Source organism: Typha latifolia, chromosome 2 (genome assembly GCF_019914945.1).
Source record: "Typha latifolia isolate L0001 chromosome 2, TyphaL0001v2, whole genome shotgun sequence".
Taxonomy (NCBI): domain Eukaryota; kingdom Viridiplantae; phylum Streptophyta; class Magnoliopsida; order Poales; family Typhaceae; genus Typha; species Typha latifolia.
The window spans coordinates 14,174,405-14,243,053 of record NC_133087.1 but is presented as its reverse complement, the minus strand read 5'-3'; the positions used below and the strand labels follow the sequence as shown (position 1 = coordinate 14,243,053).

Sequence of the window (68,649 nt, the reverse complement as noted above, 5' to 3'; positions counted from 1 at the left end):
GATTGACGTTTACTATCTTCACACAACTAAGAGAGAGTTGATATTTTAAAGGTGGACAAAATCAACATTTTATTTACCAAGTAAACTACTGCTATGTTATATGTTCAGTGTATTAATTATATGCGTAAAACACTAATAAGTTCAGCACTCTTCTCTCAAGCTAGTCAGGTAGGAGTTGAAGTATCTAAAAGAACTCCATTTAAGTATTAAATTTAGACTATGCAGGGTCTATTTTGGTTTAAAAAAATAAAGCTTCCAGGGAGCTCTGGCTAGATAAGAAGGTTGTGTCTAATGAGAAAGATGACTAACAAAAAATTTATATTGTATCCCATTGTGATTAGGCTTAAATGTATTTCACTCATCTATAATTTTATTTACATTATTTTACCCTTTTATGATTATTTTTAAACTGAAATGATTATTTTTTTTCATCGTATATGACTAATCAACATATCGATTTAAATGATACTCATTAGAGGTAAAGCTATATTATTTTCAATATATTTAAAATAATACTGATCAGACAAAAAAATATATTTAAGTTCAATTTAGTTGCCATATCTTTATTATCTAAAGTTTGATTTGTATTATTTTTGATGCATTAAAAAACTTATCTAATTATCTATAATTTTATTTCTAATAAGTATTTTAACTTCGATATATAAATTCGTCAAATATATTAGAAAAGAAGTAATGATTTCAGTTTGAATATATTTATAATAAGGTAAAGTGACACAAACAAAAACTAGAGGGGGTGAAATAAATTTAAGGCCAACTATAAGAATGGTAAAATATAATTTTCCCTAAGAAAAGAGAGAGAGAAAGAAAGAGCATGATTTGGGAGGGAGATCTGGCTGCGTGTGCCCATATATATACACACTATTGACTAATTTAGGCTTATAATTGTACTATTTACTGGGAACATTTTCCATGTGTTGTCTATAGTTTAGCTATAGAGAGAGAGAGAGAGAGAGAGAGAGAGAGAGAGAGAGAGAGAGAGAGAGATTTTATCAAGTAAATTAATCTCCTGTTCAAAGTCTTCAGTCTTCAAATGGGGCATCTCAAACAGTAGTGGTTTAATTAATTAGACATGAATGGGTTTCCTTCAATCGGATTTGACTTTTTTTTTTACTCTAAGTTAAAAAAGAATTACTCTTCCATAAATTAATGATTTATATAAACTCTTTCACCTTTTAATCTAATTCAAGTCAAATGTCTAATATCAACCCATTCACTTTTTTAATCATTTGTCCGACCGTGGGTAGACAATTTAAATTTAGTTGTTGTTGACTAGAATCTTAACTCATATGTTTGCTTATACATGTTTAATTGGTGGCCAAATTGGATTTATACTACATGTTAAATCCAACTACGAAATCATACTTTAAGTACCTGGTGATTAACTAAAAAAAGCAATTATTGAGATTATTCAGCATGAACGAAGTGTTTATATTCATTAGTACATTGAGATTCTCAAAATTATGTCATTTATGCGTCATTTTTTAGAAGGGGGCATTTATTTAGATATTAGATGTCTATAAAAGAATAAATTTTCTATTAGACAAATAATTCAAAAATTACATTAATTCCTCTCTCTTAATCAAAGAGTTGGAAAATGATTAAAAACATCCATTACCCATCAAAGTTTTTAAGAGTACATTAAATGGTTTGTTTATTTTCTTCTTTCTCTTGTATAATCTCACAAATTAATATAAACTTTCCTATCTAATTAACTCTCTATATCAATGGGCTTGATGGAATTTAACGGTTATTATTCTCAAGAATATAATATAAATGCGAAAGAAATTTAAAGGTATTATTGATTCAATAGGTTTTTTTTTTTAAAATATATTACCGTTATTTTTTTTATAATTATATTATCTTAATAATTTATTATATATATATTATTAGTTTAAGATTGATTTAAACTAAAATTTGGTTAACAGATAGAGATTGAAATAAAATTTAACTTGAAATCTATCTCCTAATAAAGGTAAAGAGTCAAATTTATTGTATAGTATTAAATAATATATTATATAATTAAGGTCTACTTATATCTATCATAATTATATCTAAGAGAGAGAAATTTTAAATAGAAAAAACATGTAAAATTAGGTGCACGTAATCCAATATTTTAATATAATATGATTTTAGAACCAACACCGGGTATGAAAATAGGCAATTATAACCGTTAGGTTAGGATTTTAATTTTTAAAGAGGTATTAAAGTATTTGTCACATCATATAATATTTCCAAAGAATTTAAATAGTAGGAGTTAAGTAACAAGTTGAACAAGAAACACAAAATATGCTACTAACTAAATATTTTTAAAATTTTAGAATTAAAATACCATTAGGATAAAAAAAATAGAATAACTAAATATTAATAATAATTATGTAACTTTGCAAAAGTAGTAAATTCGGCTGGTTCGCCAAAAAAAAGGCTAATTTTCAAAGGTTACCGGTTGAACTATTTTGTTAATCAACCGATACGATCATTCTGTCCGATTCTAATAACTATGCTTAATAATATAAACAATGTTCCAGGAATTTATTGATATGTATTAAATCACCACTCTTCCTATTAACATTTAATCCTCAACACATGCCCTAGGTAGTGCTCAATAATCCTTAATAATTAATGCAAGCATTCCTTCTAATTGGGGATGAAAATATCTTTGCTTTTGTTAACATAAGTGATATCATAGTGTGTCAAAGAGCTTTCTTGGCTTTAATTTCTTGTTGCTTGGCTGACCCCATGATGTTATTGGAGAAAAAAAATATTATTGGTGACAATGACGAGGTCTTACAAAACTTCTCAGATCGTTACTATTTACCTACAGTGATCATCATATTGTTTGGTTAAGTGTTGCTATCTCCAAATTAATGTGAAAACAATGTAGTACTATTGTGCATCTATATACACATATAATGTCACATTAAATTAATACTGTTCATCAACATTAGCGGTCCTATTTATAAATATAAGCATGTTTGAATGACACATTAACTAATTGGACCTTTGAAGGAGGGAGACCTATCTACTAAATCACAATTAATTAAATATAAACAGAAAGACTATTTGATTATCAAGACGATTATTTTATAAAATATTCACGTTCGATTAATATATTCCTTTTAATTACTCCATCCTTTCTCCGGTAATGGTGACAAGTAGATAGGATCACAATATATATATATATATATATATATATATATATATATATATATATATATATATATAGATATATATTGTTATCAACGCCCCCTAATGTATCATATAGCTAGTCAATTTGATTTGCACGTGACAATTTAAACAAAATGATGTTCAGGATATTTTCACTTTTTAGAGGAGATACGTGAAAAAGAATAGTTCAAAGAAAATTTTGTATATAATATACCCTATTTTGTAATGTAATCGTTGTTTACACTCTATATTTTCACTATTTATAAGTGAGCTATATGATTTAGCTGTGTAGAAAACACCATGTGTTAGATTTGAATTAATACTGTGAGAATATTCCGTTAGGTAGAAATATTTTATTTCTAGAATGATTAAAATACCCTTAATATGATTTGGTTGAGGATATTTTAGTAATTTTTTTAGTACAGTTAACTTAACTTAACTAATTGTTGGGAATGATTAAAATACCCTTAATATGATTTGGTTGAGGATATGGAGAAGGCGTATGATCGGGTTAGTTGGCAGGCGGTGACCGGTGTGCTTCAGCGGATGGGTTTCCCCCCTCGGTGGTGCAACTGGGTGCAGGCGTGTATTGCTTCCCAAGGTTCGCCTTGCTGATCAACGGGTGTCCGACTAAATGGATCATGCCCCGTAGCGGCCTGAGACAAGGAGATCCGCTATCTCCCTACCTCTTCATCATCGTCACGCAAGTTCTATCGAGGATCATTAACGAGAAGGTAGATCGAGGCCTGCTGAGCGGCTATCGGGTCAGAGATGTGCACCTGTCCCACCTGCTCTATGCAGATGACCTGCTTGCTCATGGCGGAAGCTTCGCGACTAATGCCAAAGGCATTCTAGATAGCCCGAGCCGGTATGAACTCATCACCAATCGAGGGGTTAACTACAAAGAAATCGGAGCCATGCACGCCAGCGGGATCGGGCGAGATGAAGGCGGATGGCGCCTTAGCGTCCAACTAGGCTTGCAGGTGGCCGGCATGCCATTCAAATACCTAGGGGTGCTTATCTCGGGCCGGAGGGTGAAGGTGAAGGAGCAGCAGGAGTTGGTGGAGCGAATCGGCAAACGGCTAGCTGGCTGGAAAGGGTCGCTCCTTTCTCAAGCTGGCAAGCTAACCCTGATCAACGCCGCGCTGCTAGCGATCCCGGCTTACTGGCTGGGAAGCACGTGGGTGCCGGACGGGGTTCTGGAGGAGATAACCAAAAAAGCTCGAAACTTTCTATGGAAGAATAACGATGGCCACGGCCTTCACCTGATGAACTGAGAACATGTGACTATGGCGAAGCGGCAGGGTGGACTGGGTGTCCGGCGCCTAAAAGAGGCTCGAACCGCGCATTTGGGCAAGCTGGTTTTCAAAATGTTGAACAGGGAGCCGGCGCCTTGGATCAGAATCATGCAGGCTAAGTATGGGATGCTGCACCCGTGGGTGATCACGAAGGGCAAAAATCCATCATGGATGTGGAGGGCGCTAACAAAAATCGCCAAGCAGCTCAGAACGGGCTGTAGAGTGCTGATAGGGAACGGTCGGAACACGAGCGCCGCTTACGACCCCTGGCTGCACGAGATCCCGTGGTGCAGGCAGCCGAGGGAATGGGCGAATGCAGTCATGGAAGAAAATCTGCGCGTGGTAGATATCACCAAAGGCAGGCAATGGACTACGGCGAGACTAACTAGGGAGGCCGGAGTTGAGCTGGCTTACAAAATAGCAACGTTCCCCATGGGTGCCGCCACCAGTGAGGACAAATGGATCTGGTGGCCGCACCCAAGGGGAACCCCAACGGTTAAAGCCATATACTACTCTCTTCTTCCTCAGAGTGACCACCACTGGGAAGGGTGGAGAAACCTTTGGCGGCTCCCGGTTGCCCCGCGGATCAGAGTCTTCTGCTGGAAACTTCTATGGGGTAGGCTCCCAACGAGTGCTTACCTCCACTATATTCATGTGGGTGCCGAGGAACGCTGCGCAATGTGCGGGTTGTTTCCTGAAACGATCGACCATCTCATGTTTACGTGTAGATACAGTCGAGAGGTGTGGGAGATACTGCGTTCCAGTGAAGGGGTGGAGACAGCGTTGATAGACCAAGACTGGATCACGAGAGAGTGGTGTACAACCAAAGAGAATGATCGCCGGATCAAAGGGAAGATTGCCTGCACGCTGTGGGCTTTATGGAAATGTAGAAACGAAGTGGTGTTTGGAGGGAAGAGGATGGCGGAGCGAGCAGTGGTCCGATCTGCCGTCGCGATGGCGGAGGAGTATGGGCTCAAGACAAAAGAGAAGACTGTGAAGACAAGGAGGAGGAGGAAGAGATGGGAACCACCGGACCCGGGCTGGACTAAAGCCAACACCGACGGATCGTTCAAGCCCGGCGCACACCAAGGAGGTGCAGCGACAATTCTCCGAAATGCTGAAGGGGAGCTAGTCCAGGCGGCATGGGAGCCGTGCCCGGGCAACTCGGCGTTGCAAACCGAGCTCTGGGCCATCAGAATGGCCCTGCAGATGGCGAGCAAAGAAAGCAGGTTGGTGATAGAAACGGACTGCTCGGAGGCCATCAGATGCATGAAGCAGGTGGACCACTGTCCATGGCGAGTCCGCAATCTGGCGCAGGAGTGTGCGGAGATAGCAAAAGAATTTTTGGAAGTTAGGCTTGCCCACGTAGGGAGGGAAGCCAACGCAGTGGCAGACTGGGCAGCAGCGAAGGCGAGGGTGGCCTCTGGCTACTGCTACGCAGAGTGGCTAAGCCAGGTTCCATCTGAGCTTTGTAATCTTCTAACTGTCGACGCGGCAACGTCTCGACCGTCTATTAATATATAGCTGGTCACAGCTCTTTGGCTTTCAAAAAAAAAAAAAAAAAAACCAGGCAACAAAAAAGCTGAAGGAAGTTCTCTTTCCATTCCATCTAAACTAATTGAAGAAGGGAAAGAGCAAAATAGAGACGCAGGAACTAGGAAACTATGTCTAAACCAATTGAGTCATTTGGTTGACTCTAAAGAATGCATCGTGAGTTGAGGGTTAGCCCTCTCATGGGAGTGATAGCTAGGTTTTTCATGGAGTTTTTTCGTACGATTGAATAGAGAGTGCTGATGGTCGAATAAAACAAGAATATAGAAATAATTATTACTAGAATAAATTTCTCATTTTGATAATAACAAATAGAAATTACTATCCCAAATTTTAGGAGCACCAATTTTGAATATTATATCCACCTTCTATAGGCTTCTGCCACTCTGGGCTTATGATATGATCTAACAAGTTCAACAATGAAATGTGGCAGCTAATCCGATCTTGGCTCAAGGATTACATTGTTTTCACTACAATCTGATGGTCTTACAAGCCACTATTTCATTCACCTTTTATGTAATTTGACTTTGGAATAATGCTCTCAGCTCTCTAAGGAGAAGAGTCAAGAGAGAGTTTTTCTAAACTTAGGGCTTCGCTTGCCTCTGTTACAAATAAGTACAATTTTAGAATAGATTATTTTTATTTATCACGTTCAAAATAAAAATATTTATTTTAGAAATTATTTTTTAAAGTTTATTCATATTTTAATTTTGTAATAAATAATTATTATTTTTGACGAGATATGAAGTAAAGAAAAAAATATATGATTTTTTTATGAATTTACAAGAAATACTCTTTGATTTAATATAAAGTAGATTGATGCAATAAACATTAATAGTATATTGATACTTTTATCAGTGCGTAATATAAATGATGAAAAATATTTGTATTATAGAATAAGACTACTATAATATTTAGCTATAATTATTAAATAAGAAAAAAATATTTTTAAAAGTGACCAGGAGCTGGATGTCATTATAAACTTAGTTGTCCCTGAGTTTAGATATTATCATCCAACCTTCTCAAGCTTCATCCTTCTTCTTTCAGTAATGAGTTTCTTCTCTACTAGTAATTTTTGGGTATTTTATCATTTGATTCTTAATGAGCTTTAACTTTAATTTATATATATATATATATATATATATAAAGTATAAAATAGAAAGCTTTCAAGTAACAGCTTAATAAGGTTACTAGACCAATGTAATATTTTTGAAATATTTTAATGCAGGTAAATAAGAGGTGTCCGTGAAAGATCCACCCGTGAATTTTTAATCAAACGGCTAGAAATCACACAATCGCATGATTTCACGAATCTTCTATACTGCCCAAAATATTTATGAATAATTACTTAAATCCGACAAATTGGATAATATATTAGCAGTCGAACACCTGGCCATGGCCGTCGCTCTTCTCCGTTCTTCCATTCTCTCCTCCTCTCTTCTCCGATTCTCCTACAAATTCCCTTCAATACCAGCAATACCCATCTCTCTGTCGACCCAAATTAGGGTTCGTCTCCCATTCCTAGCCTTCTCTAATCGCTCCTATCTTGTTAAAGTTGACATCGTTGATGCTTGTTTGCAGAGATTTGATCGATTTCGTCCCTTCTCTTCTTCGATGGCCACATCTTCCGAGTCTAAGGAGTCTCCAGAGAACAACCCAGGTCTCCAATCCAAGCAGGATGAGGCCACCAAGGGCTACTTCTTGCAGCAGACGGTTAGCCCGTTCTTTGTTCGATTCATTGTGTTGGTCTTGATCCCGCTTTCTTAATTGGGTTTTGGTTGTGAACTTATAATCTGCAGATGTTTCGGATTAAAGATCCTAAAGTTAGTCTTGACTTCTACTCTCGTGTATTGGGAATGAAGTAAGCTAAGCTTATTTGAATATGCTTTCTGAGCTTAGTCATATTTCTTTGTTTAATCTTGTTTGCAAAAGATTGCGGAGGATAAGCCCTTTTTATGTACTTAAGCTGTTTGAGTAAGAGCCTTGAACCCGTCAAATGGATTGACATGATATAGCTTATTTGCATTATCCTAGTTATTAGAGGAAGTGACCGTGACGAGTCTTTTTTTCTCTTTTAATGTGATGTGGTAATGTTTGAGACCAAGCTTGTTATATTGGTTACAAGTTTGAAATATTTATTTGATCACAAACTTTAGGTTCATTATATCAAATAAATGAAGAATTTTTAACTAATTTGTACATAACATAAAAACATTGCTATGTGAAAAGGAAAACAAAAATTGCTGAAATTTTTGCAGCATTACTGTAACTTACATTTAAATTGATCATTGAGTTACCCATGTAGAAAATAGAAGGCGCGGGCGCCAATTAATGCAACTATAAGACTTGCCCACTGCATCCAACTTGCCATGAGTTCAAGTTATGAAAATGACCTTCTCAATAATGAAGCTAACATGGTATATCTTACTCTCCCTAGATCCTGCAATAGTGAGAACCTCGTGCAGTAGGATCAAATGTTACCCATGGAGAAAATAGACCCGATGTATTTAGGGATTCTTACATTTTCTAATTTATTAACGGTTAGGCTCATCAGTTTGCCTTGAGTTCTTTAGATTTGAGAAAGGTTAATCTATGATGCAGTGTTATCCAAATCGAGTAAATTAGATGTTAGATTAGCCATTAGAATAGGAATTGCCTAAAGCCTGAATTAGGGTTGATTCCTAGTCTTATACCTACTAGAATTGTCATTTTGAGCTTTTATTAATGTCCTAATTGTTAACAGTCCTTTGCAGTTGCAATTTCTAGTTATTACCTAATTGCTCACTTAAACATATCATCTATGGATTGAGGCTTTATTTGGAAGCGCTCAAGCCATAATGATGTTAGAATTTGAGTTCTTAACCAATTCTAATTTACACCTTTCTAAACTAGGCACCAGTCCTTTCAAACACTTCATAGATAAGAGACAGAAAATCAGGCTTGGATTCTTTATAACTTTTTTCCGTCTCTCTTCTCGTCCACCAAGTTGGAAGCAAGCTTCTTTGTGTAGGGTGACCAGGCTCCACATGGAGTCATCATCTAGGCGTAATCAGACCTGTTTTTGACAAACCTACTAAAGTAGCTGATGCTTGGCATGACCAGCCATAGAGAAACTTTTGGATTGCGAGAGAAAGAATTTCGTATAGAAAGAGAATTCAATTGGAAGTTCGATCAACTATTAGAAAAAAGAATTGACTCTTAACCTAAATTTTAGCGGGCCTTCACTTTCTTCCTCTTCTTTGTTTCCAACAATATGGTGGCTACTATCCTTTCATTTTCCTTCCATTTGCGTTTACTCGTTACATCATTATTTGGTCTTAATTAGTCACGTGTATAACATACCAAATGAGACAAATGACTGGGGCGCTTAAATCACCCCTTTACTGAAACTTAGCGTAACACCACTTTGGAATAACTATGTGATTTTGATATAAATTGACTCTCCTTACATTATTATATTAAAGCAAGTCAATACTGTTTTTATCAGGAGAAGCTTCTTTCCATAAACTTAAAAGTTGAATTCTCGGAGAATACAGAATTGCTAAATTTTATTCCTTTCCATCACATGCATGTTGCTTAATGATGAGGTTTAGCACTGATCAACATCTATTTTTGCATTAGAATCTAGCTTTATTCCAGTTCATAGAATGTCGATATGTCATATGCACTTTATATTGTTTTACTTGTCAAAAATAAACCAGGTTATTAAAGAGGCTGGATTTCCCAGAAATGAAGTTCAGCTTGTATTTTCTTGGATATGAGGTAAAGTTTCTGTTTTTATTGTCTTACTGAAAACATACTGTTGTGTCCAATGGTGCGGTGAATATTTTAACGTACTGCCTTTTTTTTTCTTCCCTGCCCAGGATACTGAATCAGCTCCAGCTGATCCGACTCAACGAACTGTGTGGACCTTTAGCCAGAAGGCCACGCTTGAGCTCACACAGTGAGGACACCTGTCTCTTTCGTTTTGATTGCTACTCAATTTCTCTTTTTACAGTCCTTGTGAGCTTCACTTTCTCATTATCCCGGAAATATTCTTAACTAATCATATCTTCATCTCTACCTCTTATTCGATATCCATTAGCAACTGGGGAACAGAAAATGATCCTGAATTCAAAGGTTACCACAATGGGAATTCAGACCCTCGTGGCTTTGGTGTGTAGTGCAAGAATCTTAATATACTTTATGTGTCTATTCTGCATAAAGGTTCATTTAGATACTGTACTTGATACTTACATTTGGAAGATCCTTCCACTTTTCAGGTCATATAGGAATTACTGTTGATGACACATACAAGGCATGTGAACGATTTGAAAGTCTAGGAGTGGATTTTGTGAAGAAACCAGATGATGGTAATTCAAGTTTCATTTTCCATTTGCCCTTAGTATCTTTTTGTCATCTACATACTCTGATTAGGACATTATACTATATGATCTGCAATGTTAAAGATGAAGCTAGAAGTAGCATAACAAATGTTATCATGATAGTGTTTTCTTCTCTATTATTTAACAAGTGAATTTTTAAAACGTATGAACTGTTTGACTTCTGGATGCAGGGAAAATGAAAGGCATTGCATTCATCAAAGACCCTGATGGCTATTGGATTGAAATATTCGACCTCCAAAGAATTGGGAAGGTGACTGCTGCTTCATCTTGAGTAGAAAGCTCATTTGGGCAGAAGAAACTTTAGTTGAATGCATTCAATAATTGTCATTCTGCTTGGGCATGTGAAATGAGCGACTTCAGTAGACTTTTAAAGGCTTTTAGTTATTCATCAGTCAGCTTCTATCCAGTCTTTAATCTCTATTATTATGTTTGTTGTCAGTTTATATATATGGAGATATAGTTGTGAAATATAAGCTTTTAAACGATTCTCCATTTCTCGTCTCAGGGATCTCACATATACTTCTCGCATCAGCATGACTAAATCGTGTAGTTAGGAAATATGTTTAGTATAGCACCAATTGATTCACTTTTTATCGAATTTCTTTTCTTCGTAAATACCCTTGCAAAGTTGAAATTTATATGTTTATCCCTCAGAACATTTTTCTTTTCGTCACAGATGTTCTTCAGGTTATTTTTTCAGTAAATATATAATTAAGTCTAAAAAAATTTAAGAGAAAGAATAACGGTGTTTTATTTTAATATGTACTGTTCAAATTCTAATATATATATATATATATATATATATATATATATATATATATATATATATGTATATGTATATGTGTGTGTGTGAAAACTGTATTTTGAGGAATATATATTAGGGCTGTCAAAAGAGCCCGTGGGCTCATTAGGCTCCTAGACTGAGCAAAGTTTTGGGCTGAAAAAAATAATCAAGTATTGTAGCATTTGTTGCAATATGCATCGACGCATGTAAATTTATTTGTAAATTATGATCATATATCTGTTTCTTATTAGCTTTGACAGCAAGCAATTGAATCATCATAGTTAGGTGCATTATCTTGTATATATTCACAGAAATAATTATAATTTTTATGGTAATTATTTATCAGTAATTCTGTATCACTGTTTGTGTTAATTTTATCTTTTATAATTTATATTTTTTAATTGCTTGGCTTTTAGAATTTATCTTGTTATGCATATCAGCCTAAGCTCATTAAGCCCATATAGTTGAGGTTGAGTTATTGAGCTAGAGCCAAGCTGAGCCGAGCTAAGCTTTTCCAGCTCGAGCTGAGAATATTAAGTAATTAAGCTCAGCTAATTTACACCCTCTGTATATATTATACATTAGAAGAATACGTATATAAAAGATGCTGAAACAAAAAGTTGGTTTTTCATAGCAAAATTATATGTAACTAAAAATACCAATCCTTGATAACATCTTTAAAATGTTACTTATGATCATAATACTCTGCGTGACATTAACATATGGGTAATCTAGTAGTTTTTATTTCATAAGCAGTGGAACAATCCCTACAAAAATATACAACCTGACTACCGAAAAGCATGGGGGAGGCAACCCCAACCAAAAAAGGAAGGAGATACAATGGAAGAGAGAATAAAGCAAACAAAGCGAGTTAATCCACCACTTAATTGCATCCGAAGAACAAGTGTTGGATTGACGAAGATGAGATATAGCCTTTAATCCACCACTTAGTAGCTCACCACAATCCAAAATGAGCGAGCAAGCGTGGCATAGCAAATTACGTGCTAGGAGATCTACCCGCAGAGCTACGGCTTCAGCAACGATAGCACTAGGACAAGTAATCTTTCTCAACGCTTGCATATAGAGGGCATCCATTAGGTTCCCGAATAACGAAGCCAACACACCCCTTTGGCATGCGACTATGGTATGCATTTTAGTGTCCAACTCGACTCAGCTAGGGAGAGGAGACCAACTAACTAACCTAGCAGACAAGGGCAATCGGTGCAGCAATACATGGGCTAGAGATCAAAGCGTAATCATCCAAGAGAACCAGTAGGATACTACGCCAAAATAGAGATTTTGGGGGTGTTCCAAGCCGAGAAACAAACCAAGTTACTCACCAAAAGTGCCCTCCACAAGCCAAGCCAGCAACCTTCAACCCAATTAATTTTTTTTATGGGTCTATAGATCAATTTCATTAAGTAAAAGGGGGTATAATCAAGACTTAGAGATAGATTAGTCCATTTCATAGTCCATACTAGTACATTCTCGAATGGCTAAACTGGCAAAGGAGTGAGCCTTGGTGTTGTTACACCAGCTTGTAAAAACTACCCTAATAAAGGGGAGAGAAGAAGTCCACCTGATACATTCCTACAATATCGAACGAATAGTCTAGTAGATGCCAAATATTTTGATCATTCATGGCTTTTACAATCGTTTGAGAGTTGGAAAAATTTTAGAAGTCTTCATTTGCAGCATAAGCTTGCACAACCTTGAGCCCATGAAGAAGAGCCAATGCTTCCCCATGAAAGGCGCTCAAACAATTATCTAAGTAGATGGCTTTGCCCCTAATGAACCGATCTGAATGTGAGCTAATGAAGATTCCTATACCACCTTCCTAACCACTACACCAGGCAACATCTACCCAGCAGGTATGCTGCCTGGTTTAAACTCGCCCGGTGTTGTTTCCTCTTGTCATTGCTTTAGATCATCGACTTTAGCACTTGGAAGGGGTACCTTCAACCCATTTGTTGAGTGCCATAATATTAAGCAGTCATAGATTGCCTAAACTTATCATTCCCCAAAATAAAATATAAAGAAAATAATAGAAAAGAAAAGAAAAGAAACACAAAACTGTGCAATTAAATTGAATAATATCAAAATTAACTGCATTTTACCCGCCTGCCCGCTTCCAGACAACGAACGTAATCGACGCCTATCCAGAACCACTGCCAACATCCTCTCCCCCTCCTCTCTCAGATTCGGATAAGGTCTCTCTATTCTCTCCTGCTCTTCTCCTCTCTCTCTCTCTCTCTCTCTCTCTCTCTCTCTCTCGATCTATCCGAATTCCTAATCTTCTCATGGTCTCTATTCCTTGCAACTATTCCGTGGCGTCTCGCCTCCCCAATCTCCCACTCTTCCCCACCCCCTTCCACTTCTCCCCTCCCCTCTGCCGGCTTCACTTCAAACCCCGCGCTATTCACCATCCCATCAATGCCTCCGGCGCCGACTTCTCCTCCCGCTCCTCTTCGTCCTCCAACTCCCCGAGCAGATCAGGACCCTATTCCCCGGCGGATTCAAGCGGCCGGAGATAAAGGTGCCGACTTTTGTGCTGCGCCTCAGCACCGAGGAGGTGCTTAGCGGCGAGGAGAGCACTGCGGCGATCAGCGCGGCGGTGGCGAAAGGGGTCGGGATTGTGGTGCTCGACGGCGGAGAGGAGAGCGGCGGCCGGGTCTATGAGGCTGCTTGCGTTTTGAAGTCGGTGGTTGGGGATAGGGCTTATCTCCTCATCTCCGAGCGGGTGGATGTTGCGTCTGCGGTGGGAGCTAGTGGGGTTGTTCTGTCGGATGATGGTTAGTAACAATGTTTAGATTTCTGTTGGATCGTCCGTTTGTGATCTCTATTTCGTTCCATTTTTCTTGAATCTTTTGGATATTCTGTTTCTCTATTTTCTTGAATCTTAAGACTTCTGATTGAGTACAAATTTTAGGAATTAGGATGCTTTCAAATGTCACCTATAGAATATGACTATGATTCATGGAGAAAAATGTTGAATTTGAAAGGAACATGTAGGAGGTGTACGTGGCCATCTGAATTTGCTCCATTCTATCTATATAATTTAGAAGAAGTACATAGACCAGTTTTTGCAAATTTCTATATTGGAATTGTAGGGAATCACAGTGGATCTGTTTGCCAACATCAAGATAGTCTAGTTAAGGTTTTGAAGTAAGGTCTATATCCAAGTTCAAATTGTTCACCCAAGCAGTTGGATGCAATAGCTTTGCCATACAATGCTTGTGCGAACAATTTGAACTTGGATATAGACAGAATGCTTGTTTTTGGTGTTTCAGATGTCAAAATTGTGTGGTTCAGTGTGAGTAAAAGGTTATTGTGGTAATTAATTCTTGACTGTGTAAGATAACTTAATAAACCTATTAGAAACAAGACAAGCAAGAGGGCTGTAAATGCATAGCAGTGGTTACATAATGTCTGGTTAAATATTGGGAGCTACTATGCCATATATCTACTAATTAAAAACTTAATACCTGATGACCTGCTTGTCATATTATACATGCTGTAGCCTGAAATGTAATTTTCCATTCTTTTTGCTAATGTTTATAAGTATCTCGTTTGAAAAGAGAAATTCTATTGTTTATGCTCATATAAGCTTTTACGTGCCAAGGATGTGTTTGTATTCTCTGGTTCAAACATTTTGTTTGGCTTAAAATTTTCCTTCCCATTTTCATGATGACATTATGTATTTTCTTTGGGACACAGGCATTCCTACAATCATTGCAAGGAATATGATGATGAAATCTAAATCTGATACCGTATATCTTCCTCTTGTTGCAAGAATAATAAAGACCGTGAGTTCTGCTATAAGCGCGTCTAGTTCTGAGGGTGCTGATTTTCTTATAATTAGCACCAGCATTGACAACTTCATTAGGGTACTAAGGAGCTCTATTCAGCATGTAAAGGTTCCAATTTTCTTCAGCATAGTTGGCTTAATGGGTGATGAATCACCCACCAGTGTAACATCCAAGTTGCTCCAGTCAGGTGCATGTGGAGTAGTCATGTCCTTTGCTGATATGAAGCTTTTCAGTGTCGATCTTCTTGAGAAGCTTTCTTCTGAAAATGATGAGGCTGTCAGAGTCGTGCAAGATGGATATTCTATTTCTAGTAAAATGGATGTCGAGGATATCAGAGTTGTAACTAATGGAAAGAAAGGAATTGCAGGATTTACAAAACTAGACAAAAGAGAGATACAATTGATGGAAATGGAAAGACTTCTGTTAAATGAAGCTGTTGCTGTTATCAGCAAAGCTGCGCCAATGGTGATCTTCTAGTGTTACACATTTGGTAGTTGAAGATGCACTCAAATGAATTCATTTCTTATTCCACACCTTCTTCAGCATATGCTTGACATGAAACTATAACTGCTCATATATGGTGACAGATGAAGGAGGTTTCTCTTATAGCAGATGCTGCTTCTCGTCTCAGTGAGCCATTTTTGTTGGTTATTGTGGTAATTTTGATTATAGCAATTTTTAAGTTGCAAGAGTATGCATTTCCTGGAAGCTTGAGATTCTGTTATTATCTCTATTAGAGACTGCAAACAATTTTTAGTATTGAATTATATCGCCAATTGCTATCTAATTTAGTTGCTTACATAAAGTTGTCTTAAAGGCTACAGGTAGAATGTCCAAGTCTTGGTATGATTTTGACAGCAGTTCTTTTCCTTAAAAATACTGGATGTCAATATTTTTAATTTTAAATGGTTTTCTCTACCAGCTAGATTATGCATCAATAATTGGTACAAATTTTTTATTTTCTTATTTAGGTATCACTTGATGTAAAGCAAGTGGTTTTTTGTTTAGGGTTTTATTGTCCTCTTTTTGTTAGATTAATCATTAATTTGTTTTTAACCTCTTTGTAGCATTATTTGTAGGAAAATTTTAAAAAATATCTGTAAAGATTTGATTTTGCAAAGTTTTAGGTTCCCTTTCATGTTTGTGTTTGTGGGGTCCAAAATTTTCTTCTTAAATAAATCTAGGAATGAAAATATATTTTAATAAAGAAGTATAAGTTGATCCTTAAATTAGTTCAAAAGCCATGTATTTGTGATTGATTTGATGACTGAAACTGATGATTAGCACATGATTATTTACTCTTCACCAACGATGGCCGTGCCGGCGGCATACAGGCATGTGGCACGAGGGGTGCCGCAACCTCCTAGCAGCGCTTCACTAAAGATTCTTCGTCGTCATTTGCTGCTCACTATTGACTTCACCATTGCCCGTTGTGCCTGAGGTCGCCGATCGCGAAGTGGATGCCCTAGCCTTTGTTAGCTCAAGGAAAAAGACAACCTAACGGGCGATGGCGAGGTCGGCGGCGGTGACGGCGACGAAGCGCTACTAGTCTCCCTCCTCCTTTTCTCTCCCTCTCTTGTGACACAACCGGCAAGTGCCGCAACACATGCCGTGCCGTGCCGTGCCATGGCATGGCGATCCATCTTCACTTCAAAGTGAAAGAAATTATCTTTTTTCTTGCTCTCTACACATCTCAATTCAAATTAGAGGAGGTTGTTTTTCTGGATCTTGTTTCACTCCTTAGCTCTTAGGCCTATTAATTGAGAAGTCCACATATCTTGCCTAGGAAAAGGATGGATTATCTACCTTGAATCTACTGAATTTACAGGTTGTTAAGGTCTGTCTGCCTTTACCATATGAAGCCAAGATCTAAATTTAGAACTGGATTGTAAAAAAAAGAACTAAAAGGATAAACAAACTATTAAGTGATGGAATTTTTGCTGCCTTTACCATATGAAGTCAAGATCCAACTTTAGAATTGGATGGTAAAAGAGAAAAAAAGTAAAAGGATAAATGAATTATTTAGTAGTGGAATTTTTGGTACTTCTTGTGCTAGTAAGTTCCAAATTATACTTGCTATCAGTATTACAAACATGGTATGGATTCAATGATAACTGATCACCTATTCGGGATGTTCGAATTTGCATTGAGGAGGGCTTGCAAACATCACAAAAAACAAGCTCCTCAATTCATCAATATCATCTGTCTATACTAGTAATTTAAAGTTTACAGTCATTTGTTTTGGTCTTTGAGTAGTCATAAGAAAACTCATTTATTTGCAACTTGCCAATTTAATTGAAATCTATCAGTCATTCTTTTCATGCAATTATGTCACACTGGGAACATCATTTAAATGAACAGAATGCTTGCATGTGACAAATAATAGCGTAGCGAACTCTGGTGCACATTTTATGGCAACACAAAGGGTCAATTTGTATATCCAGTTTCAAAGCTGATTTTAGTCATGATAACTGATAGATGTTGAAAATTTGAGAGATATTCAAACATTTCCTTCCACGACACTGCTTGTTTTCTACGGGACAGCTAAACATCTTGTTTTAGGTCAGCTCTTTCCGTATCTGATGCTTATTTCAATTGGCTAATATCAGGGTGAATTTAATTCTGGAAAATCAACTGTTATAAATGCTTTACTTGGAAGGAGGTACCTGAAGGAAGGTGTGGTTCCTACAACTAACGAGATCACTCTACTTTCATATTCTGAGATAGACTCTGATGAGCAAGAACGTTGTGAGAGACATCCAGATGGTCAATTCATATGCTATTTATCTTCACCAATACTGAAGGAAGTCAGTACACTTTTGAGATCCCAAGTTGTTTATACTTGTTTATCTAGTTAAAATCATTATTTTCACTAGCTTGCTGTTAGGAGACAGAGCCATCATAGAACTTCCACTGCCGAAGTTCCTTTTCTCCTGCAGAGTTTCATGTTATTTTTCTCAATCTTCAAGATTATATCACATGATTTCTGATTGTCTCCTTAATGCATTGTATGATCAAAATACTTCTTCTTAAAAGATCAGAAGTAACTAGTCAACTATCACTGTGATCATAGAATGATAGATGAGAACACGTGAAGTGTGTCATAGAACTTGGAACAATAAAAGAAGCTATAAAAGGATGAAGTTTTGTATTCTAGATTCCAGTATGTGAGTTACACAGCTTAAACTCATTGCTCTGAACGTGTCCAAAAGCTTAGAGAGGTTGATTTAGATTCTTCATTTTTGAGTCACTTGGCATTTGTAAATTTCAAACTTTAGAAATGTACTGTTTCTTATGTTTCATATCACTACTGGATCTATCATATGGCTAACTTCTGAGTCCCACAGTGACGCATTTCATGATACATTACCATGTGTGTGAAATTTCACTTATATAGCAGATAGCTAGAATTTGCATATATGGCATGTCCTTTGTCTTATGCACTAACATCATAGTTGAATGAGGCGAGAATTTGCAAAGTTGCTTCTATTTGTGGGTAAGTACATAAGTAGTCTATTATGGGAAGATGCACAGGAAGGTTTCTCTATGTCTCATATTGCACCTTTTTAAAGCTCCTACTTCTGCATAAGATGAGCAGGAAGGTTTAAGCAAATAGGGAAATAAATCACTCTCTCTTATGATGTTGGGAAAAGCATCTACTTCACTTACGCTTATGCTGTAGGCCTTTATGTATCTCCTTGCATGGCTTATAATTCAATTCATGTTATTCTATAATTCTATCTCAACGTGTAATGTTATTGCTGAACTTGTCTAGTTCTTTTATTAGTTCTTTGCAGTTATCTCAGACTAATTATTATTCTTATCATTCTTACGAGATCTCTTGCTCACTTTGTTAAACAGATGAACCTAGTTGATACTCCTGGAACAAATGTAATTCTACAAAGGCAACAACGACTTACTGAAGAATTTGTGCCCCGTGCTGATTTGATACTTTTCACTATATCAGCAGACCGACCATTGACTGAAAGTGAGGTATGTCTTTTCTATTATATGGGAGGAGGATGCCATATATGCACATGATATTGCTTTTACGAACATGCATATTATTAGACTTATTAAAGTTGTATTTTATTTATTTATTTAGATATATGGTGGCTTTGTATAAATAGGGCTAAGGCCTCCTCTTTCATATCAAGCAATATATTTTCATCCAAAATTTTCTCTTCTCTTTCTCCCTTCTCTTTGAACCTATTATAGGGTTGGGTCTTGTATTGTTTCACATATAATTCTGTTATGAGAATAATATACTGTTGGAGGGAAAATAAAAACTGTATCGTACAGTCATATTGAATTATTGTTTCCACCTTTCTATGACTTGAACCCATGACCCCTTGGATGCAAAGGGCAGGCCTTCCTGTCACTAACTGATGCTCCCATAATAATTTATCTTTCTTGTACTTTCATTTCTTTAGAAATAAGATTTGTCATAATGTGCTAGCAGTACTGAGATACAAATGTAGAAATATTTTATTGAAAAGTTTGTACTTCAAGTATATTGCTGGTAGATTTGCATGGTGGGTTTCTCTATTTTGAGCATTTTGGTAGTCTATTATTCAACTTCATATAAACTGATCATTTGAGAATTGCTCAACATTTTTCTGAATAATTTTCCAAGTACGATTCGTTAAACCTTAACTTGTTGTGTCAAGAATTCTATTATCTTCACGATGGGTGTTGGGTAGTCATTTCCTAATATTGCTTCAATAAAGAAATTTATTGATCCACCTTTGAAATAATTAATGCTTTTCTACCTCTGAAATTTGTAGGTTGCGTTTCTGCAATATGTGCAGCAATGGAAGAAAAAAGTTGTATTTGTACTAAACAAACTAGATCTATATCGGACCAATAGTGAGGTTTAACTTTGCCAATTTCTCTTCTGTTAAAATCTCGTGAAATATAAATATTCAATTGCCATGTCATTTATCCAATTAGATTATATATTTGCTTTCCTCCCTTTGCTCATTTCTTATTTCTCTTCTATGGATATAGCTTGATGAAGCTGTTGCATTTATCAAAGAAAATACTAGAAAGCTGCTCAATATAGAAGATATAAGGTTATTTCCCGTCTCTGCAAGGTCTGCGCTGGAAGCAAAACTTTCTTCTTCATTAGGTGACGGAATAAGCTATGAGAAGGTTTTGTTTGATGATCCTGGATGGACCACTAGTAGATTTTATGAACTCGAGAAGTTCCTGTACAGTTTTTTGGATGGATCAACAGACACTGGAATGGAAAGAGTGCGATTGAAACTTGAAACACCGATTGGAATTGCAGATCGTTTGCTAAATTCTTGTGAAAGAATTGTGAAGAAAGAACACGAAAATGCCATCCAGGACTTGACATCCATCAAAGATGTTGTTTCTAGTGCAAAAGAGTATGCTGTGAAGATGGAGGGTGAGAGTATTTCTTGGAGGAAGCAGATGCTATCTCTTGTACGTGATGTTTAGAAAAGCTAAAATTTTTTCTAGAACTTATGAATAGATCCAAGTGTTAATTTTGCAAGGCTCAACTATTTTTCTCTTTTGATTAGCAATTATTTTGATTTTTGACATTTCATATCATTCCAAATAGTAGTATAGTACTATCATCTGCCTCCTAGCTTTAATGGTATTAACATGCTCCATCTTGTGAAGGTGACATGCCATTTCTGCTAAATTTTCTCACTTAATATTTTTGCAACTGCAGATTGAGACAGCAAAAGCTCGAGCAATAAAGCTCATGGCCTCCACTCTTCAGTTGTCAAACATTGACCTTATTTCTAGTTATGCATTTAAAGGAGAAAGAGCCAATTCCATGCCTGCCACATCAACTGTTCAAAATGAAATTCTCAGTCCTGCTCTTTCTGATGCACAAGTATCTTCCTTTCCTTTGCTAATTTATCCAGTTTTCCTAATATAATATATGTATTTTTTTTTTCTATTATTGCATTTTACTTTTCTTTCTGCATATTATTGTGGGGGGGGGGGGGTTGTGTACAAGCATCTAGAGAGTTACAATTTTGTGATGAAGATCTTGTTTTTGCATTTTTAAGAACACGTCAAGATTTTTAAGCATGTCTGTACTTGGTATTTTCTTAAACTGACTGGAACGTAATTAATTCTTTGTTCAGAGATATTAAATCTACACTAGAATTTTAATGAAGTTCCTGTAACATGCTAGTTGAATTAATGTAAGGTGGTGACAGTATGTGGGCTTTGTTAGTTTGTCCAATTATAAGGATCGTGATTGGCAAATGATACATTTTACTGTAACAATAGAATACTGGTTTGTAGCCAAATGCTTCCATCACCATTTGAGATCAAGCATGCTAGTACAACTTGGTTTACGAAATGCTTTCTGGATGCAAGTATATGCTAATCAGCTGAAGAAATTTTAGGTTTCACTTCCAGTGGGCTTTTTTTTAATGTTTCTGGCTTTGAGGGATAGTTTATAATTATGAAAAAGGAGATTTCAGCAAATTCTGGAATGTACTGATATCAGGCTATCAAATAAACAAGTTCTCAATGTAACTACTATGATGTGGTTGTGCATGCTAAGGGTAAGGAATTAGGGATTCTTTAGCAGGGCATAAGTTAAAAATAAAAATGCCCATTGAATTTAATACTTGCGTTTCCTATAGTTCCTCTGTGAAGTAAACATCATAAAGTAAAAGTATGACCAATTTATGAAATAAAAGGCTACATCAGTGGTGTAGTTCTATGAGTGGTTAAAACATCCACATACAGACAGATTGTACACTTCAATCTTGGAAGGACTTTTTATAGTTAAACTGATCAAGAGAAAGAGAAATATTGACCACTCTAATCAGAAGTTCATTCCTGATGGAAATGTGCGAGATAGAACAAAGAGAGGTAGGAAATAACTGTCATGTTATGAAGAATATAACTAGATCATATATTGAGAAAAATACAAGAAAGTATTTCTATTCTGTAACTTTGGCTGAATCCAATGAGCAACTCTCGATGATGTGCAAAGATCCTTACATTGAAAGATTGCAGGAAAAGAGATTTCAATCATTTATTCTTTGATCCATCAAATATGAGGAGGAAATGTTGTCATCTCAGACAAATGCTATTAAAGAGATAAAATAAGTAGAGAGCGGCTAATAAGTAACTTGAAATTTTCTAGGCATGTCTGCCATTGTTGAATATTCAGACTTAGTTGTGAAATAGTGATAATTTCATGATAAAATTACGTGAAATGCACTTTAGTCAAGATAGTTTCACATCAACCAAGGTTGCATAACAACATAAACAAAACCTGGATTCCCCCAGTATTTGCTGCTATCTGTTCCTTTCTTCTCCTTCTAGTCCAGAGGAGGCTGCAACAAATCCTACATATACCACTCAAATCAACTAAAAATGGGAGTAAATTTTTTAGACAGCATAGTTGTTTGTCGGTTTTGCTCCTAGAACTGTAGGTTTGCACTTTGCACCAGTGCTTATCATGTGTTCTTGCTTCTTGCATTGCTTGTAGGTGAGTTGATTAGAAATATATTTTATGAAGTTTCATGATGTATGTTTGCAGATGACATCATTCAGTGAGGTTACTATGAAAAAATAGAATAAGAAATATTAGCTCTTAGAAGTTCACGGGACATTCAAATGTTGAGCATTGTTGAGATGAGAGTATTCAGGTGGATGAGTGAGGTTATTAGGGAAGATAGAATAAGAAACAATACAATCTGATAGAAGTTAGAGGCAGCACTGATAAAGGATAAATTTTGTGAGAATCGATAGAAAGATAGTTTGAACATCTGACAAAGACCATGTACTGCACTAATGCTGATTAGTGATTTCATTCAAGTAGAAGTTCCTTGGGAGAAAAGGAAATACCAAAACTAATGTTGGAGGACTTAATAAGGTACCATTCATTCTATCATTTCAATCTTTAATGTTGTGAAAATACTCAAATTCATAAATTAATTATATGGTAAATTCTTGCATATCAAATTAAAGGGCCTGGTGTAAGATCTAAAATAGCGTGTGAAACTGCAAAGCCTCGAGCTTTCTGCATTTAGTTCTTTGCTGCATTTCGTTATATTATTTTACTGTTGAATCTTTTTATTTTTTGCTTGGTTTATGATTTTCTCTATATAGACATACAAGATCATGAATGTCTTTCTACTGTTTACTTCTTCAGAAGCTACTTCGTGATTATTTAAGGTGGTTAGAGACTAGCAATGTTCGTGAAGCAAGTCTCTACATGGAGTTTTTTAATGAACGATGGGATGCATTAATTAATTCGAAAGAGAGGACCCAGTCAGATACAGATGGACTTGTTAGTAAAGCAGAGGAACACAGCATAAAGGTGTTGGAAAGCTTCAGAGTTAGCGCTGCTGCAAGGATTTTTGAACAGGAAATTCGTGAAGCGGTTGGTTCTATAGACTGAAGTTCTTAATTATTTTATTTTCTACGGAAAGGAAAAGAGCAATCTTATCTTTACACCAGCGTCTTGTGGATGCCATCTTATTAACTATAGGAAGTAATTTCATTGTCCTATTAGAACCTTTACTCTTTGAAATAGCATAAACACAGCTGGTTCTCCTTATTCGATTAGCTATTTGGAATCTATTTAATCATTTACCAGTGATTTGGATATAGCTGGTTTCCTTATTTTGATTTGTTAGTATTAGTGTTGTCTAACAGACATCCTGGGTAAAAGTAGTTGATATCAGTTTTTGAAGTCCAATACTAGAAAACAACTATATATCACACAGAGATGTCTCCTATATTTCATATGTTTAAGCACCTGATAATGTCCGTGTATCTGAATTTAAATTTTTTTAGCTTGTTCGCGTGCTGTACTAATATATTTTTTTTTAAATACAACTTTGAATCATATGTAGTTGCTTGTTTGAGCATAACCACATTGTCCATGTATCTGAAGGTTCTGGGAACTTTTGGAGGGCTAGGAGCTGCTGGACTTTCCGCTTCTCTTCTAACATCTGTTTTACCAACAACATTGGAAGATCTTCTTGCTCTTGCCTTTTGCTCTGCTGGCGGGTAAATTTCGATCTCTGGCTCATTGTGATTTCTCACGGACCTTTTAATGCTTATTAGGTTATGCTTCCATGAGGTGAAATATCATCTTTCTTTGAATTTATGTTGAAGTGGAACTAAAGGGACAATATTGTCAATGTATTTCTGTGTGATATAACCTGTAGACTCTTAAATATAGAGCCTAAGAAGTTTACTTCATGGTCACTAAAATTTAAGTTAGTACAAGAGAAAAACAAATCATGTACTTGGAATGTCCCTTATCTTTTTATAAAGTGGAAAAATATAGATAGACTTGTGCTAAATGTTTGTTTCACAAAATTTGACAACTCAAGCTTTTAAATTGTACATAGCATGATAACAATGGGAATGCTGACCTAAGTCTTTAGTTGTAAGTTGTTGACTGTTTGGGTTATCTATATGGATCCTTCTTTTTTACTTCCCTCCAAATATCAGTTCCCGTCTTCCCTCCCCTCTTAAAGAATCTTCTACTTGAATGAACTTGGTTTTGCATAGTATCATGCTATGAACATTCGTCCCATAGGTGTGTGTCACTGAAGTACTCTCTCTCTCTCTCTCTTTGTAACAGGGTAACCTTGCATATATCTTGCCCTTCCATACCCTCATGTAGTAGCTTCATGCACTAGGACACACTTATTTTAATATTGCTGCACTGTTTGACCTCAACTCTTCTAGCTTAACATCATCCTTGAGAGACTCAATTTTTGCATATCTTGTTTTATAATTGTCTAATGTTGTCATTGATAAAGCATGGTTAACTTATAGTGGTAGATGTAGAAAATTCCCTACATTGAGATATATATGGGTGTTATACATCATAATATAGAGGTACTTTTCCATTTTTGTCATCCTATTTTATATTTATGTACAATGTTCTCATCAATCTTCTCTTTTGCATCTTTTTTTGATAGATTATTAACCTATAAGCTCATCATAGGCTAAGAAAAAAAGGTTTCTTCTTGATATGTAGGCTAGACAATTAAGTCAACCCTTTTAAGAAACGAGTCACAATAGGCTCAAATTATGTGCATATAGCATTTCGAGAATATCAAACTCATGACCTCTTTCATAAGCTAATAGGATTTAACCACTGAACTACAATGCCTAATCTTTTCCTTCACATTATACTATAGAGTATAGATCCAAGATAAGTACTCCCTCTCATATATTTCTTATTCAGATACTAATGCATTAGATTATAGTGAACTACAGTTGTCTTTCCTTGGGGATCTTATAAATGGTCTTGTCTGCGTTTTGCTTAATCAGGTTTTTAGCAATATCAAATTTTCCCAGTCGTCGAAAGAAAGCAGTGGAGAAGGTTGGAAAGGTTGCTGATTCTCTAGCGCGTGAACTTGAAGATGCTATGCAGAAGGATCTATTGTACAGAGCTGAAAAGCTCACTCACTTTGCTGAGATTATCAGCAAGCCCTATTTGGACGCGGTCCAGCAAAACATTGACCGGTTGCAGGAAATCCAGGGCGAGTTGTCAAACATTGAGCAAAAGCTCAAAGCCTTGAAAGCTGAAATTCAGAATCTTCATGTTTCTTGAGTAGTTTGTTAGTTTTCAATTTTTTTTTATCATTTCTTCTGATGCTTGATTTTAAGATGCATCAATAGTTGGTTTTTAACCACCGGTACCATTCTTAAGTGTCTCTCAGTTTGTCCTACATATCCACTGGATTGCACTTATGTAACTTAATGTTTCATTTAAGTGATGTACAGAATTCTATCAGTAAATTTTCTATTGTTCTGCTTGATGGCAAGTTTTCACACGTAATGGATGCCGGGATTCTAGTTCTATAATACTTGCAGTAATGTAATTATTGTCATCTTCGTTCATAGTTCTAATTATTCATTTTGGGTCTTCCCAATTAATTGGTTGATAAGTTTTGTCTTCAATTGAGATGCTTCTCCAAATGTGGGGACAAAAAATTGAAAGAAGATTGCAAATTGCATTCAAATAGATATGGGAATTGAATAGCAACTTCTACCCTATAGACCTTTCCTTGCCTTAGCATTTTATAATCTACTTTAGTTCCTTTATTCCCATGGTACTACTTTCATAAAAAGGAATCAAGGAAGGAGAGGCAACTGGTGGTTGGAAAAGGGTTATGAAGGGAAGTCATCATGATACCTATGGTGGTTATTCTATATTTCTATGGTCGGTTGAAGCTTTTGCTTGCACTAAGAGCCAATTTATTACCAACTAGGAATTTTTAATGTGTTTTCTACCACCATTAATTACAGGATAAAACTTTGCATCCTATTTGGATTCACCACTACCAAAAACTATGGGAAGAAAGGATTCCCTGATGTCATCTCCTTTGAGAATTCTGTTCAACTATTTGTTTAATGTCAAAGCTTCTTTTTCTTTTTTTCAACCTAAGATGGAAAAATGATGCAAGAAAGAGAGTTAGATGTTTGACCTAGATGATCACTTTGTCCTCAAACATGGTATCAAATAGCTTGCCAATTAAAAAGATTTAGGTCCACATCACAAGAATTTGGAGCCAAACACGAATCGGCCACTTTAACCATATGAGTACCTTAGTAATGATTTCTACTAGAGCTTAGTGTAGCACTCTTTCTTTTATAAACATTTGTGATGGGTTCTTGTTCTCTAAGCATATCTCAAAGTGTCAAGATATAGTTCAAAATGGTTGTCCACTAGTCATTGGGAATGTCATGCTTCCCTCTAATATCTTTTAGTGTTATTGTTGTAAATTCTCCCGGGTCAATGGGGAATACAAAGTGTCCTAATAGATGTGAACAATTGATAGGGCAATACTTGGTCACAATTTTCAGTTTTCTCACCAATTAGATCAGAATTATCTTAATTTTTCTATTATATGAAAAGCCTGTAGGCATTTTATTAAAATCAAGTATATATTACAAGTTTGATACACAAATGAAAGAGAAAAGTGATCATTGTTGTAATAGCCCCCATCAACGTACCCCTGTTGAAAGGTAGATTCACTCTCATCCCATGGAGCAAGCTCTTAGCGAGTGGGACAACCACAAAAATCTTATCACTATCACAAAACCTCACACCACACTAATAGACTTTAACCAAGCTTACTCAAATATGACTCTAACTTCTCTGACTTTAATCGAGCTAAGTCCAGTTTGGGCTCAACCAGGTTTGAACCCGAGCCTAAAATGGTAATGTGCGGGATGTGCTAAGCCTTTGTCTACTTGACGCAGCACGTTATGACCTCCCATTCCTAAAGTTTTTTAGTCCCTATTTGAAATTTTGTGTATTGAAAACTATTATTAAGCATCACCCAACCAAAGTTAATCAAACATTTTAGTAGGCGACCGATCGATTATGGATAAATATTTTTGATAAAACACGAAAAGAGAGAAAAGAGAGAAGAAGAGAAGCAGTAGTGACACAAGGAAGAGGAAAGTGAAAAACTAAGCCGAGACTTCCTAAGCAACAGTGACACAAGGTAGAGGGAAGTGAAAACCTAGCAAACTTCGAGGTGTGTTACCATTAGACCTGGGAAAAGAACGAGTAATAATTTTTATCTTGATAGATCATGAGCTCCTAGGCTAGTATTGAAGGCTACAACAAAAAGATAACTCATTCATATATATAAATTAAATAAATGAACTAACCATTCCAATTGAACTAATTTAAATCCTACACATATAACACCCTTATGGTAAATTCACCAAATATCATTTCCAATACTCATGGGAGACTTCTATCATAGGCTACTATAATCTGACAAAAAAAATACCAAGATTAGACGTAAGGCAAGTGGCAAAATGGCTCAAAAAAGAGATGAGCAAAAGTGTTCCAATCCACATTAATATATTGTTCCATGTTGTAGGGTTTGGTGCATGTATGTATTAATACAAGCAACTTTTTCTCTCTAAGAGAGGCTATTTGGTAGGCTTGACATTCGTCCATGGTTTCATGACGAGAAGTCTTTTATTCCTCCATTAGGTAAGCAAACAGATCACCAACATGCATGATTAAGAAAGAAGAAGAAGAAAAATTCATGTAAACAAGGCAATAGTGGATTCCTCCTGTTACCTTGAGATCCTAAATTCCTAAAACAAATCCTGAAATTTTTCTTCTTGTAAAGCTAAAAGTGGTGTCTTTTTCTGTTGCTTTTTGAGCATTTAGTTCACAGAGAAGCAATTTTAGTACAAGATATCAGAAGACTTGAATTATGATTGGGAAAATTAAGCAAAGAATCATGGAAAGTGTTGGGCTTCATCAGATAAACAAAAGGGATTTTTACATATTACCCCTCCAAATTCATCTATATACATATATATACCCTTCAAAATCCATGGTTTTTTGCATAGCTTCTTGACTTCTTTCCGGGTTACTCTTTTGATATCTTGAACAAAATATGGGCAGCAGGCTCAGCAATTAATGAGATCGTGCCATATGTCCAGTTGTACCTACAACCTATGCAGTAGAGAATCCTCTCTCTTTTAGTGCTTTTCGAAAGCTCTTAAAGCTTTAAATAAATAAAAATATAAAATATCAACCAAACTCTATTACAATTGGTTAGGTAACTTCTCTATGACCAAGGAGAGTTCGAACAGGCATTTGGTTCAAAATAATTATTCGAGATATAGCTTAAAATCTAAACTAGACAGTTTACTATATTAGATAAAAAGCTTAGTGAAACTTAAATGCCTCTGTAATTAGGGAGAATTGACTATTGTTCATCTCATATTTAGCCTTCAGACTTATAAATGATCAAAAGAAAAAAATAAATAAAATATAAACTTCATTTACACTATAAAAAAAATACAAAAACAAAACTTTATTCCTACATCTATGGCTTCTATAAAGCAGTTGGAAAAAGTTTCAAGAGGCAACTAAAGGCATGATGAAACCTAGGGTAGTTGTGCTATGGTCGGTTGGGGCCTTTTGATTTGCACCAATTAGCTCGAAGGCATTTTGATGGGCACTTTGAAGTAGTTTAAGGGGTTTCTAGTACTACCAATTACTTTGCAACTTAGAACAACATTGCCTCCTAATTAGATCCTAAGAGAGAGAGAGAGAGAGAGAGAGAGAGAGACTACAAAGCAAAGCACCATTGACGACAAAATCTATAAAAAAGAATCATTAACCTTAATGAGACCATGATGATGAAGTCATCTTTACTTTGAGAAACTTTTGTTCAACCATTTGTTTAATTGCCGAAGGTTTATGCTTTTGGCTCTATGGAATCTCGATCCAAGGGGTAACGCATAGGACTAAATAGCTAACCTCATCAATGAATTATTATTTTTTTTCTTTTTCACTTTTTCCTTTCTAGCATTTATATAATATATCTAAGATAACTTTATATAATATAAGACCTCCTTTAGTTTAACAATAAAATTAATTTTAGAATAAATATTTCTTTTTATTATTACTTAAATGAGATCTTTATTATAAAAATAACTATTCTTATGTTCACTTATATTCTGAAATAATAATGTAATAATTACCTTTAATGTGATATAAAGTAAAGTAAAGATGAAAAAAAATATTTTATTTTTTATAAAATTATCATGAATATCTTTTGTTTGATATAAAATAGGTCGATAAGATAGTTATTATGGATAAATTAGTAATTAAGTTAGTGTGCGGTATAAAATATAATTTTGATTAATAGTATACATATTCTAGAATATAAGATTATTATTGTATTCAGCTGTTATTTTAGAATTAAAAAATATTTATAAAGTTAACCAGAACGAAAGTTTTAGAGATATCTTGAGCTTCATAAAAAATGAGGCTAAAATTGTGTGTAATTTTTTTTTAAAAAAAAATCTTTCATATTATACAGAGGCATAAATTCTAAAAGAATTTAAAATTATTCGGCAGTAGTATAATAAATCTAACAAGGCGATTTAAAAAAAAGAAAAAGTTCAAGTTAGAAATAAAAAATTTCAAGGAGGAAATGATGCTACAAGTAATATATATAGTCTTTAGCTCGAATTCAAGCATACAAGAAGTTCAACACACATGTTCAATGAATTCAACATTTAGCCCAAATGAACGTGTCCACAGTAAATTGGGTCACTTCATGCATGCACCCTACCAGCAAAAGTCCACCCACAAGAATGTTGACTTCTTATTTTTGAAGTGGGAAATTAGGTAATAGTATATTTGTGAAACATAGATTTGATGTACAATTTAAGATTTTACGTATAATCAACTCAAACTATGTACGCAAGATGATTTTTGGTGCAAAAAAAAAAAAAAAAAAAAAAAATTAAAAATTCAAAGCGATAAAAAGTTAAATTTATGTAATTTTGCAATAATATTCAATATTTTTCGAGATCGCATGTAAGGAATAAAAGTAAGCGATTGTAGATAGCTGAATAAGAAATGTTTAAAAACTAATTCAAATAAGTGTTTTTCTTAGAAGATTCACCTAATATGATTTAGAAATATTTCTCACACTTTATATAAGAAATTTAAAAGTATTCTTAAGATATCCAATGTGTACAAAAATCTCTTATTTGAAGGAGCTTCACTTTCTATCAAAGTGTCAGGAGTTATGGAGTTATTTGTGCAAGTGTTCGTTTTATTCCACATTTATCTTAAAGCACACCAAACGATCTATATCAGATGAGCCAAATCCTATTCTATATCACATGCCTACTTTAAAGTAAAAAAAAAAATCTAGATTGAAAGTGATTATAAATAAATCTTGTATCTATAATTTATATAAAATAGATGAAAATCTACATGTAACTGAATCCTTAATTTTCTCTTTTGACTTTGGCGAGAAGATTATTCCACGTTAAAAAAAACAAAAAAATCATTGTCTCAATTTTTATCACATTTTGTATGACTAGAATTCTTTATCTCCTCCCAAATTTCATTTCTATTATTTATTTATTTTTATTTATTTTGAGAAAGCCAACAACAATGGCCATTGAATCAACCCAATGATCTATAAAAGAACATAATAATTAAGATCAAGGAATTGATGAAAACTAACCCAAAATCGGAAACTGTCTCACATCAACACAACTAAAACCTTCACCTAGCTATGCCTAAGTTCGTAGCCACATTGAATCCCTCCTCCTCCTCCTTCTTCTTCTTCTATATATATATATATATATATATATAATTTAATCCTTGAATGCAACGCAACGTAAAGAGATCGCTATCAAGAAATATACGAGCAAATCTTTGTACAATTTGGTGCTAAGTTGGGGTGAGTCGGTTTTGGATGGGGATGGAGATAAAAGTTGGTGTTGGTGTCAAAGCTGACATCTCCACCGAGTTAAAACTCAACGATCTCCTCACAAAATATAAATACTACAATTCCTCGATAATTCACAACTTCCATCCTATCATTTATTTTTATTATTGTTTATATCTTGTCTTTGGGCATTCATGATTTAGCCCCTAATCTAAGTCAAGAACTTATAGCCACTAGTTGTTCCTTTACATGAGTTAAAATTAATTATACATGTAAAAAAAAACCCTACTTAAGTTAACTTACTTTTTAGATATATCATTATTTTCTAATTTTTAAAAGTAAGAAAATATTCTTTGTTTCATGAGCAGATGGTAAGTTAGATTTTAATTATATCTGTAAAGTTATAGGAGTAAACAAAAATAAACTATATAAACACAAAACCCCTTTATCATATGACCCATAGGGGATTAAAATGGTAGAGAAGTTATAATGAATCTCACATGATCTTGTTTGTCCTTTGGATATAATGTTTGAATCTGATATTGTATCAAACTCGGTAAAATTTATTTGGATTTAATAAAATTATCAACTTAGGGGCTTTCATAAATAATAAATAAAAATTGGGGTAAATGTAAATTGAAATGTAGACGTCGTAAATGTATGGGGAAATGAATTGCTGCCATGATCTCTTCCTCACCTTTTAGCATTTTAAATGCGTTGCCATATATTTGGTAATAATATGGAATGGAATTCCCTTTCCTTTGTCAAAGCTCTAGAGAATAAATTTTGCATCCCCCACCACCAACCTCTATATAAACTAGTGGCAGGACAATGCTCTTTTCAATCCATTCTTGTGGTTTGAGACTCCCTCCTCCTCCTCTTCTTCTTCTTCTTCTTCTTCTTCTTCTTCCTCTTCCATTGTCCACTATTGTATGACTCTACTTTGTCCTTTGTCTTAGCTTTGTGCTCTGTTTTGCTTTAAACCTTCCTCTGTTTCACCTTGTCATCATGCCTTCCATGTTGTTTTCTTCTTCTTCTTCTACTTCTTTTCCTTCTCCTACTATCCAACTTGAACAAGGAAGGAAGGAGATAGCAAGTAGTAATGGTGATGGATGGAGTTCTCTCTGCTCTCTTTCTACTCTGAAAGAGAGCCCTCTCAAAGTGATAGAGAAGTCATCTTACACCTTGAAAGCCTTCCATCCTAAGCAATCGCCGTCGATGACTGGCAAGAGGAACCTAGAGATGTGCACCGAGACGTTAGGCTGCGAAACTGGCGCCGTCTACACCGCCGACGACTATAAGCTTGATGGGTTCCCAATGGAGAAAGGTGATGTTGGTTTAGTGGAGTTGGAGGAAAGGAGAAGAGATAGGAAGGAGACGGTGGAGAAGAGGATTAGGAGGGTAAAGATTGGCTCTGGATTCCCCCCTCCTCTTACGACGCTTGCAGGCGAAGGCCGCCTTCAGGTTGTGAGCAAGAGGGAGAATGGAATTCTGATCATGTACGCCGTCAAGCCGTTGATAATGGAAGCCGAGAGAGCCGATGGCCGCCTTCGCCTTCGCCTACTCTCCGACGGCGACCACTCTGTCGATAGCCATGGCCATGATGGCAATGTAACAGAGGCAAAACCAGAGAAGGAGGCAGAGGAGGAGGTGAAAACAGAGAATGGAGAAGCAGAAGAAGAGGAGTTATTCTTGGGTTTTGTAGGGAGAGAGATGAATGCCATGGGATGCAAAGAGAATGGAGAGGAAATGGAGATTGCAAAGTATAGGAGGGCAGGAAGGTGCATAGAAGAAGGTGGTGGTGGACATGGGAGGAGTAAAAGAAGGGAGAATTGGGAAGCAGAGGCCTTTTGGGTGGCTAGCTCTTGAAGGCTTTTAGAGATTTACTTACTAATTGATAGAAGGAAAAAGAAACTAAGGGACTTCATTTGCTCATCTCTTAATCTTTCTATCGCATAGCTTTAGAAATTTCTTTTCTTTTCTTTTGAATTTAAAACAAGCTAAGTTTAATGCCAATGTCTCTCTCTTAATTCCCATCGGTATGCCACTGACCCTTGTGACAAGTTTGTAAATAAAGGAACAGTATTTGCCATGGAAAACTTTTAGCTAAGAAGAAAAGGCCCATAAATTCTGTGGCCATATCTACAGTGCTATCCAGAAGTTCATTGTCACAAGAGAAAGAAAATGCTAATGTTGCCTTTGTCTGATAAAGACTTGTTATGGGCCAAGAATTTGAAAGCTAAATGTCCATTTGCATCGTTATTCACAAGTTTTAATCTTTTTGAGTTATTTTAGTAGGATTCAAACGAACACTATATTGGACCTGCAATATTAGGGATATGGCCAATCCCTTTCAAGGATCATTTGAGTGATGGATATAAATCTCCATCCAAGAACACACAGTTGATATATATATTTATATTTATATACTTCATTTGACATTAGAAACTATTTGGCAAAGAAACAAACAGTAAACTACTTGGCTAGATCCTAGCAGCCTCTTATTTGTCACCTGGAAGCTAATTTCCACTTGCAGCAGAGTGGCATACCTTATTATTTTCATCCACTACTTTAAGGCTATACTAATCAGTGGCCAACCAATTATTCTGAACACAAATAAAAAGATGAATCAATCCAATTGTTGATCATAGAATTTTACTATTCTCTTTTATACATACTGAACTGCAAATTATTTGCAGTAAAGAAATAAATTTGATTGGCTTGCAATTTTTTGGGAAAGAATATGTGCTAGTTGTAGTCCAATTTGGAAAATTATTGTACTCCTACTCCTCTGAGGTAGTCAACGTATCCTTAATTCCTAATGTCTGATATACGGAAAAGGTACTATATTGGTTTTGAATTTTAGGTTTATAAATTGCAATACTTCATGGTCTCAGATGGATATGGGTCTATCCAGATATCCATCCAAAATAAAAAAAAGGACTTGGAAAAGCTAGTATAAAAATAGTGACCTGGCAAATACTTTATCTAACATTACTCTTCACTAATAATATGAAATTGTTTAGTATAAGGTTATTTTTATCGTCCATTTTGATAGGCAAATACCAATACTACCGTCATCAAACTACGAAAGCGATGGGCTAAAATTAGTCCATCAGGAAGCCCACATAAATTCTATTTGGGGGCTAACTGCTACTTTTATTTTCTCTTTGATGGAAATTTTCTTTTGCATATATACCTTTAAAAAAATCCTATACTTATTTGCATGCTCTATAAATTTAATATTTACATATATATATATAGGACTGGACTATTCTAGTCCACCTCCTCCTCAGTTCAATTTCACCACGGTTGTCCCCGCCATAATTGGCCAAGCAAGAGACTTGTCTCTAGGGCTGTTATCCGACTTCCTCCACTCCTTAGCTCAAATGCTATTGATATAGTACTTATCTATTGATCGGTATGTATATCAGTCAAGTATAGGACTTGTTCAATGGCTAATGTCCTATCCCTCTTAATATTCAGTATGTTAAGTTATATCAAATTACTGTGCTTAATGTGAATCATCAATTTACATACTTTTCATTAAAAAAAGCAGGATATACTAAGAAGTTGCACTAATTAATTCTCGAGAGTGCATTCATTATTCCTCATAAATCAATAACTTTCGAGAGTGCATTCAATAGATTTAACCTAGTAAGGCATGCACTTAAATTGAGCAGATAAAATTAACCTGATTAGAATTTGGTTTTGCACCAGGTCTCAACAAGAAACAACACCAGCATTCATATAAAATAGCTGAACTTAAATTTAACATTTCGAGATGGTTTAACTTGCATAAAGAGTAGTAATATAACAGAGTAGTTATTTTGACAAACTTCCCAAATATGCTGTACACACTACATAGAACTACAATGTTTTGTAGATTATAAGTAAAAACTAGCAAATTAGCAGGAAGAAATCAATGAAATTACTATAGCTAGAAATAATGGATAAGATATTAGGATCATAATGTCATACTTATCTTTGCTGATATAAACCATAGCAACAAATGAAACTAGAAACAAGAGAGTTCTTGAATTAAACAACCAAGATTGAAACCCTGTCGACCTCACTTCTTTTTAGAGCATCGCTAATCTCACTTCTTCTCCCCTTTTGAATTTCCTCCTCCCCTCACCCTCTAACTCCCTCCAGTCTAGCTCTCTCCAACCATATTCTCTAGTCCAACGAGGTTCAGTGTGGTGTGGAGCGAGCTAGGTGGGACTCCTCCAACCCAATCTATGCTCTCACTCCTCTATAGTTTTGGCTACAAGGAGATGGGTTTTAGGGAGCCTGAGATTTTAGGTTGTCTAAGAGACAAAGAAATGTTATGTTCTTCCCAATCAAGATCATGTGGGTGAGGTTTTTTTTGTGCCCACTCGAGTTTATTGCCATTTCTCTTTCTTAACTTGCCTCTGAGCTTGCTGTTTGCTTTAGTTTGCTTTGTTTCCTTTCCTTTGGTTGCCATCAATGGTGATTTCTGACGTCTGCGTTGGTAGGCCCCTCTACAACTTACTATAAGACATTAATATTGAAAATTTTATCCAACCAAAAAGTATATCAATTATTTTCATTTTTCCTTCCTTTTGTAATATGGGTCAATTTTAATCTACCAACTATGTTGGGATATGATTTATGTTTATTTTTAAATCAATTTAGAGAGCACTAGTCTATAGTAAAATGAGTTTAGGGCAACCTATTTAAACTCGTTCTTCTCCTCCTCTCCTCTTCTCTTGTTCACTCTTGAGACATTTTAATAAGTATAAGTAGCTGCTCTGTTAATTTAATCAGAATTTTATTTTTCTTAAAAGAAAAGTGGCTCCTCTAATACTATACTACACAAAATTTAAGACGGTAAGGAATGAAAATTTTATATTTACATTCTAATAAAAACATTAGATCAATCAAATTAGAAAAGAGAAACGACCTAACGACTAATAAAAACTACAAGTTGAGAAAATTATCATCAAGGCTTAATTTAGTGGGTTTATATTTGACAGAAATCAAATTCTTACGTTATCCACCTCAGATAAACAACTTCATATGTTGTCCAACTCAGAATTAGTATCTTTCTACAACCATTTTGCTTTGCATCCACAATTCCAAAGAAGCCGTCCGTATCATTCCGATCTTAGAAAGCAACTTCTATCCACCTTATGGAATGTAGCTTTGAAGCCATCCCTTTTGCCAACTTCGGGAATTGAAAGCCCCAATACGGTGGCTCTAATTGCTCGTAGCACCACACCTGGGCTCTTTACAGCTTTTTTTTTTTTTAATTTTTTTTAGGGATAGAATTGAGGCACCTTCAAATCTCAAAATGTTACAAAATTCAGAGAAAATGTTATCATTCGGAACTACTAAATAGGTAGCCAAAGACTTACTCTCCTAGTGGGCAGCCCATTCGGCCACTTTGTAGCTTAATTTGATAATGAACCAAATAGTTAATACCTGATTGATAATATGACTAATGCTGTCCAACTAGACGTAGCTCAGGCTTAGGCTTAGGCTCGGTTCGACAATGACTCAGTTCTAGTTGAATTGAGCTAAGCTTGAATTACTTATTACGACTCTAAATTAATTTTAAGCCAAGCCTATACACTTATATGCATAGCTCATTTACTTGTGGAAAATAGACTAATTTAGATTTGATGAACTCAACTCATTTAAGGCTTAAAAATAGATATATTTATTACTCAAACTCGGCTTAAGCTTGAATGTAGCTAGCCTTTGGCTTGGCCAATCCAACTTGAAAGAAATTTTAGCTCGAAATTAATTATGAGTCAAAGTTAGCTCGTTTAAACTCAACTCATTTACACTCTATATAACTAAGCCTTCAATTTTTTTTTATAAATTATGATTCTATATGCTAATTATCAAGGAAGAGTGACGACACATATAGTATTTTGATAGAAATTCTATCGAATATTAACTATAATATAACATTTGTCGTGGGTTAGCAGCATCCAAACACTGTACTATGGCAGTGATTTAGCTAAGCTATCAAATCAATAGTGGATACTTTAGCCTCGTGGTAGATGTTGGGTCGGAAAAAAAAATGTTAAGTGGAAAGACTTTGACATGAATCTCTAGAGGCTAAATTTAGGCCCTCTTTTGTTGGACTACATAAGGTAACGTAAGCTTGAGCATAAGTTCTAGACGCATTATCATATGAGTTCTAAGATCTGATGACGTGACAAGCTGGCATGGCAGTATGAGAGGTGTGAGTCCAACAAGGGGGGCATCTCATTACCTGAATATTATGGATTAGGATGCCTTGCTGGAGAGAGCATTAATGCTCGCAGCTCCCTTTTACACGCAGCAGTAGCATGTACCCTTAAAAGCCCTGAGACGCAGTCCACAAAGAGTTGTTAATAAAGTCACAAGTAACACGCATGAGTGAGAAGAAAGGGAGAGAAAATGACGTAGAGCTTTGATTTGAACCATGTGTTTGTCCACGTTGAATAGATAACAACACTTGGCCCCCCTACAACTTGATATGCCGAGGGTTGGGAGGACAAGAATGGCGAGGCAGCATTTGGGGGAATGGGTGGAATGCCAAGTGATCAAGGAAAGAGACCCTTCTCGTTATCTCCTTTGCCTTTTAGATGCCATGGCATACTTTGTATATAACTTATTCCTCTGGGTGTAACGAATTTTGTGGATTGGATTGCTCACGGGAATCTTAGCTTGCGGCTCTGCTTCTCTTCTGGTATAAAGCCACTACAAGTACTAATGGGCTAACCCTAGGCTAGAAATGATTGGGTCGACTAAGATCCAGATCAGATCAACATAAACTACACATACATATGCTTGTACGGAGATATTCCACAATTCATATCCCCTTTGACGAGTGTCAGAGTATATGGTAAACACATAGGAAGACACAGAAATACAATTAGTTCTTTCACCATTACTCTTCTTGTACTTTTTTTTTTCCCTCTTCCTCTTTAACGAGGATATATAAAATAAAAATAAAAGATGCAGTTAATGTGTTCTACGGTGTTGCCCTTGCTGAACTTGTGCATGGGCCAAGGTTGGCCTAGGGCCTGCTTAGATCCAAGCTTGCACCAGCTGTTAGGCCTTTTAGCCTAGTTGGGAAATGTACAAAGCCATAGCTATACTAAGGAGACCATGAGAAGTCTTGCACCATCTTCCTTCTGAAGATGGTAAAAATATTGCCAAACAAATAATAATAATAATAATAATCATAATTTCACACTATTTCTTTGTCATAATAATGATGCAGCTAAGGGGTCAGCGCGACAAAAATTTAACATAACCAATACTCGTGGGCTAGAAAAATAAGCCTATTAATTTTGATATATAGGTTTAACAATTGACCACAATTTGTCTAAGATACTATGTTACAATAGCCCAAGTCCATATGTACATTGTGCCATTGTTGTCACGAAAACATCAAATAATTTTTTTGTAATCATACATCATGTGTGGACTCGAGTTTATCCCTTGACCTCTTATCATAGGATGATAGATCTAGACCAATGTGCTGAAAGCAGAAAAATAAATTGATGGATAACTACTTCAAGTGTTGCATGAGTGAACTTAAGAAGGCAATTTATGATGAAGGGATATAATTGGCAACTTCGCGGACTTCCTTAATAATACTGCGTGATGGCGATGAGGTAAATCAAGCTTCGGCTTAGTCCGAGGGTTCAAAACCCTCAAAAGATACCCAAGAAAAAATTATAAGAAAAAATAGGAGGTAGAAGAGTCCCTTGCTACCTTTCTAAGAGCAACTTCGTCAACAAAAAATATATAAAATAATAATAATAATAATTAATTAATTAATAAATATTAAGAGCAAAGGAATGTTGGTTACTATTTGCCTTTTCAAAGCTCTTTTTAGGGTAAATACTATGGAGTTAGAAATAATCGACTCTCAACTACTAATCCAATCCAAGTAATAAATCAAAGGGGAGTCTGTGAAGATCGCTTGATAACTCATTTTACAAATTTTGAATTATGTTATATTTATCGTGAAGCTAATCAAGGAGATTACTAATTGGCATTTTATTATAAATATATAAACTTTGATTTTTGCTAGGATCCTTAGAATTACCTGAGTTCCAAAACATTTTAGCTAAAAATATTCTTAGGATGTGCTATTCTCAAGGCAATTAAGTTGTATTTTGAAACCTTTGACTTTCTTTTAATTGAGTTTTTTTTAAATGTCTCAATTTTTCTTTTCTATCAACTCGAACAAAGGGAGGGCCCTTCGATAATTTCACTAGATTGGGATTTAGAGTCAGAATAATCTCGAATGATTTGACCTAGATTGGTGTGCTACAAGAAAATAATATCCAATTAATTGCCTCACTCATAAAATGTAAAGTCACGTACCACCAACCACACCTAGAGGTGATCATTTCGCCCAATTCAGTTAAGCTTAGTCCGAGCTCAGTTTGATCCACTAGTTTTTTCTTATTATTCATGAACTCGAAAACTAAATATAGACCGGACAATGAACCAACCCTTCTTAGATATAAAAGTACTTAGATCCCACCAAACTTTTAACTGTTTAGTCTAAACTTCAAATTATATATGTCGCCGAATAATTATTCCAAACCAAATGCTGCTAAAACTTGCTCCAAGCTATTGTGCTGCCAAACTGTTCCTCTAAACTTAAGTCATCAACCGAATCAAGCTAAGCCACCAAATTACTAAATAATTTCTCTACAATATTTATTTGAATTTGAATTCAAACCTATAATCTCCTTGGCCATGAAAAAAAGATACCTACCAATTATACTAAAATTGGTTGGTAGTTTGATCGACTAGTTTGGTCAATCACTTTTTTTATTTTGAGTTAAAGGGAGCTTTGTATTCAGCTTTGAAATACCCGGTTGCCAGTTATACCGCCAGCGGAGTCAAAAGATAAAATATTACACATTTCAGTTGGGATTGGGTCCAAAGGCCCAAGAAGGCAGAATCCTGAACCAAATCACTCGTGGCCCGGCATTCATCTAACCGACTTCCTGATGGTGTGGATCACCTGAGGGTCCCAGCTGCAGCAATTTGCTGCAGTCTGATAGTTGGCAGCCAATCAATTGTTGCCAAGTACCCCCAAATTGCATGAAATTCGTTCCCTCCCGCTTTCCAGAAGATTCTTGCACGAGTGGGAACTAGAAAGTCATAACAGTGACTGCTCTCAATCCCTTACCTTAATTGCTCCACTGCATCAGAGCGACTTCTCGCCAAACCCAAAACTTTCACGAGCTTCTTAGCCAGGAGGCTTAATATAACCTCGCGATTATACGTACTACTTGCTGTAACACACTCATGGTAGGTAATAGAACAGAATAAGAGCAATTAAAGAAAGAGATGTCGTCTCTTCTAAGTAAGAAAGCAGAGCCTCTTATTAATTTCTACCTCCCCGTGTAGTAGTTGTAGTTGGTCTAGTGGTAACTAAGCAGAGTTAACTTCGTTGTTTAGACTACTAACCTGTCCAATTAAAGCCATTAAACACCATCATAAGTCCATAAAAAAACCCACACGCAACCCTTTAGAAGAATATATTATTACATACCGTGTATAAGAATGGATCCACACGCCCTCCAGCTCCGGATCGGGTCACCTCTTCCTGCTTCAAAAGCCTGGTTACAGAATAACTCTACTGAATAAGAAAGAATAACTTCCTATGCTATTCCGTTATATAAATGGAGTGGAGTAGAATAAGAATTCGGTAAACTATGAGACTCACATGCGAAGAGCTTTGCTGGTATCCGGCCTATTCCCAATAACCTCGCGGATCTTGGCCTCGGACGACGATCCCGAGGACAAGAATTTCAGTATCGCATCCGCTCGTCGCCGCAATCTGGCGCTCTTCGGCTTCTTCGTCACCCCTCCCCTTGTCCTCACCGGAGCGTGAGCGTACCCCGAGGACGCTGTGGAGAGAGACGAGACGGCGCTCTCCTCGCTCTCTGCGCTCAATTTCGTCGTCGTCTCCTCCGTCTTGTTCTTTTGGATTATCGAGCGAGCGATCTTAAGAACCTGGTCCTAGTCACATATGATAGTTACTTCTCTAGATCTAGATCTGGAAGAGTTCAGATGTAGGACGGAAACCTTGGGGTCGATTCGGCGGAGGGACGCGACGACGGCGAGGATCCGGAGAGGATTGGACAAGGAAGAGCACGAATCAGAGATGCACGAGGACGAATCCTCCTCGCTGCAGGCGATGGGGTAATGGAGTCAATACAAGGTTCGATCTAAGCATTGGGCGATGAGGTAGAGAAGGGAGAGCTCACCTGAGGCTGCGAGTTGAGAACGAAGAGGAGGACGGAAGAGATGGTTTAAAGTTGGACGAAGGCGGCGAAGGGAAGAGGAGGAGGAGGAGGGCGGTCGCGGCGGAGAGCTCGTCGGTAGATGGGAAGGAGGAATTGGGAGTTGCCTCCATGCCGGAGACTAAGGAACTAATCTCGGATTTGGCGGGCAGATCGAAAACTTCTCGCTCTTTTGAATTTGGAGCGGTGCGAGCGGCCTCGTCGCGTAGTTTAAATCTCTTCCAGTGGATTGGCTAATATACCCTGAGAACTTTGCGATCGTCTACAACTCCGATGCAGGAGTTTGCAGCAAGCCGGTATAAAAATCAAATAGTAGGTTGGGCTCGAAGAGCCGAGAAGTGTTCGGCTAGGCCCGTAGCCCATTGGGCTTTGTTCATAGGCCTGAACTAACTAACCCCTCCCAAGTCCCAATTCATCTCTCTCTCTCTCTGAATCTGGGAACCACTCTATTGATTCTATTCCCTCTTTTATTACCCTCTTTATTCGTCCACGATTACTCCATATGATATGCAAGCATGAGTTTGGCTGCGGAATCCCCATCCCTCTCCTCGAGCAGCAGCGACGATTTCGCCGCAATCCTCGACGCCGAGTTGGAATTTGATTCGTCGGAACCTTTTCCTGACGACGATGAGACCAACAGCGTCGAGGAAGATGATGAACTCCACGAGCAGAGGTATCTTCTTACTCTTCCTCACTGGCTTTAATAGATTAATTTTTAATAGAATCCTTTCTAAGTTTGTGTTAGATAATATGTGCTTGCTAGTAAAACATCAAGTGTATCTGGTACGATTCATAGAATCCTATTAATTGCGCGTGAACTTAAGTAATGAGATCAAAACCATTCCAAGAATACTGACTTGGACTCTCTTCGATTTTGAAATGCAAACACTTTTCTTATTGTCAACGATAAATTGTGATTTTTATCACGGGCATGAAAACAAGCAACGCTAATGGGCGATTTCCTTATTGATGATGAAGCTTATTTCACATTGTCTCATAGGTAGGGTCTTAAGTTTGTATTTCGTGAAAATTTCAGCAAACAACTAGTTATAGGATCTGGTAAAAGCAAACATCAGAGTGCTTGCTTGATCTTCTCCAGACATGCCTCGCATCATTGATGGCCTTTTTCTTTACGAAATAGAACACATCTGTTGTACCAGTAATTTAAGATAGTGGAGGTCGTGTACAAGTAGCCACTAGTTGGTTGCTAGCTTTGGAATGCTTTGAGCTATTTTGTCTTCCAGGATTGCTGGGGAATATCATCAGTGTTCAACATGTTGAACACTGTACAATAAATTAGAAAATCAACATTTCGGTCCTGAGTCGATTTCGTTGAGATGTTCCTGATGGCTTATGTTGGCTCAGATTAATTGAAGCCCCATCATGCAAGTGTTAACCTAATATAAATTCCTCTGATCTTAGCGCCCCAATATGAAATGTTTACAGGATATGGTGATATATGGCATCAATATGATAGATTACCTTTTTCTCATTGTTCTGTTTGAGACTCTGAGTTCAACAAGAAAGCCAGGTAAGGAACAATTTTGGTAGTGGGAATCATACATTTTGTTGAAGGTTGATATTTGTAGATTATGATCGGGACAAATTAAAAATCCATATTATGCGTTGGTTCAGTTGGGAAAATTGTAGTACCGCTGTGGATTATGATTAGAGAACCATCAGTTTTCTACTTGGTTTTCTGTCTTCCATGTTAATCTTAATTTCATGGTAGGGCTTTCAATAAGCATTTGTGTTAATTTGCATATCTATGTACACTACAGTGATTATCATTTCCTACATGCATATGCAGGAATAAGAAACGTAAAGTTGAGGATTTTGAGAGTTCGGAAGGGCTGCAGGAGAGAGTGATGCTGGAGAAAAACCTAGAAAAGACTGGTATATTTAGTTAGATTGATGAACTTGAAGATATAGATTTAATCTCATTCTTAGAAATATATAGTGATATCAACTATTTACATTTGCAAGCAGCATTCATTTACATTTCATATCTTAATAAATGCAGCAGTAGAGTATACAATAAAATGGCCTTAAGTTCCGACTGCTCACACTTACATGAGTCCATTATCCATGTCCTCCATTCACTTTCAAGTAGGGTCAGGACCTTAAGTTATTTTGAGAGCTAGATTTTTCTTTCTATTCATTTCTGAGTAACTCTTCTTCTCATATTCTCTTCAACTTCGATAAAGTTGATACTGGCAGACTCATTATGAAATGTCCATTTGGAACTTAATGTCCCCTTATCGTTAACTAGTATATACTGCTGCTCTTGACTTGTGAGAGAGTAGATACTTTTTTATTTCTTGGGATGCATATTCATGTTACAAATTTAGTTTAAGTTGCAAGCATAACTGATTAAGTATGACACTAGCAATAAGAATATTCTACTATTAACTTTGAACAAGACTAGCCCTAAATCTATCTTTGCTAGGATGGAGAACAAGGAAATATTTTGCATAGATATTCATTTTATCTATAGCTTTGAATCAACCGGTCTTAAATGGATAGACTTGAAATACTAGGCTTAATTATGGTGTGAAAATTTGGGAGAGATAGGATTCCTAGTTTGGCTAGGTTTAGAGCTACGAAAAATAAAAGTCCAAATCAAAGTAAAAAAAAACTAAATCCAAATTGGTTTAGGAAAACTGAATCTTGCTAGGTTTAGAAATCCGATTAAGAATTGAACATTGAAAAACGAAACCGAGTAGGAGATGGAAGTCCAAATACTACTCTAATTACGAAAATGAAACTCAAATCGATGAGTAGAAGTTTACGTAAGAGTAAAAAACAAAAAGCAAGTAAGAATAAGAATAGGAAAAGTAACACGGCAGACATTTTTTAAAGTAGAAAACCTCTCAATGCATCAAGAAGGAATAAAACCACAAATTCATCCAAACTGGATCAATCTATATCTTATGGTTTTTAGAAACAAACACTACTTATAATCCCCTATATAGTCTGTCATCTAAGTGTTGAAGTCTACATCTCTTGCTCAAAGTCCATCTCGATTAACTACTTCATAACTAGATTACATCTGCGTCTAGTGTGTAGTACGTCACTATTGATCACTCAAACTCTTCATTGATCGGTGGTGGTAGCTGATAGAGACTTGGTTCAGCTCTGCAGTGCTTTAGGATTATCCGTTGTTGAAGCTCAACACTCGGACATATGTAGAAGCTCTCCTCTAGATAAGAATTTAACTTCGTGAGGAAATTCAAGAACTCTTCTAAATTGAAAGTAGAAGTTCCTAGAGTTTTCACTTAGATGAATGTCTTATTTTTGGCTCTCAATCCCATAAATAGATGTGATGAATATCTAATTATTTATGATTCATGCTAGAACAAGTTATCAAAGGAATCTCTAAAGCTATTTCTAATTCTGAACTTTCTTTTGTTCCTTTATGCACGTCATCCGAATGTCACTTAAATTTTCTTAAGTGCTCGCGTTTTGGCCGTTTGGACGCCCTCAGTCTCGTGACTCTCATCCGGATGAGATTTTAATGCATTAGTTGAAAAGTTTTTTTTAAAAATGTTTGACTCGATTTTTTCACATAATCTGATCTTTCATAAGTTACGTGTGACTTTATCATACATTTGAATCTAATTTGTACAATTCAAATAAATATAGTTTTGTTCACGAATTTATTATTACAAAAATATCTCTCTTGCAATCTCCCCCTTCGCAATTTCGAGACAAAACGCAATTCCTAAATAATTTTCTAGAATTTACAAAAATAAGATCAAGACAAACACTAGAAATATCTCGTGAAACGCATGTGCATTATAAGGAAATTGATTCGATACAAAATCTTTAAACATATTTCTAAGTAAATTTTGACTAGTCAATTTTCAGCAAAGTAACATGTCCCAAATCAAATATGTGATTAAGTTAAAGACGTAGCAAAACGATCCTAACACATATAGATTGTATCAATTCAAGTTTTTCAAGAACATGAAAATAAGCTTCAAAACTTGCTCATGCCATCAACAACCATATTATGTATGAAAACTACTCCCCCTAAATTCCAGCTAGAGATCACTGAAGTGGGAACCGGGAACTGAGCACTATCCAGTGTAGAAGTTAGAACTATTTAGCTCTATTAATTTATCAAAAAACACATGAGAATCTTTAGTGATACAATTGCTGACAGTTCAATGTTTCCAAGTCTGCGATGTTCATGTTTCCATTCTGATTCAGCTCATCTCTTTGGAATTTCGATTTTCTGATCCTATCACATCTTTCAGGACAAATTTTATGAGAAGAACTCTTGTACATCTTTCTGTGTTGCCTTTTACATTAGGAAGAATTGGATTCATGAAAAAGTTGGAAACTTTGATGCTTTCCAATTTTTTATGAACAATTGTTCGATTCAATAGCACCAAGAGGATTGCTAACTTGCATTATGCTATATTTATCTACTCTTATGCAATTAGAGTACTGATGTACTTTAGTAGTCTCACCTAAAATTTATTCATTTTTTCAGTTATTTTGTGATTGCATTAGAGATGCCAGATCTTTGCCTAGGTCACATGAGCTCATCATTTAATTAATGATTGGTCTAACTACATATTTATATTTTATCCTGTAATAGGTACATCTGCAGAGTCAGAAAATCCAACTGATATATGCCCTCCACATCCTGGATTTTTTAGAGGATTGTGCATGAGATGTGGGCAGCTTGAGGAAGATGATGGATCAGGAGTTGCTTTTGGTTACATTCATAAGGTAAACCTTGTAACTACTGAGTGGTGTAGATTAAAGTCAAGCTCAGAACCTTGTCAATTATGAATCGAGGCTGATATCAGCCCTTCATAATATTTTGAATTTTTAAATGTCAATAATTAGATACCTAAGTTCCAGGATTTTCTCATGAGAATTTCTTTAACTAGTTTGCTTTCTCATACTTGAGTCTGAGTGCTCTCTGTCCCTTTCCTATAGAGAAACTTCTACTCCTAGGTTTGCTGATAAAGCTTTCTTGAACTTTAAATATGGTCTAGACTTCTAGCTCTAAGATGTAATGAAAAGGCACCTTGCTCTTGGGGGGTTAGCTTGGTCTAAAATGTGAATCTGAGTGACATAGTTTTTTGGTGTTGCCTTTTTAATACGCAGTGTGTTTATATTTTTCATTTTGTAGGGGGCTTTCCTTAATGGAGAGAAATCCAAAATCTTTTTTGTTAAGATATTTTTTCTCAAATTTTACCAAAAATTGACATAATGGGAAAAGCACGCTTGAAATAGCAGATTGAACCATGCATATGATCACAAGTAAATTTGATTTGCTTAGAAAATAAACCCATATTTGGCTAAGATATGATAGTTGACCATATCTTGTTAGGTAGACTTTTCTGGACATTAATTGTCTCGACAGCCATGTGCCTAATATGTGCTCCAGTGGAGAAATTTAAGTTTAAGGACAGGAATTAGAAAAGGAGAAAATTGAAATGGATCAAATGAAGAAGAAAAAATAACAGCACATTATTCAAATTTCATCCTAACAAGTACATAAGTTCATACACCCTTATTTTTATTTCTGTCATTTAAGCATCAATAAAACAAAGGCTTTCTAGGTCAGAAGGAGCTTCTACTTTCAGAATATTCACATCAGTATCACTATCTGACATGCTATGTGAGGATAACATCAGCATGATATGTTTCATGCTTGTCATGTATATGAGATTTCTTGGATGTGTTCTTCTATTTTTAATTTTTTTTCACAATATGTAGTTATGCTAAAAATTACAATAAAGTGATACAAGTAAAAACATGACATCAACATGATTAATTATTCATCATCCCATATAGGTGAAAAAAAGACAGCAACAATTGTAATACAATAAACAGGAATTTTGTTATAAGTTATAGCATGTATTGTAGTACTTTATCCTTGTAATCTTGGTCGTGAAACCTCCATCGAAAAACATGGCATATTATATTTTAATTTTGATAAAATTGCAAAACATTTCATGTAATATGTTTCTTTACCATTCATCCATTTATAAAGATGACTCAAATTTGCTAAATTTTTTAATAACCACCTAAGGAATAACTCTTTAGTGCAGGATTTAAAGTTAGGTGCTACAGAGATGGATAGACTACGTGGAGCTGATCTGAAGAAATTGTTGCGTGAGAAAAAGCTCATACTTATACTAGACTTGGATCATACACTACTGAACTCAACCCGTCTTGTAGATGTTTCTATTGAAGAAGATTATTTAATTAGGCAAGCTGATTCAACAAAAGGTATTACTGTTTATTAGTATGTTCCTCTGCATAACTATATTTTCCTTCTAGCCCAAAAACTTCTCTATCTCTATAGTTCTTTTACCTCATAAATGGTATACATGCTTCTTTTTCTCTGAAGCTAACTGGCTGTTTGAGCCTTTATTCCTTCCCCTACAAACTCAATCTGGCTTGTTGGACTTAGTCATTCAGTTCTTAACTGATATATGTGGAGATTATCGATGCTATTATAAGAATAAAGAGACAAAAGATAATAACGTGCATCATCAAATGGAAAAGAGGGCTTTGTTATGAAATTTGTAATTGTGTGAGTATGCTAATCTACCCATGGCTTAAAGCTTTGGCCGGGTGGTTGGGAATCCAAATCAAAGCAAGCAACTCAAACTGTATCCGAAATTGAATGAAACATTGAATGTTTAGTTCTCTCTAGGACAATAATCGAAACTAAAGCTTTAAACCATGATTCTTCCCAAATGGGCTTTTGGAACATTCTTACATTTATCAGTTAACGCACACAATACACACACGCAAACACACATAGACACATGCGCGTCCGCACACACACGCATGCACGCACGTGCACATGCGTGTGTTTTTATGTTTTCATCTGTTGTCCTTCAACTTCTTTGATATGGACATCATTGATAGGATATGATAGCGTGTGTACTAGTGCAAGTGGCGCAGACAGTTGATGATTCTCCCCTATAGGGATTTGGTTATTATCGATTTTGTATTTTTATTTATTTAGGGTATCTTTTGTATATTTTATATTTATTGTGTATTTTGTTTACTTTTCATTGTAGTTCTATATATAGATCCATAATTTTTTTTTTAGGTTAATGAAGATTATTTAGCTTTGCTCCTTTGAGAAAATTAGTGTGAAACCAATTTTAGGGTGGAGGTGTGAAACCCTATTCCTTCTCTCCCTTTGTTTCCTCCTCCATCTATCTCTTTCTCTCCACCACGTTTTGCATTATTCCTCCTTAGAAATTTTATTATCATGTAAAAGGTTGATGAACTTGTTTTATTTCTCATTTTATAGATGATCCCGGCAGAAGCTTATTCAGACTGGACTCCATTCATATGCTGACAAAGTTGAGGCCTTTCATCCACGACTTTTTGAGAGAAGCAAGTAGTATGTTTGATATGTATGTGTACACTATGGCAGAGCGATCGTATGCCCTGGAAATGGTCAAGCTTCTTGACCCTGGGAATGTCTACTTCAATTCAAAAGTAATCTCACAGTCTGATTGCACCCAGCGACATCAGAAGGGCCTTGATGTGGTGCTGGGTGCTGAAAGTGTTGCAGTGATTCTTGACGACACGGAGTTTGTAAGTTTATTTGTTAGCCAGCTACATTTTCTGAATTATCTTAATAACTTTTGGAAATATCCAAAGTAAGATTCTATTATATTTTATAAACTAATTTATTCATGCAATCTAGACTTTTACAACAATGACTACATAACAACTACTGTTATGAACCATCAGGTAACTAACTTCATCAACAAGACCTCCCTTTGAGATATAAATTTTACTACTGATGGCATCAGAATCATTTCCATGTTTGAAGCATGTGACAGAGAATTTGGAGTCATGTATGAAAGGATGAAGATTAGGAAATTATTAAACTTTCGAGTAACATTTTCCTTTATTTCCTTAATTTATTTTTTCAGATTTTAATTGTTAATTTGGATTTAAGTAGATATGCTGTTATTTGAATAACTAGTTAAAATATTTAGAACTTTGAAAGATTTTACAGTGTTGTTCCTGACAGTCTTTGTTGCAAGAGAAGGGAAAAATATCAGAAAGTCTGTTGATCATTTTAACGGTTGACACAAGCACAAGCCTGTTAAAGAGCACAATAAGGGTTACCTCAGTGTACATTCCTAATCGTGGGGCATCATTGTGGCTAGAACTTGAAAGCTTTGTTCTTCTAAGACTTCATATAGGAAGATAACCTCATGTGTTGACAATAAAGCTGTTCTTAACTCCTATTCCTGCAGATTGAGATAGTCAATATCAAAAATGCATGATGCATGCTTTAACATCTGGAAAAAAATGGCAAAAATGGTAGGACAATAAATGATTAGCTTCTAGAAATTCTTCAACACCATTATATTTGATTACTTTGATACTTATGCTTGTACTTGTAGAATTATACTATTTATGACACTGGTTTGGCTAATACAAAAGACACTATTGTTATAGGTGTGGCAGAAGCACAAAGAAAACCTAATCCAGATGGAAAGATACCATTTCTTTTCTTCTAGTTGTCGCCAGTTTGGCTTTTCAATTAAATCATTGTCAGAGTCAATGAAAGATGAAATGGAGTCTGACGGTGCACTTGCAACAATTTTAAATGTTCTAAAGAAGTCTCATCAGAGGTTTTTTGATCCGGTTAGTTAGTTGAACTTTCCTTTTGAATCTGTTCAGTTTTTGGTTTCATCTAATCTCTACTAAGTTAGCATGGTTCAATCTTGCAATGCTGCAGCTGCATGACTTTCTATTGCTAACTCCATTTCATAGGCTTTTTTAGTGAGTAATAGAAAGTCAGCTTTTTAACCTCATGCTAGATGTTTGTTATATATAAACTTATATATGTATATATGCATACATCTTCACTTATTCTTTTACCTCCTGCAGGAACTTGGAATAGATCTCTCATCCAGAGATGTGAGACAGGTAAAATATCCAATCATAAGGATACCCTGTATTTTCTTGTTTTACCTCCTATAGTAATATAGGCATGAAGAGCTTCTAATAACTCATTAATTTAACTAAAGCTTATGTTATTGCATCTGTCATCGGCTCAGACCACCTGGTCGCATAAAGCTTTTATACCAGATAGCTGTGATCGATCTGCTTCTCAGAGTCTTCAATCATGAAACATTGCTTTATCATTTGAAAATTTGATCTGAATGCATGGAGTTCATCTCAGACCCAATGCCTTCTTTATGTCTGTATTTTCAAGTTATGAAACATTAGCCAATTTTAACCATTGTTGAATAAATTAATTGAATCTAACTAAAGCTTTTGTCATGAACTTCTACTTACACTTTGGTTCTATATTATTTTTTCTTTTGTTCTAGGTAATGAAGAAAATCCGCCAGGAAATATTACAAGGGTGTAAAATAGTTTTCAGCCGGGTGTTCCCATACAAGTCTCGTGCCGAGGATCAGTCAATCTGGAAGATGGCTGAGCAATTAGGAGCAACATGTAGTACTGATGTGGACTCATCTGTCACACATGTTGTTGCAACGGATTCAGGAACAGAGAAGGCACGCTGGGCTGTGCAAAACAAGAAGTTCTTGGTCAGCCCTAGCTGGATTGAAGCAGCAAACTACCGATGGAATCGGCAAAAGGAGGAAGACTTTACGATCAGCACTCCTAGAAACAATTGATGATTTACTAACTTTTTTATAGAAACAATTGATGATTTATTAACAGTTTTATGGTTCCGAAGTATATGCAGTACAAAATCTACTGTTTAGAGCATTTATGTATGATTGCTTTGGATTCCCTGTTACCTCCTGTGTTAAGAATATTATACCACGTCCTGAAAGTTATCTTCGAGTTTAGGTAACCATTGCATCATGATTTGTTGTCATCATAGATACTTACGCTGACCAGTTTCCATGTATTAGTAGGTGAAATAGGATGCTAGTTCTACGTTAGACTAACAATTTTTCATTTTTTCCCATCGTTGGATATTAGGCGAGCTCCCAAGGAAAATAGGCACTTTGCAAGGTTGGTTCAAGCTTAACTCAAATTGGATCTAATCAATTCAAGCTTGATATTGAGTTAAGTTCAGAACTAATTTCAAGCCGAGCTTGAACGATGCTGAGCTTAATTACACTCCTAATCTTACCATCGTTATCGAGTTCAATGTCCGTTGGCTCACTAACCGATGATTCTCTGGCAGACGAGGCTCCTCCTCTAGTCCTCGTTGTCCTTCCTTTTCAAAATCGTGCTCTCGCTCTAATGCGATTTGCATCGACAAATACGGAAGCTAGTAAAATAAAAGAGCTTGTATCCTTCCTCTCCAATAATTGGAGAGGGCATGTACTTTATGAAGTATGAGTCCATAAAATCGAGCTCTCCCCCTAAATATCCTTTTCAAGCCAAAGGCCCACAAAGCTCCACCCAGGCGTCACAGCCTAAGATATCCTTAACCATGCAATGCCAGTCACAAGCAAACCCCTCTCCCCTCTCCCTCCAAAAAAGCCCTCCTCCCCCCCAACCCCCCTTTACCACCACCATAAACAGCTAGAAACCAATTACAAACCATCCTGTCCCCCCCACCCTCATCACTTCACTCACCTTTTACAAAGCTTGGAAATCCTCCCCAGCCAATAGGATTCCAAGCCCCATCCTTCGCAATCTCCCCACCCGTCCCCACCTGGTACGAGAGATAAGCACATACATACACAAATCTCTCTCTACGTTCCCACCAAGGCCACGTGTCCTAGGTTCAACCATTGGAATCTCCACAAGCTCACTCTCTCCACACAACCCACCCATTCCAAATACTATAACTCCTCCTCCCTTTTCAAGTTTTAGTGGAAGAGGGGGGCAGACAGTAGAGAGAGAGAGAGAGAGAGAGACCATCTCTCATCAATCTTTGAGCAATTCACAAAGGCTAAATTTAGGTAGGATCGGAAGGACCAACTCCGTTAGAAAATTTTCCAATGTCTTCCTTGTTGTCTACTCCTTTCACCGTCCGCAATTCTACAAGAACCGATCACCTCTCCTCTGCCTCCCAGAAACACGCATTCCTCCACTCTTTTCTGCCCAGAAGACCTAGCCGCGCCGCCGCGTCGCGATGCGGTTCGAGAATCCGGTGCGCAATCGCCGGGAACGGGCTCTTCACTCAGACCAAACCCGAAGTCCGCCGCATTATCCCCGACGGGAACGACCGGGGGCTTCCGAGGGTTAAGGTGGTATACGTCGTCCTCGAGGCGCAGTACCAGTCCTCCCTCTCCGCCGCGGTGCGCGCCCTCAACGCCGAGCGCCGCCACGTGTCGTTCGAGGTGGTGGGGTACTTGGTCGAGGAGCTCCGCGACGCGAGCATCTACGAGGCCTTCTGCAAGGACTTGGAGGACGCGAATGTCTTCATCGGCTCGCTTATCTTCGTCGAGGAGCTGGCGCTGAAGGTGAAGGATGCGGTGGAGAAGGAGCGCGATCGGATGGACGCCGTCCTCGTCTTCCCGTCGATGCCGGAGGTGATGCGGCTCAACAAGCTTGGGTCTTTCAGCATGTCGCAGCTCGGGCAATCCAAGAGCCCCTTCTTCCAGCTCTTCAAGAAGAAGAAGCAGTCGGCGGGATTCGCCGAGAGCATGCTCAAGCTTGTCCGGACATTGCCGAAGGTCCTCAAGTACTTGCCCAGCGACAAGGCCCAGGACGCCAGGCTTTACATCCTCAGCCTCCAGTTCTGGCTCGGCGGTTCGCCGGAGAACCTCCAAAACTTCTTGAAGATGATCTCTGGGTCTTACATCCCTGCTCTCAAAGGGACCAAGATCGACTACGACGACCCAGTTCTGTTCTTAGACAGCGGAATCTGGCATCCATTGGCGCCTTGCATGTACGACGATGTGAAGGAGTACTTGAATTGGTACGGAACGAGGAGGGACGCACATGAGAAGCTTAAAGACCCAAATGCGCCGATCATTGGGTTGGTGCTGCAGAGGAGCCACATAGTCACTGGCGACGACGGCCACTACGTCGCGGTGATCATGGAATTGGAGGCGAGGGGCGCGAAGGTGATACCCATCTTCGCCGGCGGGCTGGACTTCTCCGGGCCGGCGGAGAGGTACCTGGTCGACCCGATCACTGGCAAGCCGTTCATCCACGCCGTGGTGTCGCTGACCGGGTTCGCGCTCGTCGGGGGCCCGGCGAGGCAGGACCACCCGAGGGCGATCGAGGCGCTGAGCAAGATCGACGTGCCGTACATCGTGGCGTTGCCGTTGGTGTTCCAGACCACGGAGGAGTGGCTGAATAGTACGCTCGGCTTGCATCCTATTCAGGTAGCGTTGCAGGTGGCGCTGCCGGAGCTCGACGGTGGGATGGAGCCCATCGTGTTCTCTGGCCGTGATCCGAGAACAGGCAAGGCGACTTATTTCTTATTCCTTGATGCAATTTTGTTACTCTTTTACCAATGCGTATGTTTTGATCTTTCGTATTGATCATAGGAAAATCGCATGCGCTGCATAAGAGAATTGACCAGCTGTGTACCAGGGCAATCAGATGGGCTGAGCTGAAGAAAAAATCAAAGGTATTCTCCCTGCTTTTAGCTTTCTTTATTGCTTTTTGTAGACTATTTGCAGCATTCTTGCTTAGAATTTTTATTCCATTCTCCTTTCAGAATTTCATAAACGAACTTATAACATAGTTGCTTACATAGGCGTGAACAAATCCAAGAGAGATAAGTGCAAGATTTAGTATATTATGCTTGTAATTTGTCCTTCTTCCTGCTTACTTCTTGTTTGTTATAATGCCTGTGCTACGGTAGGACTGCCAATTTGTCTCATCTTTTGTTATCAGTAGTTATGTTGAGGAATAGATGAATCATAATCCAATTAGGTGCCAAGAATATAAGCCAAATAGGAGTAGACCAACTTACTGGAATCAATTTGAACCTCTTTATCATATATCACTTCTTCTTAGTTTTATTTGTTATTCCTTGTAGAAGTAAACATCAGTTGTAGTTGCTATTAAAGAACAAACATACAACTGAGAATATCAATTGTATGGAGTAATCTACTCTTAAGTTTGTTGTTTGATGTTCTTGTAATTCTTCTACAAATGTAGCGTAGACTGCAATAGATGCAAAATTATATAGCGTCGCTTTTGTTTGCTAAACTAAACTGTTACTTGATCATGTGGAGCAGGAGGAGAAGAGAGTAGCAATAACTGTCTTCAGCTTCCCACCGGACAAAGGCAATGTGGGTACAGCAGCCTACTTGAACGTCTTCTCTTCCATCTTCTCTGTTCTCTCTGACCTCAAGAAAAGTGGATACAATGTTGAAGGCCTTCCTGATACTCCCGAGGCCCTTATCGAGGATGTGATCCATGACAAGGAGGCTAAGTTCAGTAGTCCTAACCTCAACATCGCCTACAAGATGAATGTCCGCGAGTACCAGTCCCTCACTCCTTATGCTTCAATGTTGGAGGAGAGCTGGGGCAAACCCCCAGGCAATCTCAATTCAGATGGTGAAAACCTCCTTGTCTATGGAAAGCAGTATGGCAATGTCTTCATTGGTGTGCAGCCAACCTTCGGATACGAGGGTGATCCAATGCGTCTCCTCTTCTCAAAGTCAGCTAGTCCTCACCATGGCTTTGCGGCTTACTACTCCTTTGTTGAGAAGATCTTCAAAGCCGATGCCGTTCTGCATTTCGGTACTCATGGGTCTTTAGAATTCATGCCTGGCAAGCAGGTCGGCATGAGCGATGCATGCTACCCTGACAGTCTCATCGGAAACATCCCTAACATCTACTACTATGCGGCAAACAATCCATCGGAGGCAACCATTGCGAAACGCAGGAGTTATGCAAACACCATCAGCTACTTAACACCCCCTGCTGAGAATGCAGGGCTTTACAAGGGTCTCAAGCAGCTCTCAGAGCTAATCTCATCTTATCAGTCACTCAAAGACACCGGACGTGGCCCACAGATTGTGAGCTCAATCATCAGCACTGCCAAGCAGTGCAACCTCGACAAAGATGTGAGCCTGCCGGAAGAAGGGGAAGAGCTCTCAGCCAACGACAGAGATCTTGTGGTTGGTAAAGTGTACTCCAAGATCATGGAGATAGAGTCTAGACTTCTACCATGCGGGCTTCATGTCATCGGTGAGCCTCCTAGCTCCGTTGAGGCAGTGGCCACATTGGTGAACATTGCTGCCCTTGACCGTCCTGAGGAAGGAATATACTCATTACCGGGAATACTAGCGGAGACCGTTGGAAGGAACATCGAAGACGTCTACCGAGGAAGTGACAAGGGTATCCTCGCCGATGTCCAGCTTCTGAGGGAGATTACAGACGCATCTCGTGGTGCCATATCGACTTTCGTAGATCGGACAACAAATAAGAAGGGGCAAGTCGTTGATGTTGCCGAGAAGTTGACGTCAATGTTCGGCTTCGGCCTGATGGAACCATGGGTGCAGTACCTATCCAAGACCAAGTTCCTGAGAGCAGACAGGGAGAAGCTGAGAACATTGTTTGAGTTCTTAGCAGAGTGTTTGAGATTAATTGTGGCGGACAACGAGCTAGCTAGTTTGAAACTAGCCCTTGATGGCAGCTACGTGGAGCCAGGCCCAGGCGGCGACCCAATTCGGAACCCGAAGGTTCTCCCCACCGGCAAGAACATCCACGCCCTCGACCCTCAGTCCATCCCGACTGCCGCGGCAATGCAAAGCGCGAAGGTAGTGGTGGACCGGCTGCTCGAGAGGCAAAAGATTGACAACGGGGGGAAGTACCCGGAGACAGTGGCTCTGGTGCTCTGGGGCACTGATAACATCAAGACTTACGGCGAGTCCCTGGCTCAGGTTCTGTGGATGATCGGTGTCAGGCCGGTTGCTGACACTTTGGGCCGAGTCAACCGTATCGAGACGGTCAGCCTCGAAGAGCTCGGCCGGCCTCGGATCGACGTCGTCGTCAACTGCTCCGGCGTCTTCAGGGACCTCTTCATCAACCAAGTATGCTCAAATCCACAAAGTACTCTTACATCCATATCTGAACATTGATAGAACTAATATGCTCAATTCTATATGGTACAGATGAATCTGCTCGACAGGGGAGTGAAGATGGTGGCGGAATTAGACGAGCCGGAAGAGCAAAACTACATCCGTAAGCACGCAATGCAGCAGGCTGCCGAGCTCGGCGTGCCTATTCGCGAGGCAGCGACCCGCATATTCTCCAACGCCTCTGGCTCCTACTCCTCCAACGTCAACCTAGCCGTCGAGAACTCGTCGTGGAACGACGAGAAGCAGCTCCAGGACATGTACCTGAGCCGGAAGTCCTTCGCGTTCGACTGCGACGCCCCGGGCGTCGGCATGACCGAGAAGCGCAAGGTGTTTGAGATGGCCCTGAGCACCGCCGACGCCACGTTCCAGAACCTCGACTCGTCGGAGATCTCCCTCACCGACGTCAGCCACTACTTCGACTCCGACCCGACCAATCTCGTCCAATCCCTCCGCACCGACGGCAAGAAGCCGAGCGCCTACGTCGCCGACACCACCACCGCCAACGCCCAGGTGCGCACGTTAGCCGAGACCGTTAGGCTGGACGCAAGAACCAAACTCTTAAACCCAAAATGGTACGAGGGAATGATGAAGAGTGGATACGAGGGAGTGAGGGAGATCGAGAAGAGGCTGACGAACACCGTGGGGTGGAGCGCCACGTCAGGGCAGGTGGATAACTGGGTGTACGAGGAGGCGAACACCACCTTCATCGAGGACGAGGAGATGAGGAAGAAGCTCTTGGAGACGAACCCCAACTCGTTTAGGAAGTTGGTGCAGACCTTCTTGGAGGCGAACGGGAGAGGCTACTGGGAGACCTCGGAGGAGAACTTGGATAGGCTGAGGCAGTTGTACTCCGAGGTGGAAGACAAGATCGAAGGGATTGAGAGGTGAATATAGTTTGATTGATCTCATATCATGGTGTTTTGGATTTGGATTGATCTCTTTTAATTGATCTGTGTATCATTTGTGCTTCTAATATATGATTATGTAAATTGGTAAAAAGGATATGAGAAAGAACTTCATGTACTGTAAAAAAAAAAACTTGGGCTATATAAGTAAATTTCATTTCTCGGCGATTTTGAATTTGGAGGAACAAGTGTTTGCAGGAGTAAATGTCTGACTATCCTAATCTGTGTACATATATTGATCGCTCATTGAGAATTACATATTGGAAGCCCATATTATCTCTAATTAGGTCTTTACGGCGACTTTTCAAGCAGAGTTGTCCTCATCAAATAATTATCTATCCAAATAGTTACTTAATACTAAAATCAAAAAATTATTTACCCAAATAGTCACTAAATACCTAAATAGAGCATATTTTAGGCACATTAATTGTCATCTCATACACATGATATTTATTTATATATATAGCACTTCACTTGGCATATGTCAGTGTTAATCTGTGCTTAAGCCTCAGTTAAAGTTGTAGTACTACAGTAGTAAACACATCGTCTTGATATAATATGTTGATATGCTCAGTAGTTTTGACTTTAAAATATGACACTAAATAGTTTATCTTTTTTCAGCAAGGCCTATGAATTGGCAACTAAAGCGTCAGTAATAAACCTATTTATGTTTCAAGTTTGAAGATAAGGAAGGTTTTTGAAACCTTTCCCTATCGATCGTCGTGAGATAAACCCTATCCGAGTGGTGTGACCTTGTTCCTACTTTAGAGAGTGTTTTTCTGTAGCTTCGTGCTATATTGAGACTAAAAACTTATCTCTCAAACTTTGACGGACAATTATTTTTTTAGTTAGACGAGGGTCAAACCTCTTAATTGGGATATTAAAGTTAGAGATATAAGAGTGGAATGATATAGACCTAACGGTACTAGATAGACATAGAGTGAGAGTGTCTTTGCAGACACCAGTAGCTCATAGTGTGGATGTTCGCGTCGGCACTCAGTATGAGTAGTGGTTATGATGATGAACCCATGACTGAAGTACTTACTCTATGGTGACAAACAATCAATTAATTGTTCGTCAAGCAATGAGTAGACGATTTTACTATTAGAGTTTACTCTCCCTCCTATGGTCGTTTACTTTGGATGAATATAAGTGACTGCTGTTGAGCTTTGTATGGGGTATGATGGGTGGATATTTGGATATTGAGGGAAGCCAATTGGCATAAGAGTTGATCCGTGCTAGATAATATAATTAAACGTGTCTTATTTTATATAAGTTAATGTAATATTTATGTATTCATGCACTAATCATTTTGAGTATAGTTGTATACATCATATCATGCTATAAAAGTTCTTATACACTAATATGTCAACGATAGTTGCCATTTGCTAAGCACTAAACTCATCCATATTTTATATATGTTATAAATTGAGTGTTGGCATAGTGAGAGTATTTTTGAGCAGTTTACTTAGTGAGGCGCTAAGCCTTTTTGTAATACTTATTTAATAGTAATACTGAAAATAGATATATTCTTCTTATTGTATTATTTTCAACATATACTCTTGTATTCGAAGACTCTACATGCTTTTGTACTATTGATAGATTTTTTGTGATCTACGAACTCTATTATTGTTTTTACTTTTTTATCTCCGACATTCATATAGGTCTCACTTGAGAGTAATTTGGTGTGTTTCAATTTACACCCAATCTTATAAATATTTACTATTCAACTCATGTATTTTGGTTTCATTAATTTTTTAAATCACAATTCCTAAATAGATTAGTTAAATTAATTATATATGTAAACTAACATTTATATCCATAACTAAGCAATTATTTAAGCAGGTCAAGTGTTACCTTGTTATCCAATCTCTCTCTCATCCTCTATGTCACCAAATCCACCCACACCCACCTACTATCTCCCAGCTATCTTACATATTTTCCTTTCCCTTTTAGTTTTTTTTCATCTCTTCACTCTTACCTCACACCACCTCAACTTGCAAGTATTAAGAACTTCATCGGAGAATCTCGTCGAAAAAGACCATCTCGATTTTTGGTGCCCACGAGTTGAAATGGATGAGAGATGAAAAATGTGAGTTTAATAGAGGTCTAGGAGAAGATAGAGGAGATTAAGAAGATGACGATGAAGTGCTTTTAAAAGTGTTTTTGAGTCGTCATTAAATAAATAAATAAATAAATAAATGCTGGAGTCTAGAGATAAATACCCGATAAGGTAGCGTGTAAACAAAATAAATCTTATAGTTAGTTTTGATAAATTTTCCTGTCATTTATTTCCCAATCTTAGTGAAGAGAGTTCTATAAGCTATACCTCATAACATTACAATCTATTAGTCTGACAATATAATCTAGAATGCCAGTTGGTAACTGAAACAGCAACGGAGAAAAAAGTTCAGAACAAGTCTGAAGCAATTGGTTTCATTGATTACATTGAATAGGACTGAAAGACAAAAGAAACAGAAGACAGGGTGGTGGGAACCCTAAATTTGGGGTTATTTTGTCAGGGTTGCAAGTGGTAGGCACAGAGAGCTTGCAAATTGGCCCACTAATACCCAACACATCAACATCCCAGGATAGACTTCACTACTGGAAAGCTCATTTCTTTAATTGAACGGAATCCAATACAATTGGCAAATCTAGATCACTGCAGCCAGATATTGAAGGCCTAATTACCTATTCTTGTTCAAAGTAGAAACCAATCAGATCAAATCTAACACCTGGAAGAGATCCCATTGATCACCACCTCGTTAGTTAGGTTTTTAATATATTTTTTATTGTTTCAGAACAAATCTGTGTGCAGATGAGATCTTTTATTTCAGCTCAGATAAAACCTACAGAAATTATTAAGATATAGAAATAAAACCGCAAGAAGTCTTAAAACATTCAAGGCTTTCTCACCTCGCTAGCCAATTGAGTGTCATTTTTAGGATGTTAATTTGATCCATGCCAACGGTAAGGGTGTACACAAACTAATGAACTATTGATCCAGAAGGCCAGCAAGCATGGATCTAGAAAATTAAGTATGGCTGCAGACAGTAGTATTAGGATATTATTAAGTTCTACTTGATCCTACTTTTCTGCTAAACACTGTCACTAACAGCTGTCATATAAAAGGTTAAAAGCTATTAATATTTCTTGGTTCCTTTAGTGAAAATAAATTGGTGTATTTATATTTATGAGAATATCTTTAGTATTCACAGTAAAAATATAAAATTGTCTTCCTCTACTCTTACTTCATTGTTTTCATAAATTTAAATTATCCAGATGATATTTTCAATCCATATTGATATTTATATGTTGGGATATATATATATATTTTTTTTTTCAATCCATATTTTAATAAAAACTTGGGATAAAACCTAATCAGATCTACCAACAATTTATGCACCGTTGAAAGTCTGACTAAGAAGGACGGCCTAACTAGGGTTAAATAGAAGAGGAAAAGAAATTAAGAAATGGTTATTTAAGAGGGAGCAACCTTTGTCCTTATCTCTCTATGAGCTAGTGCATGACTTTTACCAAATTCCCAATAGCAAGTGACAAAAATCTAAGCACTCAATTATCCCAAGAAATGAACTAAGGGTTTCTTCTTCTTTCTTTTTTCAATGTTTACCCCCTCAAAATTTTGTATTTATGTGAGTACCTTATAAAACCTACTACTTTTGCATGGGCGTCGTTTCTAGTTACTTTCTGATAACTCTACGTAACTCTAAAGCCTTAAAGTTATGTGTTATTTTACTGTTAAATAGATTAAAATCTTAGAACTCATATAAATAAATAAATAAATAAGGGATAGTAGAGGGATTTAGGATGAACGGAGTACCAATTAATGACTGTGTAAATGGATTAACAATAGATAATTTGCACAAACTAATGGGGAAGGAGTCACCTAGCATGGCATGTGCAATAATTGAAGAGGTTGCAGGGAGAAGGAAGAAGAGAACACGGTTTAGGAAATCAAATTAATCTCAAACACTAGCAATAGCACTAGCACTAGCACTAGCACTAGCACGTCTCTCCAAGTCCACACACACCTCCATCTGGCGGAGTCGTCAAAGATACATACAGCAGCAGCAGCATGGATATCTGCTTCCCTCCACATGCTCCTGCCCTTACGCATTGCGCACATTATTATTATTTTTTAATTTCCAAAGAATATTTGCATATGACACCCTATGTTTTATCCATTTCTCGATTCGAATCCTACATCTTAAATTCGTAGGCTAACTGTTTGATAATACAGAATAAATGTGGGAGTAGTTTTAACATTATTTATCGGAATTAGAGCCTCATCCAGTTATAATCATAAAAGAAAATGCAGGGTTCTATTTGCAAATTGTAGGACAAAGGGGTTGAACCAAGAATTTGTTTTAAATACAGGGGGGTAAATACAATTTTTTATGAGGAAAAAAAAAAAGGGAACGGGAAAGCAACGTAATTAATGATCCCCAATAATTAGAAAGCAAAGTACACTCCCCCTTTCTGTCCACCATCCCCTCTCTCATCTACCATTTCCCATTCCCAACACCTCGGCTTGCTAATCGTACATGAAACTTAGTCTCACCCACCCAAATATTTCTCTCCGTTCAACCCCCCTCCCTCCTCCACTCATCTCCTTCTCTCTCATGGAAACTCCACCACCCTCTCCGATCACTACGTGAGTGAACAAATTAAGCAAACGATGGGCAGGTCAAGAGATCACGGCTACGGCGGCGGCGTCGGCGGCGGCTCTCCGAGAGACGCCTCCTCCTCTTCCTCGTCCTCGGACTTCGAGTTCACGGTGTCTCTCTCGCCGTCATCGAAGAGGCTATCCTCCCAGCTCTGCCCGGCCGACGAGCTCTTCTACAAGGGTCAGCTCCTACCCCTCCAGCTCTCCCCGAGGATCTCCATGGTCCGCACCCTCCTCCTCTCCTCCTCCTCTACCTCCTCCTCCTCCGACACCGCCACCTCCTCCTCCCGTGACTCCAACGGCAGCACCTCCTCCTCCTTCTCCGCCGACCTCCTCCTCCTCCCCACCGACTCCGACTCCTCTCGTCCCTCTTCCGTCACCGAGGAAGAATATTCCAAACTCTCCTCCTTTCCCTCCACCGCCAAACGCCCCAAGTACTACTTCTCCTCCTTCGCCACCCGCTTCTCCTCCGTCTTCCTCCACCGCGGCGGCAGCAAGAAGGACTCCTCCGCCCCCCTCGACCTCGACGCCAAGAAGCCCAACTCCGCCAAGGAAGTCATCAAGAAGTGCGTCAAAAAGGTGAAGCCTTTCTACGACAAGCTGAAGCAGAGCAACATCCAGAGCTCCCCTCCTCCTCTGCCCCATAATAACAACACCACCACCAAGAAGACCTTCTCCTTCTCCATCCGCAAGGAGAAGCTAACACCCACTTCAGCTACGACCACTAAAAAGCACGACGACGACGACGGCGGTGTGCTCCGCCACCGGAGAGGCGTCTACATTCACTCCAACTCCTTCTCCGGCAACCTCAAGTTCCCCCGGAAGAAGATGGCCGCCGCCAGCTGCCCCTCCTCGATGCGGTCGTCGCCGAGCCACTCGGGCCTGCTCTGCATCGGCGGCGGCGGCAGCGGCGGCTTCCCGGATTTGTTACCGCCGGTAGCCTCCTCGCCGCCGTCGTCCTCGTCGATGGAGGAGCTGCACAGCGCGATTCAGGGAGCGATCGCACACTGCAAGAGCTCAATGATTCAGGGGAGTCACAAGAAATCTCCGCCGGCGGCGAGCAACGGCGACGAGGAGGTGCATGCGTCTTGATCATGACTAGCTTAAATTACTATCTTCTAGTGTGTTAATTAATTAAAAAGCTTGGGGAAGTGCATGGCTGTGGGAAAATGATCAAATGCTGCTTTGCTACATGTACTGCCATACTGGCTGTTGATTTCTTTCTAAATTTTAGGTTGGTTGGACAGTTCTTCTTTGGTTTAATTGCTCATCATAATTTTGATTACTTCACCAATCTAAACTTCCTCATAAACTTATTCCTCCAAGTTATTCAACCCGGATCTATATAATTAAAGCTAAAATATGATGATAAGATCAGTAATTTATTCTAAATTAAACGGCTCAACAGATCAACATTTTTATATTAATATTTGATGTTTTGTATGCCAGGTAAAATGTGAGGGTTTAAAAAACTCCATAATATTTTCTTCTTCCACACCCAATCCACCAAATAACTAGCAACCAATTCCCAAAAGTGATCACCAGAGGAAGAGAAAGACCTAACTTTTAGGAAAAGAAGGCCACTAAATATCTACACAGCAGTTAAAGCGGCTCTGGTGGTTGTACTCTTTAACATCCAGCTCATGATCATGATCATTTACGGCAGGGAGAGATCTCGGTTACGAACGTTGACTTTATATTTTCATTAAGCTCTTTTTTAAATGCTACGATAATTAGATACCACATAAACCATGAAATAGTAAACGTCAAACTTCAAATCGAGAAATTAAACTCCCTCTCGAACAAGTTAGGCATCACATCGGTCAGATCAAAAATAGAAAGGATCACTTTAATCTATGCTTTTATATCGTTATATTGATGATTGGGATCGTATTGCATATTGAGTCGAGACGATTATTATTTAAAGGAAAGGAATCTTTGGCATCGTCTACTGTGACTGATTAGATATAAAAGTTGGATCTCATTGTATCTAACGTATTGCTTTCATGCATGTGTCAAACAATTACCGGATAATCCGATGATATTTTGTGCAATATTTATTTGACGTTCGAGTTTTGAGTGTTCAGATTAATTCTAAATTTTATTTCAGAATAAATTTCACTATTTAGAAGAAGAGAAAAAAAAATTTGAAATTAATTGATGAGGAGGTCCTGTAGACAAAGCTGTTGCATTATTCTATGCACCAAAAAAATTCCAACCAACAACCATCGATCTTTTATTCTTGTAAATAATCTGAATATCTATTAATCCATTATTTGTGGATCTAAGCACAAGAGATTCCACCTCTGCATGGCAACCGACATATATGAAAGGCAAAGAAAGGAAACAGGAAACGAGGTCAGAGTAGCCGTATTTCTCGGTTTCGGTTGTCTTCTTGCTTCGCCGAGGAGCATGGCGTATGCAAGAGGGACCACTAACACATGAACATGCTTCTTTTCTTTCTGTGGGATCTAATTCAATTCAATGGGCTGATGTTAGATGATTTGGGGGCATTAGCACAAATAGCTTAAAAGGACCAAATCATCCCTTCTATTTTGAGAGGTCCTCAGTGATAAAAATGCCAGCGCCACCCATGTCTACGTGTCAAGTAGCACCACCGGCCCCACTTTACCTAATTCTTAAATTGAATGTCCACGCGTCGTCATAAGGGTATCGTTGGCCTCTACGACCATTTTGAGAGGTAGTGTTCATTGGCTTCCAAAGACTCCATAGTACTCAGAAGCAGTAGGCCATGTCCTCCAGTGATACGTGAGAGCTAAGTGTGAGATGATTCATATGTCGAACTTGCTGGAAAGCCAAACCGCCATCGCAAATGAGCATGATAGAAGTAGATGTTCAGCAATCTCTTAACTTTCATGGAATTCCGCAACTTAGTAGGCTGGCTCGAGGAGGTGGAAGCCATTGGCGAGTGCTCTTTAGGCTGTTCAAAGTTTAAACAGGTTCGTATCAGTTTGTCCTGCTAATCAACAATCTATCTGGTTGAGGTAAATTGAGAGCTATCGTGAGCTACATGGGAGGGGAGGAGTTAGTTGGTCATATTCCAATTTCAACTCGATTCCCGCTATAAATAATTTCCTTTGGCACTAAACCTAAAGTTGATAGGTAATTTTTCCAATGACCGAGAAGGTTATGGATCAACTCCAATTCTATCATCGTAAGATTTTTTTTTTTTTTGCGGTTTGATAGTTTAACTCAATGGCTTAGTTCAGTTGATGGTTCAGTGATGCAATTAGTTTAGATAATAGATAAACAGCGCGATAGCTTTGAGTAGGTCTCGACGGTGTTTAGTTCGAAGTAATAGTTCGACGACGCACATGACTTAAAGTTTAGACTATGCAAGTTATCATTATTAGTCAAAAGCTTTGTGGGGCTAAGTCCCTTTGTATATAAAGAGGGCTGGTCATTTGTTTAATTCAAATCTAATTTTTAAACTAACATATATAAAATTAAAAAAAAAAAAACTTAGACACATAGGGTAGCTGGATTTCTTCCGGCCGTCCTTATTGAAAGACTCTTCGTTACCTACCATTCCATATCCATGAGCCTTTAGATTTTGCTGGTGCATCCCAGAGACTGGTGTTTCTAAAGTATCTTTTCTTAAGCATTTTAGACCACGAACAGTAGGGTTCATGATCAATCGCCAATCCAATCTTAGTATTAACTATTTGCAGGTTAGAGCAATGTCCTTAATTCCCAACCTCCCCTGTTTTAATAATGACTTACAAATAACACCCCTTCATATACACCTTCTCCTTCATTAGAAAAAAAAAACTACATAAACTCTTTGAAGTGAGAATTTCCTTAACTCAGGAGGTCTATGAGATAAAAAAAATAAAAAAATTAAAAAAAAAATTCAGGAGTGTATATGAAAAATAAGATAGTTAAGAGGGGGGGCTAAATGTAATTAACTCGAGCCGACCAACCCATCTGAGTTGAATGTGTAGTAATTTATTGGGACATGCCACTGGTTTCTGTGCCCTACCTGGCCAGTTTAGTCTAACCCACTCTCCCCTTCTTTTTCCGAGAGAAAAAAAAATAGGGATTAGACCCAATTAAATTTAATCTCACCTACTTAGATTAGTTTATGTTAAAACTACAATGCTTCATGTGCATATCACATGCAATATTCTATAAGAGAGATGGGACCAAGACAAGAGATCAGTAGAAGGTTAAGATTGGACTCTGCTTCTATCTGAGATCATCCAATCAACACTTGGATTTCTTTTAAATTAAAATCAAAGTAAATATTATAATTACCAATTCAAATTTTTTACTGGTTGAGAGCAATCACATGCATCCACATGTTGTCTGTGGACTCTATTATTTTTGAAGGATATTTATAGAATGGACCACAGCTTTGTCCTAATATGTCTAATATGTTGATTTGTGGTATGGAGTACTGTCTTCTTTAGACGCTCTTTTAATAATTCTTTGTGGTAAATCATAATTATTTGGATTTTGATTGATTTAGTGGCCCATTCAAGGTCAATGACATGCATGGCCAACCTCTGATAATGATGATGATGATGTTGAATCTAGACATAGAGAAGACATACGATTGGATTATATTTTTTAGAGGAGAAGCGGTGCATATGGATCAAAGCTTGCATCCTTAGAAACGGTTAAATATCTCCACAATGAGGCCTAAAACAGGGGAGGGAGGTGGTATTTGTTTTCTCCATATTTGTTCATCATTATCTCTCAGATTATGTCTAGTCCTTTTAATGACGGAGTTAATCGTGGTTTATTGTTTGGCTATAGAGTGGAGTTGTATTATAGATTGACTGTAAGGTAGGGATGTTCACCTATCCCACCTTTCTCTATATGGATGACTTGCTTTTAAGTACACAACCCTCGCTAACCAATGTGGACTGCATCTTGAACTACCTCCAGCTCTATTCGCTAGTCACCAACCGAAAGGTCAACATGGAGAAATCTCAACTCTTTCTTCCTAAAGTGGCTTGGGTCGAATCTGGCGAGCTATTTTGAGTGAGGCCTTGGACATGTCGGTGGCCAAGCTATCTTCTTGAGATGCTCATTTCACGATCATAAGTATTAAGAATACAAAATATAAAAAGCACCGTTCTCTAAGTCACGGTTCACTTATGGAATAAGATCAATTCTAAAATTATTCTAATTTTTCTTATCAAAAGAAAAAAGTTATTCTATTATTTAGTTGAATATTAAAATAAGGAGTATAATTATATTTGATGTGACATAAATTTAATATTAAAGTAACGAAGAATAGTGAACGTGTATTGAAAATTTATGATATTTTAAATCAAATAATGAAAATACTCTTGATCAGATATAAAGTAGTAGCAATAGTAATTAGGTGTTGTCTAATCTAGGAGCATAATAATAAGTTTGAATTATTATTAAATTAATTTTTAAAAGTTTTATAAATAAGAGGAGAGAGAATGATAAATTAATAATATAAGCTAAATTGTTATTTAGTTACTGCACCAAATTAAGGAGGCTTATTCTAGAATTTTTTTTTATTCAACAAGTAAACGTGGCCTAATAGCTTAAGTTTGTAGAATAGTCAGTGAGTTAATATGGTATCAGAGTAGTTGAGATCATAATCACCAAATGCGGGCAATCAATGTGTTATCATGCTTGTGACAACATGCCTAGACCAACTCTCACATAATGAATCGACCGAGTTATGGAATCTCAATCAAATTGCCCTCATTGAAGGAATAAGGTGACAATCTTTTAACATAAGACTCACAATTGGTTACATTAGACAGCACCACAAAAAAAAAGCAAGATAACAAATCCAAGGCAAATAAAAATACAACAAGGGAAACATAGCTCTGGCGGATTAGCAAGCACAAAAGCTCAAAGTCATTTTGCTACTACCAACCAACTCTTGTAGAGTTGATAGGTACTATTCCCTACAACTAAGAAGGTTGTAGAATCAACTTTAATCCCAAATAATTATTGTGGAGAAAATTATTTGGTGCTTTGGTGGTTTGATAGCTTAGCTCAATAGCTTGGCTCGATTGATGGCTCAACAGTGCAACTTACTTAGAGGAGCAGTTTGACAACGTGACAAATTAGAGTAATAACTCATAGGTATTTTGTTCAGAGCAATAGTTCGGCCACACACACGGGTTAAATTCTATACTAAAAGCTTGGTGAAGCCTAAAGTGTCTCTATATTTAGATAATGTTAGCTCTTGATCTACACAATAGTTCGGCCATGCACACGACTTGAATCATAAACTAAAAGATTTGTGAAGCCCAAAGTGTCCCTATATTTAGAGAAGATTAGCTCTAAGTCGACTTGCTATCCAACCAGATTCAGATTAAATTCGGATAAAAAATTTCTACCTGACTGTGATACAGATTCAGATACAAATAAAAAACTCAAATATCGATACGGATCAAATATTCCTTGAAGACATTTTTTAATTAATTTATAGTTTTTTCAAATAGTGAATATTAATTTATAGTTTGTTTATTTAAATAGTGAATATTAATATTGTTATTAGTAATGTG

At 37.4% G+C, this 68,649-nt stretch overlaps 6 protein-coding genes across 10 annotated transcripts; 5 read left to right on the top strand and 1 right to left on the bottom strand.

Moving 5' to 3' along the window:
• The first annotated feature begins 7,380 nt into the window (after positions 1 to 7,380).
• On the top strand, positions 7,381 to 10,912 carry LOC140781759 (lactoylglutathione lyase). The gene is made up of 8 exons (XM_073127946.1): positions 7,381 to 7,541; positions 7,617 to 7,748; positions 7,835 to 7,896; positions 9,737 to 9,797; positions 9,899 to 9,978; positions 10,120 to 10,190; positions 10,298 to 10,387; positions 10,591 to 10,912. The coding sequence occupies exons 1-8, from the start codon at positions 7,431 to 7,433 to the stop codon at positions 10,689 to 10,691; spliced, it is 708 nt and encodes a 235-aa protein (XP_072984047.1). The 5' UTR covers positions 7,381 to 7,430; the 3' UTR covers positions 10,692 to 10,912.
• A 2,585-nt stretch (positions 10,913 to 13,497) lies between these two features.
• On the top strand, positions 13,498 to 25,809 carry LOC140781954 (probable transmembrane GTPase FZO-like, chloroplastic; the record flags this gene model as incomplete). Its single annotated transcript, XM_073128268.1, has 11 exons — positions 13,498 to 13,996; positions 14,922 to 15,478; positions 15,601 to 15,669; positions 17,623 to 17,820; positions 18,875 to 19,006; positions 19,801 to 19,887; positions 20,024 to 20,464; positions 20,718 to 20,885; positions 23,175 to 23,405; positions 23,922 to 24,037; positions 25,319 to 25,809. Coding segments are annotated over 11 exons (2,781 nt in total), but the record flags the coding sequence as incomplete, so codon positions are not given.
• Positions 25,810 to 40,039: 14,230 nt separating this feature from the next.
• Positions 40,040 to 41,723, bottom strand: LOC140782757 (uncharacterized). Of its 5 annotated transcripts, XM_073129507.1 has the most exons (6): positions 41,496 to 41,723; positions 41,314 to 41,416; positions 40,952 to 41,247; positions 40,778 to 40,844; positions 40,621 to 40,692; positions 40,040 to 40,517 (listed from the first exon to the last, which is right to left on the bottom strand). In XM_073129507.1, the coding sequence occupies exons 1-5, from the start codon at positions 41,642 to 41,644 to the stop codon at positions 40,657 to 40,659; spliced, it is 651 nt and encodes a 216-aa protein (XP_072985608.1). In that variant the 5' UTR covers positions 41,645 to 41,723; the 3' UTR covers positions 40,040 to 40,517; positions 40,621 to 40,656. The 5 variants fall into 5 exon arrangements, with proteins under 5 accessions (XP_072985608.1, XP_072985607.1, XP_072985609.1 ...); XM_073129506.1 differs by having other exon boundaries at positions 40,040 to 40,692; XM_073129508.1 differs by lacking the exon at positions 40,621 to 40,692.
• Positions 41,724 to 41,956: 233 nt separating this feature from the next.
• Positions 41,957 to 51,375, top strand: LOC140782756 (RNA polymerase II C-terminal domain phosphatase-like 4). Its single transcript, XM_073129505.1, has 8 exons — positions 41,957 to 42,204; positions 43,342 to 43,427; positions 46,141 to 46,274; positions 47,609 to 47,789; positions 48,832 to 49,121; positions 50,001 to 50,189; positions 50,436 to 50,474; positions 50,882 to 51,375. The coding sequence occupies exons 1-8, from the start codon at positions 42,047 to 42,049 to the stop codon at positions 51,191 to 51,193; spliced, it is 1,389 nt and encodes a 462-aa protein (XP_072985606.1). The 5' UTR covers positions 41,957 to 42,046; the 3' UTR covers positions 51,194 to 51,375.
• Positions 51,376 to 52,344: 969 nt separating this feature from the next.
• On the top strand, positions 52,345 to 57,623 carry LOC140781694 (magnesium-chelatase subunit ChlH, chloroplastic). Its single transcript, XM_073127793.1, has 4 exons — positions 52,345 to 53,894; positions 53,981 to 54,063; positions 54,680 to 56,482; positions 56,564 to 57,623. The coding sequence occupies exons 1-4, from the start codon at positions 52,481 to 52,483 to the stop codon at positions 57,416 to 57,418; spliced, it is 4,155 nt and encodes a 1,384-aa protein (XP_072983894.1). The 5' UTR covers positions 52,345 to 52,480; the 3' UTR covers positions 57,419 to 57,623.
• Positions 57,624 to 61,912: 4,289 nt separating this feature from the next.
• LOC140782656 (probable membrane-associated kinase regulator 1) lies at positions 61,913 to 63,385 on the top strand. The gene has a single exon (XM_073129353.1). It carries the CDS (start codon positions 62,135 to 62,137, stop codon positions 63,212 to 63,214), a length of 1,080 nt encoding a protein of 359 aa, XP_072985454.1. The 5' UTR covers positions 61,913 to 62,134; the 3' UTR covers positions 63,215 to 63,385.
• Positions 63,386 to 68,649: the final 5,264 nt, after the last annotated feature.

What these genes read in the sequence shown, in the direction of transcription:
- LOC140782756 (XM_073129505.1), top strand. Translation starts at nt 42,047, where the DNA reads ATGAGTTTGGCTGCGGAATCCCCATCCCTCTCCTCGAGCAGCAGCGAC. An exon ending in GATGAACTCCACGAGCAGAG is followed by an intron (nt 42,205 to 43,341) that starts GTATCTTCTTAC and finishes ATGCATATGCAG; the next exon opens with GAATAAGAAACGTAAAGTTG. An exon ending in CATCCAGAGATGTGAGACAG is followed by an intron (nt 50,475 to 50,881) that starts GTAAAATATCCA and finishes CTTTTGTTCTAG; the next exon opens with GTAATGAAGAAAATCCGCCA.
- LOC140782757 (XM_073129506.1), bottom strand. Translation starts at nt 41,644, where the DNA reads ATGGAGGCAACTCCCAATTCCTCCTTCCCATCTACCGACGAGCTCTCC. An exon ending in TCCGCCGAATCGACCCCAAG is followed by an intron (nt 41,248 to 41,313) that starts GTTTCCGTCCTA and finishes ATATGTGACTAG; the next exon opens with GACCAGGTTCTTAAGATCGC. An exon ending in ACCAGCAAAGCTCTTCGCAT is followed by an intron (nt 40,845 to 40,951) that starts GTGAGTCTCATA and finishes TTCTGTAACCAG; the next exon opens with GCTTTTGAAGCAGGAAGAGG.
- LOC140782656 (XM_073129353.1), top strand. Translation starts at nt 62,135, where the DNA reads ATGGGCAGGTCAAGAGATCACGGCTACGGCGGCGGCGTCGGCGGCGGC.
- LOC140781759 (XM_073127946.1), top strand. Translation starts at nt 7,431, where the DNA reads ATGGCCGTCGCTCTTCTCCGTTCTTCCATTCTCTCCTCCTCTCTTCTC. An exon ending in GCTACTTCTTGCAGCAGACG is followed by an intron (nt 7,749 to 7,834) that starts GTTAGCCCGTTC and finishes TATAATCTGCAG; the next exon opens with ATGTTTCGGATTAAAGATCC. An exon ending in TCTCGTGTATTGGGAATGAA is followed by an intron (nt 7,897 to 9,736) that starts GTAAGCTAAGCT and finishes AAAATAAACCAG; the next exon opens with GTTATTAAAGAGGCTGGATT.
- LOC140781694 (XM_073127793.1), top strand. Translation starts at nt 52,481, where the DNA reads ATGTCTTCCTTGTTGTCTACTCCTTTCACCGTCCGCAATTCTACAAGA. An exon ending in AGCTGAAGAAAAAATCAAAG is followed by an intron (nt 54,064 to 54,679) that starts GTATTCTCCCTG and finishes CATGTGGAGCAG; the next exon opens with GAGGAGAAGAGAGTAGCAAT. An exon ending in GGGACCTCTTCATCAACCAA is followed by an intron (nt 56,483 to 56,563) that starts GTATGCTCAAAT and finishes TATATGGTACAG; the next exon opens with ATGAATCTGCTCGACAGGGG.